The sequence below is a fragment of the Sylvia atricapilla genome, chromosome Z (genome assembly GCF_009819655.1).
Source record: "Sylvia atricapilla isolate bSylAtr1 chromosome Z, bSylAtr1.pri, whole genome shotgun sequence".
In the NCBI taxonomy this organism is placed as follows: Eukaryota; Metazoa; Chordata; class Aves; order Passeriformes; family Sylviidae; genus Sylvia; species Sylvia atricapilla.
This window is the reverse complement of record NC_089174.1, coordinates 40,344,130-40,405,077: the sequence shown is the minus strand read 5'-3', so window position 1 is coordinate 40,405,077 and position 60,948 is coordinate 40,344,130. Positions and strand designations below refer to the sequence as shown.

The 60,948-nt window shown below is 37.5% G+C and overlaps 1 protein-coding gene across 1 annotated transcript; it reads right to left on the bottom strand.

The window, feature by feature from the left end:
* Positions 1-200: 200 nt before the first annotated feature.
* Positions 201-48,054, bottom strand: SYK (spleen associated tyrosine kinase). Its single transcript, XM_066338419.1, has 14 exons — positions 47,920-48,054; positions 31,194-31,637; positions 29,627-29,787; positions 20,578-20,716; positions 19,084-19,165; positions 18,119-18,165; positions 13,929-13,997; positions 8,694-8,784; positions 7,823-8,000; positions 6,439-6,648; positions 5,836-6,025; positions 4,368-4,508; positions 4,055-4,167; positions 201-2,482 (listed from the first exon to the last, which is right to left on the bottom strand). The coding sequence occupies exons 2-14, from the start codon at positions 31,602-31,604 to the stop codon at positions 2,410-2,412; spliced, it is 1,905 nt and encodes a 634-aa protein (XP_066194516.1). The 5' UTR covers positions 31,605-31,637; positions 47,920-48,054; the 3' UTR covers positions 201-2,409.
* Positions 48,055-60,948: the final 12,894 nt, after the last annotated feature.

Here is a 60,948-nt window from a genome sequence, read left to right as displayed (position 1 = left end):
GAATTTTCTGCTATTCTTGAACTGCCCCAAAAGCAGCCCAGGCTTCAGTGGGCTTATCTGTCCCATTGGGAAACTTTCACTATCAGTAGGAAAATCTCAGTTACTACAACCACAGTAACTCGGTACGTATACACACTGCACAGCATCAGGATTTTTTACAAAGCACGTAATTATGAGAAGATTCTTGTTAAGACAGCATATTTTGTAGAAGTATCTTTAATTAAAATGTTAAAATGTTAAAACCAAATTCATTTATTTCACAATACTTTATATTCTCATTGTAAACTTTTATTATGTAATAGTGAAGTTAAAAATAATCAAGTAACTCCAGAAAGTGATGTTGACATTCACTTAGAAGAGAGGAAAAGAAATAATCCCCCAAGTTTGTTGTATCAGACATCACTTTTAAAGAGAGTGAGAGATATAGAGGAATCTGTCTCTCATTCTGGGAAATTCAGTACTGTCACTCACTGGTTCATAAAGATTTGTGCAATTTCTTTATAACTAATATCCCCGTAAGTGTACTAATTGCACATGTAGAGACAAAAAATTCTCTGCAACATAACTACAGTGACAAAACACCTATGTATAACTATGGCTAACTTCTACACAAGCCGGTCTTGTAGAAAAATGTTTATTAAAAACAAAACAAAAATAATTTTGAAGTTAAGTCATGTTTGGTCACATTTGAAACATGGTCTGTTGTACTCAATATCTTCCAGTAGCCTTCCAGTGGTGCCTTGCAATGGACAGCCAAGACTAAACTACCAAAAGGCACCAGATATTATTTAACAATAGACTGTAAACTTAGTAAAAAGGAAAAAACCCCGGTAGCTTCTACATTTGTTTATAGTCCTGTCTTTTCTGATAATTATTTCACCCTTTCTCAGTTTAATTGCTTCACACAATTTCATTACTAGAGAAAAAAAAATACCACTCCATCTCTAAGACTACTCCGTTCACACCAAAATTAAACATGTATACTCTAACCAGCCATATGCAATAAATATATCTAAGTCTTATTCTTTATATTCTTCTAAAATCTCTATACCTAGTAGACAAAATCTATGTAGATTCCTGAGATATATGCAAATGAAAATAAAGTAGCTGCTTTTGAATAGTAAGTGATAGAAATGTTGCTATTGATAATATTTAAAATGAGATTGAGCAAGCAAAATATAAGGGTAAAAAACAGAATCAGAAGTTGATTAATTATTTGTTATTACTCTACTATACTTCTAATTTAATGCAGACACATGTTGCATTACAGAAAGTGATCAGACAAATGCCCTTTCCTGACATGCCCACAGGGATTTGTCCCAGAGGACAAATACGAAGATTTTGGAGCTAACAAAAGTAATCTTTTTGTCCATATGCCCCTTATAAAATATTTGAACCAGAGGTGAAATTTAACTTTGGAGGTAATAAGGTGTGGTGAAATTCTCACAGATGCTTTTTTAAGAAAGGTTTGACAAAATGATAGAAATGATTGCTGCTCAAAATACAACACAAGGAGCTATGGTATACCCAAAAAGACACATAGAATAAATATGTCTGGAGAAGAATGTAAGAGCACAGAGAAAGGTAAGTGCTGCTTCATCACAGGTGTATTTTCAGGAATGCAGTGTTGGAGTTTGTGTTAAAATATAGAATAATTTTACGTGCTGGTATGTTTTCTTCCAAGATGAGATCAAGCCTCTGAGTCACCAGTTTTCACTGGGAAAAAAATAACTCCCTGAGGAACAGCTGGGTTCCACACATGAGATGGGGAACAAAAGAAGACGGTCGCATTTAAAATATGTGATGATGCTGGAAAGTCAGAACTACCAGTTCCCCTTTGCTTATTTTACTACTTAAAAGAATGTAATTTGATTTAAAGGGACTTGGTGATAAAATCAAACATATTGTCAGTCAAAGTGTCTGACACACTTGAACAGTGAATTTGCTTCACAATGAAAAATGTTTATGCTATTCTTCCTTGAGGAAAGGGAAGGCTGGAACAACTCAATACATTTATAGGCTAAGAATATGGATGGGAAGAATTAAATTCCAATCTGCATTCTGATATAGGAGATGAAGAGGGCTCAAAATCATTAAATAGATTTTACAGGATTGCAAAATATAATGCAAATAGAGCTGTAAATAAAATGAAATGGAATGTAGCAAAAGTACTAGCATCTTATCAACATGCTTGCTGCACACTTTGAGATGGTTACACTTCCAGTACTCTTTTGGGACTCGATTTTGTTCAGAAGGTAAGAAAAGGCAGCCTTACAGACACAAGGCTCAGCTCTGAGCTTTGCAGGTTGAAAATGGAAGTATAAAACTTGAGGTTGCTTGGTTTTGGGAATGAGCTGCTTCTCAGAGGGTGCTGTCTGGAGACGAGGAAGCTGCTGGCTCTCCACGCTGTTAGTGGGAAATGTCATAATAGTAGTTTCGTAATCTCATCTCGACTGCAACAAATCCTGGTCGGTCGTCGACGCTGTGGGAAGATGGTAGGTGTCACTGCACAGGAAGGACAGAGATGGGAAGCTTCACATGCCTTACAGCCCTCGAGAACCTACCTCAGGGACAGCTCATTTGAAGATGCTTGCAATATTTTAAGGCTACAAAAATGACACTGCAAAATTAATTCCAAGTGCCAAATACTACTACAGAGCATCCAGTCAGTGGATTTACTATCATGCTTGTTACTTCATGGTTGGTGAAGGTATTAGAGGAAAGAAACAGTAAATCAGCTTCCTTCAATTTTCTATTTCATTTACTTTAGTAATAAGCTGGAGAAAAGAATATTTGCCATTTAACATCTGCCTTGTAATGGGTAGTACTAGCACACAGAGTGCTTAGAAGCACTGAGAGGAGCCCACTCACACACTGTATGACTATACAGTCTTTCCTTTATATCTGCAACTGTTTCTTTATTTGGAGAACACAATTAAACTGACAACAAGCCATTACAATTTTACATTACATATTGATTAGGTTACACTGCCTGACCTGAACTTTCTTTTTAAAATTTATTTTCTTTCCAATAATAAAGGTATTTTAGTATTAAAAAAAAATCAGCATACTTTAGGATACATTTGTTAATAATTACAAAACTTGCTTCTGTAACTGTAGAACTATTACAGCATTTCTTCAGTCAAACCAAAAGACAGGAATTACTTTTTGTTTTGCATGTTCTTTCTAGAGTACTACGTTTATTAAAGCTTACAAAGAAGCAAGGTACCTAAAAATGTACCAAAGCTCCTTAAGCTAGACCTTTTGGATAAACCTATTTTCCAGATGGTAAACCGGAAGAGTAAGTAATATTGCAGTCATTTTGGGTGGTTTCTGCAAACTTCCCACAGTTAAAAGTAACTTCAGCAGAATAGTTTAAAACAATAAATCATAAAACAGTTTTAATACATTTTTTCGATGTACTAATTGAAAAAATCAGGTAAGCTTTATTTTTTCTATATTTCACAATTCTAATTTCTAAATGGTTATGAGACAAAAAAAAATGTTTCTGACGTATCAGGTATGACCTGAAAAGATGGTTTGCCTGTTGCTGGTAAGAAGTCCATGTGGGATCCTATCTGAATATATTTAGTTACAAGAAAAGAGGTAAACAGCTCAAAACAATTAAATATTGAGGAATAGAACAAACATTTTGTCAATATGTCTTTGAAATTTCCGTAAAGCTAACGCCTTGGAAATATAACACAATTCAAAATGAAACAATATTCAAAAAATATTTGCTTAATTTCCAACATTCTTTTCAAAATGCATTAGACTGACCTTTATGTGGACTTATTTTTTATGATACCCTGTAGTTTGTATATAACTGTTCCAGCAAACTCTGTTCTACAAAGTTGGTTTTTTGTAGTACACCCTATAACTCAGATGATTTTCACCTGAAAGTGCAATTGACTCCTTAGCTTGGAGAGTGGTTGTAAGCTAAACTCCAGCTGAAGAGATGTATTTTGAAGTAACCCCTACTCACCCCCATTCTGGCTATTAACTATGTAGGTTGAAATGTACATCTGTCAAAAGAACATCCCATCACACTCACTTGTATGTCCAACACAATTTCATTAGACTATAGACTTCTGTTGGGCAGACTTCAGGGCGTTCCATTCGTTCTCCTCTTTCAATCATCTGTGCAACTTCACCACCTTTCATTCCCTGGAACAGGGTGACCAGAAGAGTTATCCAAGTTGCAAATTATTACAGCACACACGATAGCATAAATCACATAGAAACCTGATTTTTGGGCTATTCTTTGATTAATTTTTTGCAGCAACTCCTTTGAGTTAGGAAAAGATACTGGTTCAAATTTGCTCTGAATTTTAAAAGAGGAAACATAGCCAAATATAACCACTCACCTTATATGGTTTTTGTCCATAAGAGAAAGCTTCCCACATTAAAACCCCAAAGCTCCAGACATCACTTTTGCTAGAAAATTTGTAGAAATTCATGCATTCTGGAGCATACCATTTGACTGGCCATTTTCCATGACTTTGAGCCTAAAATGTGTCATAACAGAAAGGAAAAAAAGCAGACTGGATAAACTATAAATAGTAAACAACACCTGAATGCACATACTTGACATTAACTTTGATCTGCATGCATTTGTACTAAGTACCATTAATATTTCTGATGCAGTTAGCATTAGAGACAAAGGGGAACAGCTTCTTCAAAAGTGTTACAAAATTGTTTTAATCTTCCATTTTCAAAATAATGCATTGAAATGAAATCTATGGTAAAAAAAAAAGTGTAGCTAAGTGCCTTTGAGTCATGCTTTTAGTGGTGTTTAATTTAAAGTTAGTCTTTAGAATCAATTTTTTCTATTTGGTTCTCATAAAGGGTAAGAGACATGTCCAGATGGTTGCAGTGGGTGCTCTGTTTCAAAGCACAGTGGCTGCCTTGTGGCAAACCACAGTTTACCTAAATTATGCCATAATACTGCATTATGACCACTCAAGGGTCAAGCTCTACCGACACAGTGCTAGATCTAATGATAGGATCCTACTGTATCCTGTGGAGTTGTAAAGAAAATGGACTTTGATATTAATTATCAAGGCCCTGACACTGGGATTGAGAAGCGTCTCTGGCCAGGCTAGTGGCAGTGGTTTAAGATGCCTCTTCTGGAGACAGCAACTACTGTTCCTACATAGGAAGGTCATCAGAAGGGAGCATGTGCTTGCCTCTCCTCTGCAGTGTTTCAGGGGTTGGATTATTACTTTCAAAGAGCTGATGGAACAAGCAGAAGAAAGAACGATTTTGAATTGCAGGAGCGATATATCAGGAAAACAAATACAGATAAGATAACAGCCTTTGTCTCCCACCTTTTACATTATTAAATGTTGCAATTATTTTAATCACTTGAGATGTACAGTGGTCTAAGGAATTTAAAACCAAGATAAAATTTTGCTTAGGCGAATTTATTATTAAACAATGGTATTCTTTCAAAAACCTCCCTTAATTCTTTTCTGTAAGACAGTGTATTAGTGCTAGCCTACATTTTTCTTGGACATGATGAGAACTGTTTTGCAACAAACATATTTTCCCCCTTTTATATAAGGTAGTATCTCATTTCCACAATAACTTTCAATCTTATAATGATAAGGTTTTCAAACGTAAACTAAAGTAGACAAGTAAAAGGAGGGACGAGCTTTTTCTTCCCTACATGTCTCTTAATGTTGATCACATATTTTGAATTTGGCAATCTAATATCAGGTTATAAAATAAAGAATGATACTTAATATTTCCAATTTTCAACTGCATTTCAACTAAAAATATCCTTATTAAGCTATGCTACTACACAGTTTTCATGTTGTGTTCAGACCTTACCTTGTAATAATTTTCGTCAGCACTAAGAGCTTTGGAAAGTCCAAAGTCACTAATTTTGGCATAATGTTGGGTGACTAACAGCACATTTCTTGCAGCCAGATCTCTGTGAACAAAATTATTCTCCTCCAGGTATTTCATTCCCATGGAAACCTGATGCACCAGCTCTGTTATATTCTTCTCTGTGACATGTCTGAAAATCACAATTGAATTTTAAAGAGGTCAATAGTTCATTTTCATGACCTTTCATTGAGTTCAAATACAAATCTTTACTCTAACTTGTCCACATTACACTGGGAACCTGATTCACCTATGTTTAGCTAAGTTTCAATTAGAAAAGGGAATCTAGCCTCCTGTCCTGGGCAAGATGATGTGTAATCACATCAATTAAGAAGAGGTTGAAGGATACGTGAAAAGTCTTTCATTTATTCAAAATACTCTGTTTTGGCAGAAATATTTGACAGTTTGGAGACATGTTCCAGTGAAGAATAACTACAATCATTAATTATTACATTGACAACATATCAATTTTAATTGTCCTTAAAGAAAAAGAAAAATTAAATGAGATTAACTGCCTCCTATGGAATGGAATCAAAGTTTACATACCTATTTTTTTGCAAGAATTTGTTCAATGGCCCAAGTTCAGCCATTTCCATTACTAACATCCAGGCCTCAGCTTCACATATACCTATCATTCGGACAATATATGGATTATCCAGCTGCTGCATTACATTTGCTTCTCTCAGTAATTCATCCTTTATGGCTGGATCATTACTCTCATTTTTCAGAATTTTTACAGCCACAGGCTTGGCACCCCTGCAAAAGAGAATCCAGTTCTGGGAATAGTTGCTGAAAAATCTGTGCATTGATGCACACAATCTTCATCAGATGCTTCCATTCACACAGTACAAATTGTGACAAAAGACAAAATTGACACTCAGGGGAGAAAGAAACCCAGCCATAACAGGAACATCCCTCTATCAAATGCTATGAAGACAGCTAAGCAAAAAAGTGAGACTGAAAAGAACATGAGAAAATTACAGATTGTCATAAAAAAGCCTAAAGAAGCCTGAAAAAAACCCATACTGGACAAAATTTTCTCGTCCACTCTGGCAAAAATGGCAAGAAAAAGCTACAAAGAGCTCTCTAAGCACTGGAGTGTTTTGGGAGTGAGACTGGAACATGCAGTATTGCCAAGGCAGTTCTCTGAAATCCTGAGAATCTAAGCCTACTTCTGCAACCTTCCATTCATACAGCAAACTGAAAGAGTGACTGATGAGATCAACATAGCTCAAGTGTGAAATAAGATTAAAATACACACAAGCTGAGATCAGAGCCCTTCAAATCCCTACAGCCTATATTGGAAAAACAGAAATCCTTTCTTGAAATTCTTTCTTTGAAAACCTTGGTTTTCAAAGAAACGTCTCCAACTTCAAGAGATGAGAGTGTGTACATAATCAGTCCATGCACATAAACAGCATACTGATAACATTTTACTATAAAAATGCATGAAGAGTCAAGTATAAACAGGGTCTGTTCCTATTGACATAATGTGATAGAAAGTGTTACAACATGTTGTTGAAAATCAACATTCCAGCTTCAGGAAACTGGTATTTATCATGTTTCAGGCAAAACTGTCTTTGCTATAGGTAAACTGTCCATGGCACTCTTCACATTTTCTGACAGAGATGTTGTGCAGATGGGAAATACTGTGTAGCATTAGTACTTTTGCAAACTGTGGAGGAAGGCAGTGGAATTCGCACTATACTATCCTCTTCAGGAGAGAAAATAGTCATAAACTGCACTTTCCCACTTTACAAACAAAAATGAGTGCGTAAGTGTACATACAAAGAGATAAATTGGTGAATATTAGCTCAAATTAGTTACAATCTGTCACCCAAAACAACATGCAAAGATTTCTGCTGCTCCAAAAAGTAAAGACTAGAGCTTTTACATATTAGATTCCGTGAAAACAGAAGACAATACTCACTTTTTCATTTTATAGAACCCTTTCTTTACAGTACCAAAATTGCCAGAGCCAAGTTCACCTTCCTCCAAAGTCAACAATTTCCTGTCAAGAGTGACATTTTTTGGTTTAATTTCATCTGGATCCGCATATGGACTTTCATAGACCTCAGTATCCATGGGTAAGGCCTCTCTCTGATCACCTGTAGTTTTGAATAATGAAAAAATTAGACATGATTTCAGACATTTTTGCTGCCACAGTTAATATGTTCATATTTTCTATATTCAAGATCATCAGTGAGTTTGATTTGTAACAGCCCTATAAAGAAACCACATGCAGTTCATCTGTATGTATTTCAGAGCACTCCAAAAGACAGTGTCCTCTCCCTGGTGACACACTGTAACTACTGATTGTAGTTGTGCAGGGTGAAACCAGGAGGTTCCTTGACAAAAGGAGGGTTAAAGGCTGTCCCTTCTTCTTAGTACTTCCCATTAGTTACCTCACACAATTCTTCATTCAGAATGCTGCCTTATATGTACTTCATTCTTAGGCACCCAACTTTAATTACATTATGCTTGGCACTGTGGATGCAGCAGGGCACAATTGTTTTTGTGACATGCAAGGATATAGTTTTTTAGAGCCCAGGAAATAATTTAAATAATTCCACTTTAAAATGGAAAAAGGGGTTTCTGCTAAATGATTTTTTGTTATAGATCTCTCTTACAGATTTTGTTAAGAGACCTCTGGCATCTTCAGCTACCAGGCTTGAGTTACAATAATGGCTATACCAATACATACCAGAATGTGAAATATATGCAAGAAAAAAGAAATAAGGATTGAGAGAGAGCTCTGCCATGAGGAAAAAAAAAATAATTATATATATTACTCTGCCTACCTCTTTCTGCTCCTGTAATACCTCTGTTCCTTTGCAGCACATAAGGATTGAAAGGTGCTTCTTCTGGTGGGTGGCCGATAGTTGACTGAAGCTGTAGCACACAAATAAAAATTTTCTGTTTAACAATGAATAGGTAAGTCAAAAGCACTTTTCACCCCAAGAATTTTCGCATAATGTTTCCAAGAGACCCGTAGGTGAGAATCAGAAAGAAAGAGATCCAGAAGAGGTTATTTCATTCTGGAGGTTATTGTTAGAGCAGGCCAAAAGCACAGAAAGGTATCATAAATATTTCAGAGCACTAGATAAGAAAGAATTAACTGTAGTGGGTCATGCACAAATCTTATTCTGCAGATACTAAATTTACATGCTTTTTTCAAATTTGACGTGTAACACAAGTAGTCAGAAGGATTTCTCTTTAATCTGTCCTTCCTCCTTCTTCAACTTCTCTCTCCCCCTATCTAGGCCATAGAGAAATTACTAGCACAAATGAAAATAAAACAAAATTTCCTGTTTCTCTTTTGGATATGACAGGGAACTCTTTTAAAGAAGTGGAAGCAACTGTAGTAAAAATTTACTATTTTAATTTACTATTTAATAACTAAAAATTTGCTATTTTATTTTAATAGTCTTGTGTAACATCAGGGACAAACATCATGGACCAGATATTAGGCCTGTCTGTCTGCTCTGAGGATGGACAGGATTACTTAATTAATTAAACATCTGGTTCAAATACAATTCCTCTGCCTTTACTTTTGTCAGAGGAATAACACAGAGTACACAAACCACCTCATCAATTGTGTGTTCTGGAGCTCCTTGCCTGGGTAGGACACAATAAAGTATTGATGAGAGAAACTAGTGATCTGTTCGCTTCTGTTGTGAGCTGTTGGGAACATGGAATTACAGAACCTATTTCTGCAGGTTAGTTTCTTTTGAAGCAAACAGAAACAAAGCTCTAGTGGTAGCTATCCGTGCCCAGGGCAAAGGGATTGTAATGAAATAACCTTTAAGGTCCTTTCCAACACAAACACATACTGTGAAGTTTCCTACAGAGAACTATTGGATGCAATAGAAGTTTCATCATTTAGAAACTGCATTTTGTAGGGGAAGCACCTGACCTGGGAAGTATAGACTTTGAAATCATAATGAAGTTATCTGCCCAGGTGGATGAAATAGAAGAGGTTTCACTACATAGATTTTTACTGCAAATGTGTAGGAAGCCAGTTTTCAGCAATATTCTGGCCTAGTACTGACATCAGGCACAGTAAGAGTAATATTTCTGATTTGGAACAGTATTAAAACGGAATTTGCTGTCAAGGAAAGCCACAAAACCCCTGAGACATTTCTGGAATATGTCAAGCAACATACTGACTGATCTATCATTCTTCAGGCAAATGAAGGTATAAACAAGGTCCTCAGCTTAATTTTGTTTTTCTAGATTGATTCATTCTAACATCTTTCCAAGACCTGTGTCTATTTCACACAGACAATTCACTAACCCCAAACCCCTATTAAAGCTGGAAGTCAACTGGCATACTTTGAACTGGCCAAAAGTAATTAATGTACACCAAATTTTGTACACCTCAAGAATCCATTCACCAGTGCAGAACAGCTGGTAAAAACACAGCTCTGGCCAAGACATAGCTGAGTCCTCGATTTAGACACATGAGACATTCCTGGTATTTGCAATTCAAGAACAGCACCAAAAAAAAAAAAAAAAAAAAAAAAAAAAAAAAAAAAAAAAAAAAAAAAAAAAAAAAATCAGAAAGGATTGTATGCTCTTGCTCAGCAACTGCATTAAAAAAAAAACAGTATATCACTTCCATGATTGTAAATAAAGTTCTGCAGCTGTGAACTGGAAATCACACTGGAAATTTACTGGAAATAAAGTGAGCTCTCTTTCTCAGAGAGCTGCTCATGTTTAAGAAGAATCATAGTGTCTTATTTATCATTACTTAGCTTGGTTAATACATGTAGAATGTTATTTCTAATTGTTGCAGATTGATTAAATAGCTTAGTAATGTCTTTTTCATTAATATTCCCTCTCTCCTCTCTGGAAGGAAATGGAAGACCTGGCTGCCATAAACAAAGAGGAGCCTGTGGCTCTCAATGACTTCCATGCCTCAATATTCAGTGGCAAGCGCTGTAGCCACACTGCCCAAGACAAGTGAAGAAAATGTGGGGACTGGAAGGCTGAACACCCCAAGTCCACTGTAGGAGAAGATCAGGTATGTGATCATCTAAGGAACTTGAATCTGTACAAGCCCATGGGACACAATGAGATTCATTTGAGAGTACTAAGGGAGCTGTCAGACAAAGTTGCGAAACTGTAGTCATTTTTGAAACATTGTGCCTGTGAGGTCAAGTCTCTGATGATTGGAAAAAAGGAGACATGACCTCCATTTTTAAAAAGGGGAAAGCAGAAGACCAAGGGAACTGCAGACCAGTCAGTCTTATTACCAGTCAAGGTCATGGAGCAGATTCTCCTGAAAACAAGGCCAAAACAAGGTAACAGCCAACACGACTGTACTAAGGAGGGATCATACCCAACAGTCTGGGTCAATTTGGTCACCTTCTATAACAGAGCTACAGCACTGGTGAATGGGACAGAGAAGCTGACACTGTCTATCTGATTTACAGAAACTATTTGACACTGTTCTGTATGACATCTTTGTCCCTAAATTAGAGAGAGATGGGTTTGATGGATGAACCACTTGGTGGACAAAGAACTGGCTGGATGATCACACATGAAGAGTGGTGTTCACGGGCCCAACATCCATGTGGGGACCAGTGATAAGTAGTGTCTGCAGGAGCCAGTACAACCAGTAGCTTTGTAGTTTAGTATTCACAAGCACATTTTCAGCTCCTATTAGCAACTTCGGAAAATTGTGCAACACTCAGAAAACCTCAAATATTTTTCTTTAGTCCTGCCAGTCATATATTCATAGCATGTACCACTCTGCATAATTTTGAACAGTATTTTCCTCCAGGAATTTGATTTTTTTTCTCCTTAAGTTAAGCAAGAATGACTAGAAATGGGGCAGGTGTGCATCATTGTATCTACAGTGATCTGAGTGATAGTAAAATGAAATTTCCTTTTTATTTAACTATCATTTAAATGCAGAGTCCTTTCTGCCCTACACTTTTAAAATAGCAAGTATAATTCTTCAGTTTTTTTTGGATAAGGTGATCTTTGTCTTAATACATCTAAGGTACAGAATAACATCACTTCTTGCATTCTTACAAGAAACAGAGAATGGGCAAGATGACCCTGGATTTATTTAACCAACAAAAAGGAATACAAGAAAAGAGTTCTCTAGAGGAGCCTTTTAAAAATACGACATATGAATGAAATGCCTCCAACTCTCTGACTTTCAGTGTGATGATTAAAATTTTGTAATAAATAGTATAGTAACATTTTTGTGAAGGCAATTTGTACAGAAAGTGCAATATTCTTTCAAATTAATAACTCTGGTTTGAAAAAATTCAGACCATAAAATCATAATAAAGTTATTTTATTAAAATTTGATAGCTAAATACTGCATGACAAACATCTCATTAGCCATGAGATGTTAAGGCATCTCGGTTGCCACGAGGTGGCAGGATTTCACTTAAATTGTCTAAATCTACACTTTTACACTAGTAAAACAGACTGAATATTTTTGATCTGGATCCTGAAATTTAATACAAATAGTGCATTTGTGAAATCAAAACAAACAAACAAACAAACAAACAAACAAACAAAAACTCCACCACCAGAACCCAAGAATGAGTAAATATAGCAAATAAAATAGATATGGTTTTTCTGCTTTACTGTCTAAAAACTTTTGACATAGTAGAAGTAATTGCATAACTAAATATGTCTAAAGTAAACTCTGCTCGTTGGAGTTAATGACTGGTAAATCTTAGAATTGTTCAGAGCACGAATTTTGTCTAGAGTCTAAAATCTGGCAGTATGATGTGGGTCTGAGTGTTCAGGGTAAAATACACATAAATGGTGATCAAATTTGGTTTCCGAAAATATTTTCTTAAATTTTTGGTTTTACTCTGCCAATATGCTTTAGTCTCTACTCTGTGCATGTTGCCCAGAAGGCAGGAAATAGGTATTTGACAGCAGAAAGGGACCAGAACAAGACACAGGTTTTCCCAGGTTAACAGACAGCAGTGTGACCAAAAACATGTCCAAGGAGTTCAGACCCCACACTCATTTTTCTGAATCAACTCAAAATGTGTGCTAGCTTGGCATTGTATTTCAGAGGTTTGAGACCAGATAGTGAGACTGTGTCTGTATTTGTACGTGATAAAAACACATTGAAAAAGAGGTGTGGGCCCTGTAGAGATACATAGCTGACAACAGCTGCTGGTACTTCAGCATATAAGTGAACTGAAGCTATAGGAAAAAAAAATGTTTGTTACTTATCAGGATTATCAAATACAGTCTATATCAAACATAACTTTTCCCTTGGAACAGTAGCATTCCTCTAGGACATTTCATACCTGCTTGTTTTTGTTGAAAAGCAACCGGAAATAAATCAGTAAACATAAAGAGAGACCCATGGATCGAATAGGGGCACATTCTCAGCATGCAAACAAACTCATACCTACATGCTTCAGAACTACATCAATCAATGGACAGCACAATTTTCTGGCCATGCAGAAACATTTTCAGTAGGACAGGGCTGGGATCCCCTTGGCTCCATGGCATCTTGCCAATTTTCCCATTCTGCTTGGTCTTTGATATTTTATACTTGCCTAAATATAAGTGAATGCATAACAAGATTTGTGCACATAGTTCATGTAAGTATGTATTTTGTGGTTTTTATTGTTCCCTAAATGTGCTCAGTAATAACACAACTGTGTAAGCAAGACACTTCTCTGATTAGGAAGGAGAGTAGAAATACAATTTTTTTTCTGCTATAAGTGAATGGCTTTCAAAAATATTTTACCACTTACATTTCATTTGCAGAAATATTGAGATCTGCATTATTTTGGTATGGCAGAAATTAAATAAAAAGAGTCCCTCTATTTTTAAAACTCCTTCAAACCCATTGCTTCATTTATAAAATCAAGCCCATAATTATGCAGATGATTAGGACAGATGCCAAAAAACTCAGAAAATCTTCACAATCTAATGGTTAGTAGTCAAGACAGCTAGTGAAAAGAGGGGGAGAAGAAAGTGAAATTAGTAGTTTTTTAACTCAGTCAAAAACCCCCCAAAAATTAAAAAATATGAGGCACCTTTTTGCTGCCAGCCTTTGGAAAGGTGTACGATTTGAGTCTTGAGATAATTCCACCTCCTGCCCAACTCTAGAAACCACAATGTCAAAGAGGAACAGTAAATGTGTCATGAAAATTGCTAAAAAAGTATTTCACAAAACAAAAACATTCTAAAAGAACAAAACACTCCCAAACTTTCTGTTGCATGTGCCTGCAAGTACACATATGATCCATCAAACAAATGTAGTATAGGAAATCTTAGTACTAAATTTTCTTTCATCTATATTACTGTCAAACAATCCTGAACCTGTAGACATACCTTAAGGCAGTTTTAAAACTCAAGTGCACTGCCCTTTGTCCAGATGTTTACTTAGAGAGTATGCTGTATGTTTCTCTTGTCACTGAACTTCATTCCCCCTCCCCCCACCCCCAAAAATATTTAGAAATTCGTGGATAACTTTCGTGTCTGGAACTATGACTAAGGTATCGAGCAAAACCTGAAGCACACCTTGGTCATACAACAAACAATGTGGCCATTGAAGCAGAAAACACACAAGGTAATACTAATTCCAAACAAAAAGGAACAGGCTTTACATTTTACACATGCACTTATGTTTTGTGTAAAGATACCTTTAAAAGATATGCAAATATATTTCCCAAGAACACATTAACTTAATTAAAAGGGTTAGCATTTCTAGGCGTCACTGAGAGATCATATTTGACTATTAAAAATTGAGATTAAGCACTTAGTGTTCAAGTATTTAGACTGATGTTGAGGCTAAAACAGTAATCTGAGCCACATCCTCAGTCACCTTAAACAGCCTTTGAACTCACATCTTCTGAACCTTTTAATAGCCTATTCAGACTTCTTAGTTTCTGAAAAGATATGGTTTTTAATTGATAGGATTGTTATAATTCCTAGTTTTCTTTTAAAAGATTTCACATTAAAAAGATGTCTTTTGTTTCAAGACACCAAGGGTAGTCATGTGGTCCCTGTTGCTGCTGGAAGAACAGAAACCTTTTTGATGCTTGACATTCTTCATAGCTGTGATACATAAAAATTCAGTATACTGCATACTGAAAAAGGTTACTAAGTCAGCTATTTTCTTTTACTTAATGAAATTTTTTTTCCACATTGGGAATAAATGAAACATAAAGTACTACTTAGTAATAGTTTTGCAATAGATAAATTCTCTGAGAGGTCAAATGCTCTTTTGCACAAGCTGAGCATAGTTTTTATTATACTTTTTCAATAAGAATATTTCACAGCATTTGAATAAGCAACCACTTGTAGTGATGGTAATACTGCTTAACTCACATATTAGGCACACTAATGCATGTTGAGAATGCTCCATCAGGCATCGCAACTAGTTACAGTTAGGATGTAATCATAAAGTTTGGGTGGGTCTATAATAACCACCTGAAAGACTGTGACTAAACAAAATATTGAGAAAGGTTAAGAGGAGAATTTGGGAAATGGCCAGAATTTGGCAGTTTCACTATAATGTCATCAGCTGGAGAACTGAACTAAAGATTCATATCAAAAGCTCCTCTGCCAAATACATATTGCGATGAAATTGATTGCAGGGAGAGAAAAGTAATTTACGAAATGGAAGGGGTCAAAAATCACCTTAAACCTAGCTGTGAAAGGCAAGACCCACTCCAGTCCACTCCAGTTCTGGGAAAAGCAAGAACAAGCAACTCTCCATATTCTGCATGGGAAATTAACTTCAATACAGGCGTTTAGCATAAAATCCTTTCTTTTGCAGAGGAAGCAGATTAATATCACTAAAAAGGAGACGTCCATATTACTTAAAGCATTTTGTTACTCTAAATTTGTCCACGGAGCAATAGCAAATACTAGACAAATCTGATGTATATTTACATCCCTGATGTAAATTTTACTCAAAGCCCTTATAACCAACAGTTTACAGATAAATCATTTGGACAGTCTGCCTTGCATATTATCCAGTATGTCTTTCTACATTTCACACACATTCTTAAATTCAAAACAACTTCAGATTTGGGCATACTATTCCACTAAGACTTCGGAAGAGCACCACTGTATTTTAGCTTCAGTATTAGACTGTTGCTTAGACCTGGCCATTATTTTTGTTCTTCTGCTTTCTCTGTTTTGCGTCTTTATTATAATCAATCCTTTCTCACAAGTCATGATCATTCCCGTTGCTTTGCTCTGGATTATTTCCTGCTGGACAACATTTTTTCAGTGCAGTGTCAAAAACTGGTGAAAATCTTTCCATTGAGACCTTGCCAGTATTTTCCATGCTGGAAACACATTGATGTTTCCCTTTCCTCTATGAGCATGGTGGTTGCTCATCCTTGTTCCCATTCTGATCCATTGCAGGCATAACATCCTCTGAAAAGCTGTGCCTGCCCACTATTCTGCGATTTATATCTGACTTTTAAGGGTGCAATATCTTGCACTAGCTTCTATTGAACCTCATCCTTTGTTTTTCCAGAACATTTCTCTAATTCATCACAGTTATTTTGATACCCAATTCAAAAACTCACTGTTCCAATTTACATAATTTGGCAATGCTTTTCATAAATAGAAAAATCCATGTAGTATGTTAGAAATGTCAGAAACTCATAAATGTTAATTACTATGGTGTAAATAATTTGAAGATAGGTTGCACATCTTCCACATAAGATTGTCTTTGTATTATGTATGTTTTTGATTGTATTCCTTCTCCTCAGGTTGGTTTATTTTTTTTTTGGTTTTGTCTAACCTGAATAATTGTACTTTAGGCATATTAAAAAATCTTCATGAGTTACTTCTTTTGCAAAAAAGTATTAATGTGAGAGAACCTGGAAATATTAAGTGATGTCTTTGTGCTCCATAAGAAGTAGTAGTGATTTAAATTTTTCCATTTTGTATGTTCATATCACAAGAAAGTAATTTAGCACACTCATTTTTAAAAAGTCCCAAAAAACCTGCAAAATTCAGATTTCAGTTTTAAGTTCAAAATATCAAATATACTGAAGCTTAAAATGATGTTTTATTTGCAATATATGCATTCTCACTTAGCTTTGGTGACTTTCTTGTTTGTTATCATAACAAGTCTTAAGCAGTAGCAGTTAAATTTACACTTATAGTGAGAATTTTTCTGTGGATATTATGAAACGTACACAGTATTACCACACTGAATGTATTTGCCCTATCTCTAGAGCTGCACATATACCAGATGATATACATGTGGTCTTGTGTACTTAAACTTCATGGACATTCTTGTAAATGGCATAGATCCAAACCTCAAGGAAGTATTTCTACATTTAATTATTTTTAATTTAAAAATATTTTTATTATTACTAATAAAGAAATAATAATATTTAAAATATTTTAATTAAAAGGGCTCTGATTTTGATTGCCTAATTTCCAATTATTTAAAAAGGTACCTGATTTTCAGAAGCCAAGGTATGAGAGTGGCTGTTCACAGGCCTGCTAGGAGTCAATCGTATTGAAATAGAGGTAATTACTTATTTGAATAATTTTTTTTCTATAATGTGGGACTGCATCCAGATAATGACCTAGATGATTAAGTTATACAGGGAAACAACTAAAATTAACTCCCTATTTCAGATGAAATCAACTACTTTGAACAAAATAGTATTATGTGATTCTGTGGATGTATCACACCTCAGGTGCCTTCTATAGTCAATGGACATCAAGAACTTAGGTAATTATAGTAACAGGTGGACTTCCTCACTCTTCATGGAGTGCATGAAAGAATCACCTCTAATGCAATGCATAAGAAATGAAACCCTTGTGCAAAGTCTGATTTTAACTGCACAAACCAAACATGAAAATAAATAGAACTTCCATTTCTGCTTCAATCAGTAGATTCTCAAGGTGAACGATGCAAGCAATGTGGTATCTCCTGTCCTAGTGTTGATACAATCATTATAGAATATGACCATCAATGAGGCATCTTGCCTATGTACTGTTTTTTCACATACATTATATGTGTAACAGAGGTTCACAAAATTAAATTAGAATTAGCATATCTAAAATAATGATGAAAGCAATGAAACATGACAGAATATGTTGTTTCTTTTCAACTCACTGTTTATAACCTTAGAAAAATAAACTAACAGATGAAATAATACCCAATAATTATGATTCCCAGAACATCATGTGACTGTAATCCTTCTCAAATGGATGCTATTGCTGTACCACCACCTCCACTTACCTTAGGAAGTGTACCAGAAGAAGGATGAGTATTAAAACCAAGATTATCTGCAGAAGAATCAAATGTAAAATAATACTAAGCAAGGTGAGAAATTTGGGTAAGGACACAGAATTTTACAGAGGAGACCAACTGTCTTGTTTTCAGATCACATTACAGTGTTTCTCTTGGACTATCTGCTTTGTTTTTGTCTCTTGTATGCAGCAGACTCTGATACTTCCTGCCACAGAGACAAAAGTGCAGAGCCTAAATGATTAAAAGGAAAATAATGATGGAAAAATCATATAGTGATTCAAAAGGATGGTAAAAGTAAAATCTTCAGGGTTTGGCTTGATGATCTTGAGTATCTTTTCCAACCTAAATGGCTCTATGATTATATTCTATTACTCTATATCCTCTCACTATGGCACTGGTATCCAGTTAGAATAACAGAAGGTGGCCTTAGAGAGAGAAACCAGTTCTGGAAGAGCACAAGTTGGACACAGTTCAGTCAGATGCATGTCTTTTTCCTTTTCAGTCAGGGCAAGAGGGAGGACAATGTCTCTCTAGTAGCAAGTGCCTTGTTCCACCCTGCTCCCCCCAAAATGGGAACTCACCTGCTGGGTGCGTGGCTCACTGCACCCAGACTGAACTCCTACAGCAGCACATCTGCTGTGCCTGCTCCAGCTTGGAGTAAGGACCACTGCGGAAGACCACCTTGTTCATGTTTGTGGTCTGAGTAACACACACTGCCACTCTGAGCAGCAAAGCACATTTCTGACCTAACAATAATTCAGACTCAGCAGTAATTTGACACGGTAGCCTTAAGCTACAGGATCTGCCTCCATCATGCATGGTCTGGCACATATTGCCTCATTTGAAAAAGTGAAAAATCTACACCCACCTCTATGGCAAGTGGAAAAAATTCAGACACGTTTTTCATAATTACCATGTTTCTAATACATATAAAAATAATAAGAATAACTCACCGTTTTCTAAGCCGTGTTGTGGACAAGGAATGGTAAGAACCCTTAATAATCCATCTGGTTTGTATGAATAATGCTCAACTAACTAGCAGAATGAGAGGGGAGGAAAAAAAAGAAATAATGAGAGAAAAAGATATGGAAATATCAGAGTGGTATCATTAAATATAAAATCTCTTCAGAAATGTGTGCAGATGCACAATAGTCAATATATGTTAGAACAAATGACTTGGCATACAGCAGATCGTTATTGCACATGTTCTTTACTTTGTTTCTATTTAGCAGGGGTGCATGTTTCTGAAGTAACCTTGTGCATAAATGTGCAACATGATCAGAAATTGGATTTGTAAGGGTCAGTATTCCCCCTCTGGGTTTGCTACTAAACAGCTTTATAACTCTGAGCAAATAACTTATTTTTATGTCTCCGAGTTACCTCTTTCTCTGTCTTTTAAAATTATTATTATTATTTTGGCATAATTACAGTGCAAGCATTGCCCTAATATGTAATTCTTTCTTTGGACTTTAGAACTAAATGGGATGTGCATAGTTAATAAATTTATAGCACCACCAGTTGTGGTGATTTGTGCTCCTGGATTGTCTTTTCCACACCATTTTTTACACATTTGTCACTGCTATTTTCCATTTGGGTATACAGGAGGTATGTGAGTGTAAGAGTTGCAGATATGTTCACAGAAATTGTAAGATAGCAGAGCTGGTTTTAAATTTCCAGTGACATCAGGAAATAAATACATAGGATATTTGCAAAAATGCTAAGAATATATTCAAGCAAAGATTCATATTTTAGATCTGTGTCTCACTTCCTTAATTTTAATAGATTGTTAAGCGATGGGACATAAGAGATTTCTGCAGGGATTTCAATTCCCTTAGTATTTTCAATTTACACAGTCATTTCACCAGTATTCAGTTTTAGTATCAACCATGGCATAGTCACCTATTGACTTTTTAATTGCTTAATCTTTACCAGGGTTCAGACATATTTTGGTGGTAAGCTCAGCAAGCCATGCTTTCGTAGACTTGAAGGTAGAGAATTCCAGTGCTAAAGACTGCATTATGTGCACAACATCTTAAACAATCCTCTTTTTGATTGCTAGAATTCTGCCAGTTGCTGTCCTAAAGGACTTCAGCAAAAAAACTAAACCAAGCATATCCATTATTGAAAATGGATACTTGCAAATGGTCTTTCATTCTACAGAATGTTCAGCTCACTGAATAAGTAATCACAGTTTTGAACTCAGCCAGGCTGTAGCATCACATTTAAAATGATGAAACTCTCTACAATCACAAAGCTTTCTATACTAACATGTATTTTCTTCATGTACAGAAACCACACAATGCTGGAAACATATGACAAATAACCTGCCAAAACATGTTTGGTTTCAGCCAAAGACTATTGTCACAAGGCAAAATAAAACAACGTTGCCTTGGTCAGTTATATGGAAATATGATGACAGATATCCACGTGATACAAATTTAACAGACCTGCCACAAGGTGTCAAATCTTTTTCCATCTGGTATGGAGAGCTTTCCTGTCTTATCCCTGTCAATACGGTAGTGCAGTACTTTTCCATCACTCAGTAGGCACAGGGCATAGGAACCATTGCTATCCCTTTCTCGGATACTGTAGAAATAAGAAAGATTTTCAGGGTTACACTGTACCAGGAATGAGCATTCTTTTTTAATCACCCTTTCCCTAAAGCTTTTGAATTAAAAACAAAACAAAATCAGCCCTGCAACTTCTGAAAACATTTTGCTAAGCCTTTAGTTTATTTCTTAGTATAATTAATTTTCACATAAATTGCCTAAAGTTTCTCTTTTTTTTTTCTCCCAAAAAGGCAACAGATGAAAGGAAAAAATCAATTATGTAAGGCGCTGTTAGGCAGCTACGGAACACTGTACACTGTATAAAGCACTCTTTGGGAAAATATGCATTTTAAAGCTTCTGCAGTACTGCCTTACCTCTCTTGTATCTTTTATTTTGAAATAAAGAGATGACAGTGAGAACAGAAGATAAAATACTAAAAGAATGTAATGTGAAAAGGCAAAATTTTTGTGTTTAAAATAGCTTGTTGTGTGGCTGGGAATTTAAAGAAAACAATATATTTCTGAAATTACTAATTCTTATAATTTCAGGAAGGACATTAATATTTTGTTGCATATTTCACATCAAATTAACATGAAACTTCACATAGCATCCAAGTGTACATATCTCATCTAGACATCACCATGGAGAAATCGCGGAATGTAATATAAAAACTTTGTCTAAAACTCATAGGATGATCTCCTTCTTCCGGGACACCCGTGAGTGCCCTTTGAGATGCCTGTAAAGCATGACAGAGTTGTTTTGAGTACTCAGGGCTAGCTGACACTGGGACCAACGTATTCTGATGACTGGGCCCAGTGTAGATAGGAATTTCTTACTAGCTCCATCACAGCTGGTGCAACATTTCTGAGTTTAGAAAGAAGGCTTTTTCTTTCAGTTGAGTTCCCACGTTTACTTACAGCTGACAGTGTGACAGCAATAGAGTTTAAACAAAATTGTCTGGCACTTTTGTTTTAATGAAAAGCCTAGATTCTGGAGCTCTAAAACATTTCTTGTTCAGGCGTGCACAAGAAATCTACTTACTATCCCTCAAATTTTGGAACAGCCTTGAAAAGAAATACAGCAGTAAATTCTCACTGAAGTGTTAAGAAGCTTTGCTGGTGCAACACTGGTACTTGCTGTTGCATCTCAGGAGACTGCAGAGGCAAGTATTATTCTTTTCAGCTGACTCTCTCAAGGCTGAAAAAACCCTTTGTTTTTTCTGGATTACTTATGCATCTTTTTCTTTCGAATAGAATGATTCTTGTTGCCTAAGATGTGAACAGGACACTGCCTAAAAGAAAAGGGAAGTAGGGTCAGTTTCTTGTTTTCTGAAACCAAAGTAACTTGCATAACTCTCTAAAGCAAATTGAAATACATTGTGGTTTCTTCATGGCATGTAGGTGTTTTCTCAGCATGCTGATTTCCTGTGCTGACTGACCAGTGAAGAACAAAAGGCTCTGCTAAAATGAAGAATGACTTTTACTTCGTCTTCTCTGACCTGCTCTAAGCAAATAAAGCTTAGAAAAATATTTCCAGAATGCAGGGCACTGTTTCTAAAATACAAATGGCACTTCATTATAATCAGGCTTCTGTTCAGAATAAAGCACAAATAAGATCATAAAAATTCAATGGATTATTTCTCAGTAACAAATATCCTTTGCATTTCACAAGAAGAAATTGAGGCTCCAATACAATTCACTTCTATTGGAACTGGTTCTCCTTTGCAAGACTTGTTACTCTCACAAGAGGCATTGCAAACATTTCTTGAGAGCACAGGCACCCATGGGAGATGAGAGTTCTGATTCCTGAAGACAATGGCACAGACCCAACCATCTCTATCACTCTTCAGCGTAGGATTTAGGTGGAGTTCTGGTTTATAAGGTTGTAGTTACATTTCGGAGCTTTTTCTTCCCCTAACCCAACAGTTACACAACTCTGGAGCCATTTGCTGTTCACAGTCATGTCAACTTCCATCAGACAAGTCTATCACTGCACATCCTAAAAACACCTCCATTCTAACACATGATTAATCTGGGTCCCAGAGGAGCCTTGTTCCCTTAGGCTTATGGAGCAGGTAGGTTTTAAACTGTAGTCAGTCAACTCCAGCACAACCTAGATCCCTAAAAAAGACAAAAAATCAGGAAGTACACAACCTAGATCCCCACAAAACATGAAATGAGAAGATACTACCATCTTTCCAAATATATCTGAAAAGCAGAAGTATCACGTGCATTGAATTGACAGCCGAAGTCTTAGTTTCAGCAGGTAGAACCCTTACTGGATGACATGGATTGCCCCAAACCATGTTTCACAATTTCATTTTGGTTTTGCAGACTGTGGTAATGGCTGTCTAGGTTAGGCTAAGCCTCCAGAACGGCAGCTGGGTAACAGTTCTATGTCAACAGTTGCTGTAAAACATTGAAAGGCAAATGCTCTTCAAACTAAAAGGCTGTAAACTGAAACCTCTTTGAAGGGAGATAAAAGTTTCATATCTTCTTGATGGTGCTGCCTGTGTTACCCAGAGCCTTCACATCAGATCTGGGAGCTCTCTTCATGTACGGAACTTCTCTTGTATGGAAAGTAACAATTTTCAGAATGCTGAGAAAAAAGTTCAAAATTTCAAATGCACTCTCTGCTTTCAAGTGCTCTGAAATTAAACACAGTATATAATGAAAACTGCTAAAAAAATAGGTATTAATTTTAAAATTCTGGCAAGGAAGGGAGCCTGCAGTAAAGTATCACCTGGTCTTCTATTTCATGCTATTGCAGAGAACTGCAAATATACAGAAGAAAAACATAAAGATGATAAACACCTGTAAATAAACAATGTCATTTCATCCACTGAGATTAATCAGAAATATTAACAACTTCATTGAGAACAGATTTTAGCACATACCTATATTTGAGAAGTGTCAAGGTATCTAGATTTTTTATGACATACATTTTTAAAACAGCAGAATAAGGAATGAATAAATTCAAATTGTTAACTAATGCAATGCAGAGGATACTTAGGTATTGATCTTATATTTCATGCAATGTGTGCTTGAGTATTTTTTGGGGAGTGCAACCTAGATAGCAACCAATAACAATTTGGAGCATTATTACAGACAGTGTAAATAGCTAACCATTCCTTCCTTTGGTATTTTCATTTGGAAGCAAAAAGAACAATGTCCAAATTTTTTCTGTTTCCATCTGAAAACACAAACGATCCCTCTCCTTCTAAAGAAAAATATCCCTGAGGGTCAAAGAAATAAATTGCTATTACTACATGCCTCATTGACTGTGTAGAAAAAACCAAAAGTTGCAGTATTCTGCAGCGGAGAATTATGAAGAAAATTATGAAGAAAATAAACAAGCAAAATGCCTGCTTTAGGAATGGTGTGAAATTATTCTTGCTCCTGAATCCAAAGGCATGCTGAATTTTATTCTCGGCATTGCTTTGCCTTCTCAGCAATTACAGCTTTGTTGATGCCAGAGATATTGACATTCCCCACTGCTGATGGAACTCCAGCCATTCCCTGCTTGTCCTGCCCTCATGACCATCTCTCTGGTAATGCTGTTAATAACATAACTAGTCATTATCGCTTCAAAGATCCGCTGCACATTGCATATGTTTCAAGTCTGAGGATAATAAGTGATGAACTTGATGCCATCTGTAAAATAATTATATAAAGGGCAAAACGGATTGACTGATGTCTTCATTGGCATAATTTCTTTTCCCCTGTTTGAAAGCTGTTTCAGAAATGTGAGAACACTACAGAATTTAGGAAACATCCTAGCTTCACACTATTGCTATCTACAATGGAACCTAAAAATTCATCTCCTGGTGAGTTTGCTGCACAGTTACCAAATACTTTTGTGAGAAGGACTGCACCATAGCCAATTTAGTTGACTTCACCCTGGCAGCAAAATACACCACCCTTCACCAAATGCATAAAGAACAGCTCTGTGGTAAATTGCACCTGAAATAGGGGATCTCCTTACTATATCTATCTTGGTTAGATCACAGCTTTTTTTCACACCTCAGACCCACTCCGCTGCTGAAGCACCTGGTGCAGGACCCGTCTCGAGGAGCCAAAGCCCTACTGCACTGGTCTGCAAGTGGCACCCAACATGCGCCTAACTCAAGATCAGTAAAGAGCTCCCTCAAAGAGTCAAGGGCATCATCCAGGCTGCTGTGGAGAGTAAGACAGCACCTCCAGAAACACAGTTCATTGTCTGTACATAATATGCTGTTATTGTCTGTATATTATCATTTATCTTGAAAAAATTTTATGCCTAGCAACTGCTTGGCACTTTCAGGACAAACTTCATCATTAATTAATATCCCCAAATTAAGGACAGATTTAATAGGATTGTTTTCATCTTCTATGATGTTAACAATGTCCAGTCCCTTTTATGGATACAAACTTAATACTGATAGAATTATCTAAAGAATTCTCTACAAGGTCAGAAATTTGACCTAGCTCAGTATGCAGTTTGGTAGCAGCAAAGTCCTAGAAGAATATTAGTGTAAACATATACTGCTACATATACCAGAAACAGAAATTTTTGATCAAAGACAAGAAAACTCTTACAGACAACTGCGCCTCAAACCCCATTATTTTAAAATACTATTACTAGTATTAACTATTGTGACATGTAAGAGACAGTTTAGTTTCTAGTTGTCCTGGAATGCCATAATGTGGCATATTACTGTGGCTCATTATAATAGTCTAAACTAGATTTGTCCTCTTTAATAAGCTCATCACATACTGAAAACACTCATATGACACTAAAGTAGTTTTTACTTTCTTGTTACGCAAATGTTCATATTTTTTTATTATTTTATGAACTACATACAGCTATGAAAAGATGTAAAGTTTATATAGACTAAACTACTGATTTGCAATGCCTTCACTCACAATTTCCCTAATACTGAATTTTTAAGTTTAACAGTATTTCTGAATATTTTTTATCCTCCTTCAACTTCAGAACATCTGTTTTTTAACACATATGTGAGATCACATGCTTGCATAACTCAAGTGGTCATTACTGATGGCAAGATTTGACAATCGTTGCCACATTTTCAAGGTGTTTCAGATGTGAAACTACAGAGAAAATTAACTCTTCTGCTGTTTACTTTTAGCAAAGTTATAATTTATTTCTCAGTTCTTCCACACAAGCAGGCATGAACTCACACAGATATTAACAATATTAAAAATATTTAATTTTTTATTTTACATTTACAAGTATTTAATATTTAATTATAAATAAAAACATTATAACAGTATTAATAAAAGTATTACCAGTATTAGTAGTTTGATCTATGATTAATGTTCCCTACCAGGCAAAATGTAATAAACCCCAGAAATCTGGTCAAGAACCATCGTCCAATATAGAATGAAAAACAGTGTTTGTGAAGTTAACTCGGCTTCAGACATAAAGTTCTCTCTTTTCAGTTTCTTTTCAGATAATTTTAGAGATATTTGACTTCTATTCCACTGCTATTTTTTTTTTCCTTCAAAGTTTGTGCCTAGAGTGGCAATCTTACATAAACATTCTTTGCAGAAGAGGTAAAAAGTACTTCCCATTTCATGTCATTTCATGATACGGTTTCTGTGTTTGTGTTTGAAAACAAGCTCTCTAGCATCCACATACATACTTTACTGACTTTCAAGCCATGAAAAAACTTTAAAAAAAGCTTTAAAAATTCCCTGGTAAGTCATCCACATTTAGCTCAGAATTTTTCCTTGGATGCATTGTAGTGTTATTTTTATGATGCTCTTCATGATATTTTGAACTGCAATTAGGAAGCTTTTCTACTATTTCCTTATTTAAGCCGTTTTAAATAATTCTAGATTTAATAGTCTTGTATTGCTGCAAAGCAGTGCTAAAGAAATCTATATGTTGTATTATTACACAGATTCCTGTACTGGATTTTGTTTCAAGGTAGGTAGGTCAGATGGAAAGCAAATTTTTAGTGCAATCAAGTAATGGAGTAATCAAGATGTAATCAAGTTTTGGAGACCCTTTTTAAAAATAGACAGAAATAATCTAGCTGTCTAATATTTATTATTTTCCTCATAATCAACAATATGATTTTTGTCAGAGATAAGTATCCAGTGTGGTCTTGCCAAATAACCTCAGAGTACCTAATCTCTTAAAAAATCTAGCTCCTCCCTTAGTTCCTAGGTTCCAATTCCTACTTCAACAAGCAGACATCTCTTAAATTTTTGAAAGCTTTACCTTTTGGTCAGCTACTGGGCTTATCTTGACCAATGTTAAAAAATCACTAATCCACAGTCACAACTTCAAAGCCTTCAACCGACAGATGTACAGAATATTCTGACAAGAACTGCTGCTGGGTAAGTAAAAGTATGTGATCTCTGTGCCTGAAATGTAAAACAATGCACCACTCTCACAGTCAACAGTTTTGCTGCTTCTGTTTCAGTCAGCCAGAAATGAGTGGTTTATTTCTCAACACCTGCTGAGCAAGCCCATGTTAGGCAACCCACTGCAGAAAGCAATAAGCTTCTCTGAATTACAGTTGTGATAAGTCTCTAAGTCTGTGGGTCTGATAGCTAGAACAGCTCAGGAATGTAAAATAACTGATTCCAACACTAATGAACAAGACATTATTTCTCTTGCTGCAGTGGCTACTGAGCTGTGGGGCAGATAAAGTTCTGTCCCTGTGTCTTCACTGAGACCAGGGAGCAAATGGCAGCTGAGTGGTTACTACATTCTAAGATGTCCAGATAGGAAGTCTGAGCAAGAACAATTAACACATCAGAAAGCATCCTACAGATGCAGAAGCAAACAGTCTTCTCCTTAATTAGAGGGGCCCAAGACCAACACATTAGCAGTTCATATTATTTAAGCTCCAGTGCAAGCTTTACAGATCCTTAAAATTAGCATTTTTTCCTCTATGGTTTTCTCTCCCCCATATGAAAACAGCCACCTGAGTTCCATCAAAACTACATAAAATATAGATCCATTGACATAACCAGGCCTATGGCAGAAAGTCTGAATGCTCGCCCACAACTCATTGAGCATGCCACTGCAAATAGCATCAGAAAAGCCTCCTAGGCCATCTTTAAGGAACCTAGGAATATGTTAAGAAAATATTTCCAATCAAAGCTGTAGAAATGCTTATAGAAGATTGAAATGAGACTGGTGTTTATAACAGGAGGCTAAAAATGTCAAATTTCTTAAAAAACTTCACTCTCTTATTCCAAAACCTATCCCTGTTGTCAAGAAATGCTAGCTAATGGATCCTTTTGTTTGAACAAAACTCAGTTTCCTTCCTCCTCCGGCCCCCAGCCTCTGCCCCTTGCCCCAAAGAGAAATACTTTGGCCACAGAGAAACCAATGTGTGCCTGAGGCAAACTCAAAAAGCTGCCAGTTTTAATACATGATCAACATCATGACACAGCAGATGCAAACAGGAAAGCAAAAAAAGCAGTATATTTTTAGGTAAAAAATTGTCATTAAAAGAAAGGATTGCTTTTTTGTTTCAATTACCAGACCTTATGTGCAAAAAGTAGGAAAAGAAACTAGCAAAATCTCATGGCAAGAAAAAGGAGAGGTTATGTGGTGGTGCTGGGCTGGTAATCTGTAACAGCATCTATGTTCATAAAACTTCTAAACTCCTATGCAGCAGAAAGAAATGTATGCCTCCACAAATTTTTGTAACTTCTGAACATTTTTTTTTTACTGCAAGTATAACAAAATCTTTAACAAGTTTATTACTATGTTTTGTTACACATGGCAGCAAAAGCAACTGGATGCTATGCCCCTCTGGATGCGACCCCTACCAATAAGGAATATGAGGCTGGAGAAAAGCATGCATGGCTACTTGCGTGAGATGCACAAAAAATCCAAGTACTGAGGGAAGAAAAGAGACCTCAAGAAAAGAGATGTCACTACAGTCCAAGCGTTTGTGGTTACGACCTCATAGGAATTCAGTCTACTGGAAATAGGATTTAAAGGAGTTACTGGTTCCAGTCAGCTAAGACTGAAACTTGGAAATATGCGAGGGTTGGACCCACATTAGCAATTAGTATGGCACAATTACGTAAATTCAGTAAAGTCTAAGAGTTTGTACTGAAGAAGCCTATCCTTCCTGCACTCGCTTCTGGGGTTTCACTTTGGGCTGCCTCTAAAAAAAGCCAAAGAAGGCTGAGTGCTAAAGAAAACTACATAGGAAGGTGATAAAATTTCCCTCAGAAATTACATAGCTCGAAGTGACTCTTAATTTGCCATGACTTTTAAGATTAATTTATTATCATTATATAAATAGCTTCTGGGTGGGGGTAGGAGTGACAAAAGACAACTCTGTTAAAACACTGATATTTTTCAAAAGAGGATTCTCCAAAAAAAACCCTGGGCTCCAGTCCTCACAAGATGATGGCTGTCAGTCACTATCTTAATTACATATTTGTGCTCAGAAAAAAGAAAGATCATTAGGCTGGGTAAATGCAGAGGGTAAGCAGCAGACACAAAATAGTGCTGTCAAGGTAGAAGCGATTCATTCTGCTGCTTAACTACAAAACAAAGCGCTACCACTGTCCCTGGGAGACTTGACAGATACAGATCCCAGCAACTGCAGACATAGGCAGCTTGTTTCTAATTGTACCCGTTTAGTAAGCTTGTTTACAGGGTGCAGCTGGTCAGGCTTTGACAGTGGGGCTGCAAAGGCCAGGGGATGCCCTGGGCTGATCACAACTGGTGCCAGCATCCCTGCAGGTGTTCTGGGCTTTTGTTATAGTTTTCCATCTTTAGTTAAGTGAGGGACTTGCCTTGGGCAGGAAGCATCGTGTCATGTAAATTATGCTGAACTGAGTGCCCTCACTGTGGATGAACCACATTTGAGGGCATAGTCTCATTTGAGATTTCTTCAAATCAAATTCAAATGTTACAGTAACACTGGAGGCACACAGCAACACCACAGAAAAATCAACTCACAGAAATTTTCCATTGTTTCTTGACCCAATGAGGATACGGTGTTCTGACTCCTCCCGAGAAATCCTCCCATGGAACCAGGGCATCTTCTCATGGGCTGTAGTGGCAATCAGCTTCTCCAGCTGAGGCTTCTGACTAATGATAGCTTGTTCAAGGGCATGCCCCTAGAGAGCAGTAAAAACACGGTGAAGCAGTCAAACTATGTTCTGCAATAAAAAGATGACAGGTAGACTCCCTGTCTTTTGGGACTACTTTTGGGACATCAAACATCTGCACATATTTGTTGTCTGTGAAGGCCTGGTTGGTATAAAGATTTTAAATCAGGAACTATGGTAATATAAACATCACAAAACCAGGGTTCTCTCTTTACCTCTGAGAAAAAGAAGGAAAATTAACCAGTAAATAAAACCATGGATATATCAGTATTTAAACTTAAAGTCAGATTGTTATGCTAATGAGACATAGCTAAATACAGCTAGTGTCAGTCTGAGATTTCAAACGTACCTCCAAATAACATATCTTACAGCAGTGTACTAAAATAAACTGAATGTGCTTTGCACTGTTACAGCATGTCTATGTCAAAGACATCAGTGCAAATTTTCCCAGACAGAACAGTCCCCATTTTAGAGTAACTTACTTGGAGTAATATTAAGTTGGACATTTCTGACCTTGTCTACAACCTACCACTTCTAAATTGGGCCTGCCTGGAATCTGAGGGCAACCTCCACTGGTTTCACCAGTGTTCAACCGCTGATCATCAACTTCCCTCTAGACTGAGCTCAGATTCATCAGAAAAGACTCTGTGAACCTCAGCAGTTACAGAGAATGCTGTATAAGTTTCAGGCTTTCCCAGTTTCGGGGTTGCTCCATATATTATACAGAGCAGAACTCATAGGGTTACTTGCTAGCAGCAAAAGAGATTAGAAACCTTGTGTAACTTCATGAGTTCGTGAAGTTCTCATAGCATCTCAAAGTGAAATAATACTCCTTTTGCAGCCCCTACACTAGTGTTTCCATGTTAAGACTGGCTTCTTCTTATCATTCTCAGGAAAAAAAATCCAACACCTTGTCCTCCAAATCATCTGTGCTGATTTGCCTGCTTGACCTCTGCAGCACTGAAGGTATATAGGCAGTGCTACGCTGTGTAGAAACTGTTCTCCTTCAGGAACGATTTCTGTTTTGGACTTAATCTAAATTAGCATCACAGAAACAAGGCAAACCAAGAGACCAATAAATTGTCATGTCACCATGCCTGTCTGCATATCAATCCATAAAAATCAGAATATGAAGCAGTGAGACAAACCATTACTCTATTTTGTTCATTACCTCTATTAAGTTTTGGTCCAAATTTGATGACATATGTTAGCGGAAAGGTAGATAAGATAATGTTATTGCCCAGGACATTGTAGAAATTCTAAGAGTTTTAATTTTAGTTTGTTAAAGCTCACACAGCCATGATTTCATTGTGAAAAAATATTATCTAGCAGCAGCACTAGCTGGAAACAAACACTGCAATCTCTTTTTCTCCTAGCTCAAAGATTACTTTATGGTGAGATCAGTCAGGTTTTACCTGCAAATTCCAAGTTTGCTTGACATACTCTCTGATGAGGTTCTCTTTCAAATCTTCAAAGGGTCCTGTTTTGGGTTCAACGCCTGGTGGCCGGTTGAAAGGTTTTCTCAGTAGACAGATGAGGCCATCCGCTTCCCCTGAGTGATAGTTAATGAGTTCAGCAGGACTTGCATGAGATTTGCCTCCTGCAATAGCATATGAGCCGCTCAGCTCCCTCTCAATTGTATAATGGTGAACCTTCCTTCCATGGGCCAAGGACAGGGCAAAGCCCCCCAGGTAATTCCGACTTTGGCGGAGCAAGTACAGTCCATCGCTTGCTCCTCCCTGCATCAGGTACTCCTCAGCATCTTCACGTGTGATATTGCCAAAGAAGTATGGCAAATGGTTAGCAGGGTTTGTGTTGGAAGCCATGGTTTTCCAAGTCGTACACCTAGAACACTATATCTGAAAATACAAAGACATAGACATGAATGTCAGTAGAAAAAAGAGGATAAACCAGTAAGATGGCAGTTTGTTTACAGAATCATAATGATTTAGGCTGGAATAGACCTCTAAGATCTTTGAGTCCAAACTTGAATCAACTACCACCTTGTCAGCAAGACCATTGCAATGACTGCTATGACTGCTCTGTCCACTTGTTTCTTGAACATCACCAGGGATGATGACGCTGTCACCTCCCTGGGCAGAGCATTCCAATGTTTAACAACCCTTTCTGTGAAGAAATTTCCCCTGATGTCCAACCTGAACCACCCCTGCATAGCTTGAGGCAATTTTGGTAACACATTTGTTGGTGATACATATGCTGGCAATTTAAAAAACTGTTTTAAAGTGAAGATCTCATTTTTTTAAAATCTTGTTAGAAGTTGTCTTTCTTAATCCCAGCAACTCTCTTTTCCTGGTTCCCAGCACCTTGGCTAGAAGTGGACAAAATGATCAGAAGTCCAGTTTCTGCTTCTATTGTTGGGAAGTACATAGGAGTTAAAATATGACCTCTTCACAATAAAATGAAGCATGATTTTTGGGAAGCCATACAGCAATCTGTGGAATAAGGATTAAACAGTTCGGGCTATATGGGAACAGGGTTAATACCCCCAACTATTTGCCTTGTAGTTGGTCAAAGTATGCAACTGAGTTACATGAAGAAAAGTGCAGAAGACCTTATGGATAACTGTGTAAAAATGGAGGATCCATAATGCAAAGGTAACCGAGGAAAGGGAATCTTAACGTAGAGCCTTCTGGCAAACAGCCCTTCAGACTGAACAGTTTCCCTGGCAGTCCTGCAGCAGGCAGAGTTGTTTGTGCCTACTGCTTAATTCATATTAAATCCATCAGTGCTGATTTGCCATCACTTGTGTTTGTGTCAAAAAACAGTAGAGAAATACCTGTGCTATGCTGTGAATACATAAAGGGTTGATGTGGGGAGGGAAAGAAGGAGAGGAAGACACAGTAAAGTCAACAAGGCTCACACAGTATAGAAAACCATAGAGGGCACAGTCGTGATAAACCACATGCTGTGCAGATCTTCCGGTCTTCTCCCACCAACCCAAATAAGGGAGATATCAAAGTTGCAAAGATACTGCAACCCTACAAAATAGAACTTTGTGCAGTGTGTTATTTATTACTCTTGTGATCTGCAACCAAAAGTTACTGGTTTAAGTTCCCATACAAATCTAGTAACAGAACTTTCTTGTTAATTGCAAAAAAAAAGTTGTAACTGGAGATACAGAAGGCAGTCCTCAGTTAATCACCACCAAACATTTATTCTGTATGCAAAATAACGATTCTAACTCTACCAGACAAAGCTTTCTTCAAATGGAATAGATTCATTCAATACCTTAATGCAGGGTCAGAGGATTGCAATCAATAATACAATGCCCATTTGGAGACCAGTTAACAGAATTATATTCCAGGGTCAGGATTGGGTTCAATATTATTTAAGATTTTCATTGAGGTGGGACAGTGGGGAGAGCACAGTCCCAACAATTTCATAAATAATACAAAGCGGCACAGTGGCCAAAACATCACAGGGCTATGATACCATTCAAAGGGACCTGGAAAAGACAAGGAACTCAAATGAAAGGAATTTAATGAAGCTCAACAAACTCAACTCTTGGCTTGCTCTACCAGCTTTGGCATCGGGGACAGGTCTAGGCTGCACAAGGGCAACCCCTGCCGGTGCTTCCCTTCCCCTGCCCAGCTGCACAGTGCTGTGGGTTCCACAGGAGCCTGTTCAGGGACAGTGGGTGCAAGAGTGCCAGTGTATTGGCAGCAGGGAACACTCCCAGAAAGTTCTTCTTTCTTCCCTGACCACCTCCTCCAGGTACACTGTACTAAACTGGTGGTGACTGGGGGAGGGTATGGGGGCTTAGGGTTGTGGATATACAAGCTCTTCTCCCAAACCCTCCTGACATCTTGCCAGAGCCTATCACATGCAACATGCATCTCAGCCTGTGCACTTTGTAAGTGTGGAGGAGAACAGGGCTTTCCTCCTGCTCTCCATTCCTGCCATCTCTCCTTGCCCTCCAGTGGTGTGCAGAGATAGGGGGCACAGACCAGCTGGGCCCCACATCTCTCTGCCCTTTCCCAGAGCTGCAGCTGCTGCTTTCAAGCCTTCAAGGAGAGCCACCAGGAGGCTCTTTCATCATCTCCCCTCTCCCACAGCCTTCTGATGCCTCCCTGACTTTTCTACTCCTAGCACATGGCAAGCCCCATTACTTTGTATGTCTCTCTTGGCAGGACATGGCATCAGGCACCTAGGAAGGCATGGGGAAGAACAAGGCTTCTGCAAGGGACAGGAGCATGGGCCAGACATCCCAGGCAGGGCTGGAGCCAGTCTCTTTCTGTGTGTGAGCTGATGAGAGCAAAAGGCCTTGTGTAGTACTGAGGAGGTTTAGATTGGATACCAGCAAATATTTCTTCACCGAGGAGGTCATCAAACATTGGAACAGGCTGCCAGGGAAGTGTTTAAATCACCATCCCTGAAGGGATTTTAAGACCTACAGTCTGGTGGTTAGGGACATAGTTTTGTAGTTTACAGTTTGGTGTTTGGATTGGTAGGTTTACAATTGGACTCGACAGTCTTAAAGATCTTTTCCGACCTAAATAATACTATGACTCTTTGATTCTATTAGTCTGAAAGTCATTACAAATATTGATGTTTTGAATGCTCTAGTTCCTGTTTCCTTCACTCCTGTTCACTTGTTTCCTTCACACACTCATGTAATATTTTTTCTTACTCCACTATGCACCACACATGCTGATGGTTAGAGGAAATGAATATACATCATCCAGCTTCTAGCAAAATGGTCCTGGAAGGTAGGCTTGAAGTCTTCAATCTACTTTCAGGAATGATGAAAGAAAACTGATTTACTACTAGATTTTTAGAAAGGAAACTATTTGGATACATGACTGATTGACACTGGCTCTTCATCAGCAATGTACAACTTGGAAAAAAGGACAAAATGATCCCATAATATCTCTCATGCCAAGAATAGTACTGCACTGCAGTGCCTGCTCAAAACACCTCAGTAATACATACTGAACAAATATCAAGCAGAAAAATATCATCACACTCTTCATCTGTAGAAATTTATTTTCATGAATGTATTTCATTAAAGTTCATTTTTGCTACACTTCTAGTTTCAGACCTAAAGGCAAAGAACTTTAGAACAAAATTAACAACTAATAAAATAAAAGGGGTGGGGGGAACAGGGTTAGAGGGGATAAACACATCATCCCTGGCTACAAAAATCTTTATGGATACTGAAATTTAAATTCACTTTAACTACAATGTATTTCAGATCAAGCTACTCCTCGGAGTACTGTTTTTGTCTCAGATTCATCTCAGTATTTTCCACACACTCTTCAGGAAGATTTGCCCAAAAACAAGTTCTTAGAAGAGCAGGGGTGGAAATCCACTGGTTGCAATTTAGATGAAATGTCAGTGACGGCACTGGTGAAGGACTGTCTCTTAAATCTTCAGAATGAGAAGGCCTGCTATATAACAAGTTTCTCAGATATGAAGGATATTTCTCAGTTGTGGAAAAAACAGCAGAAGGATTCTTGAGATGTTTTATATTTCACAAATTATTTGTTTATAATTGTTTCAGAAAATAGTGGCCTGATTTACTTTCACAAAACAGGTTACTATTGGTAGATTTCAGGCCAGGTTTTTCTACCTCATTCTCTAATATGTAAAGAATATTTAGTGTTTAGCAATGCTAGAAACTATTTGGACTGATGCAGCATCTTCTGGGCATGCACAGAGACAAATAATCACAAAAAAATTTTAGACAATGGTTAAAAACGTCTTAACATTTTTGGAAGAATGTCTGAATTTGAGATGGCTGTTCTCTTTGGTTAGAATTTCAACATCTCGCCTTCTTTTTGGGAATGTAATACCCCTCTAGGATCAGTAATGGAGTAGAAGAAAATATTGAATTCAGAGTTTTCTCCTTGTCCAGGTTTTTACGGGTGCACAGTTTTTCAAGCCAGCGCAGTTACAAACGTGAAGCTGTGAAATGGAGATTAGGGCCCCTGAGGCTGAATGTAAGGCTTTACCCTTAAGAGTGCTGAAGGAAGTGCAGCTGGCTACCCAAGAGAGGCATTTGAGCATAATATCAAGAGAGGGTCTTAAGTGCAACTCTTCCCTTAGTTGCTAAATTTGACTTTTAAGGAAGCTACAAACACATGCAAATATCAGGCTTATCCTACTTGAAAGAAAAATATATTACGCAAATACATTAGAAAATTAGGTACCCACTTCCCCTCAAGCAGCTACCTCACCAATTCAGCAGGGTACTCCTGACATGGCTCAAGAGTTTAGTACCTCACATATTTCATGCATACTAAGAAGCAAAACACTCTCTTAGAACAGATAAGAAAAAGTTAAGGAAAACTCACCTGGAAGATGTCAGAAAACATCTATGTTAACCATACTGCTACACTTAGCTTAATTCTATTTACTTTCATATTTAGACAAGGATAAAAGTAGAATAACTGCTGTATTGAAAAGTTTGCCTAGCAAAGAGTATAGTATTACCAAGGTCCTGATCTCCATTCTAATATAAAAAAGTATAAATAGGAATATGAATTTTTCTAAAAGGACCAAACCGTAGTGTGGTGGGAGACTTCGAGATTTCTGATGGGTTATTTTACTCCTCCATGGGTAAAGTGACTGAACTGTGACAGAAGATCAAAAGCTGTGTAGTGGTGAAACAGTGTTACAAAAACAGTTACAAAAAATGTTCCTTGTTTGAGCAGCAATTGTTTCATCTCTTCTCATTTTTCAAGGTAGTATTCTGTGAGCAGGGTATGAAAGGAAAGGAGTGCAGTTTAGAGCAAATGTCTTGCATGCAGACGTATGTACAAGGCTCACTAGACAGTGCCGAACAATGAAAATATGCTGAATGAAACAATTTGTTCTAGAACAGTGGGATATTTTAAGCAACTACAGAACTTCAACAGTTCTCTAATTATACATGGGAGGACATTAATAAAAAAAGAAGAATATGAATGTGCATTTTTCTGAAGCTCCTATTTAATTAGGATTCTTGGAATGAAGATGTATGCCTCTGGGAAAAGCAGTACAAGTTTCAAGTTTTTAAAGATTATTCTCTACACTTTTAACTTATGTAACATACCTCAAAGTTAAAAGAAATTCAGCATGCATAGAATTAGAAATACACATTTGATGGTGACTTGATATACTATATCAAATATTTTGGTAGTTCCAGGGTTTTAGGAGAACATTAAAAGTATACTCCAAACTGATGTACACTTTGACATAATTAGCATTGAAGTATTTTAAATCCATCGCTACTACTCACTTTTAAAGAAACTAAATTTGAATAAGTGTAATAAAGAAAATCAATTTGAATTTCTATTCTATTCTAATTTTTGCACCTTTAAAATCACCTTCCAGTGTGTGTAGGCACCTGAATGGTGCCTGATCTTAATTTGATCATCAGGTTACCACTAAAAGTCTCCTTTACCTTTTGGCATAAACATGAAGATTTAATTTCTATTCACACCTTAGGGGAGGAGTTTTAATGAGCAAATTATGCAGAAACAAAGGAAGAACACCGCAAGTGTCTGAAAGGAAGTTTATAGCTTAATTAAAATCTGTCTGGGAAAAAACAGAGAATGTGGTAGCTTTAGCTCAGAAGACTCTTCTGACGGGGAATTCAAAACCTGGATCTAACAATATGATCAGTGAGCTTTGGGATTATCCAACCTGTAATAGGTTGGTGTTTTGTCGTTATTATAGAAGTTAGTGGCCTAGCTAACATCTTTCTCAGCTTAAGAGGAAACAGTTTTTGCCCTCATTCATGTAAATCCTAGCATTTTGGCCATAGAAGAACAAAAAATTGCCTATAAAACAGGTGGCATTGGTACTTCATGTACTAGGTTTAGGGAAAACACCTTTATCTCCTCTCCTGTATCAAGGAGTCATTCATAAAATGAACTGAAAAGGAGTATCACAAAAATACCTAAAATCATCATTAGCTTCAAAAAATTGTGGTTTAAACAGTATTTTCCTATAGATTTACTTTCTGGAGTCATCTTCATCAATACTGAGGACAGACAGATAGATTTTTTCCCTCCACTGAAACATGCCAGAAATGCCCTCATTCACTCTAAATTGCATCTGACATTCTGATATTGTCAGACTACTCCAGGCATTCTAGCTATTGAAATATTTCCTGAGGAAGAACTACTTGACCTGTCAACACAATTACTGCCCTATTACAAGGCAAACAGATGCTTAAAAAAAGTATTAATGTTCTATTCAGGGCTTTACTATAAAAGCTTCTGTACTGAGCTCAAGGAAGAGCATTCATCACTAAAAAAAACATTCTTCACTGATGCTAGGAATCTATTGTCTCTTTGTACAGCACCTTCTTTTTGGGACTCTCATGCCTTTGGTAAACTTTTCACATGTCATAGTTTTCCTCTAATAAGGTTTTTCTGCTTTGACCTTTTAAAAGCTCAGACTGCTACTGTGAAAGAAAACAAAAGCACTAGGTGTTTACGGATTACAATAATTCTTTCCATGGAAGTAAAAATCCTATGGTTTCCACACATATTAAAAATAGAAACACACAACCAAAAAACCCAAAACCAAAACCGTTTTTTTTCCTTCTTTTTAGGGAAAAAAAACCCCAAAACCACTTACACAAAAATGTGAACATTTTCTTCTACGTATTTACCATGCTCTATTAGTCATTTCCTGACCTCCTTTTCCATTCTTACACTGTTACAAATGCCAACACTGCCTGTTGCTAAACACATCTCTTGTCAATGTAAGAATTTCAGACTTAAAATGGGTAGCATCACTTATATGGGGAAGTCTGCTTACTTTTGGACAAAGTACTTGCCTGTGATCAGCCCCTATTAAACTTCCCTATAAATAATGGAACCACTGGGATGAACTATACCTGCAGAAAAGTATTTAAGATACTGTGGGCAGACCCCTGTTTAATCTCCCATTTTCCTGCTGTGAGAAGATGCGAACAATCTTCTCTGATCACAGACAGGTCTTCGCTAAGACCAGCTGTGGCTCTGTAGTGACTGCAGAATAGTACAGGTATAATTGATTCTTCCCAGTGCTGTGTGGGGGAGGGATAAAGAAAAAAAAAGAAAAGAAAAAAAAAAAGCCTGTGTTGGGATGCAGTTACAAAAGTATTACTCAGGGAACCCCAGCTACCCCCCTTCAGGAACTACTGAGCCATATGTACATACACACATATACATATATGCACACACACGCGTATATGTATTTTTCCTTTATAGCTTCGTTTCAAACATATATTTCCTTTCCAGAAGTACAGTAAAAAGTAAAACTCCTTTACATACCCCAGATCCCACTGCAACTGCACAGAGGGAGCTGTGAAATGAACTTACAAAGCCAGTGAAAATACGTGAAGAGCTAAACACAAAAATTATCATCTTTCTTGCAAGAAATCACTAAAATCACTAAAAAGAGACTGAACTGTTTAGTCAATGGCCTTCATATTTTCAGGTTCAAAGTTACAATGACAATAAATACAACAGCATAGCCTTTTGTAAAACGGAATATATCTTCATTTTAAAGAATAGTTTTTGCAAGGACAGCAATAACTAAACTGTTATGGACAAGACAGTAATGGCACAGTAAAACAAAGACACATCTATCACTAAACTTCCTCCCATCTCCAAATTATTCCAAAATCTTCTTTCAAGGTTCATTATGGTCTATAGTTTTTCACAACCCAAAAAGAAGTTGCTAGACAAAGATCTCTAAGAGTGTTATACCAAAAACATTGATTCAAAACATTCTTTTTTTTTTTTCAAGAAGGCAAAACCTGGAATATCTGTCCAATATCCAAACACACAAAAAAGTGTCTTGGGCAGAGAGCTCATGATACTGTGAATTCTCATTACCATGAGAACTGAGAAAGGCTATCTTCATCCAGAAGGATCTGAGTCCAAGTGTGGATGAATCCACAACCCATACTTTGTATTTCCTTCCTTGTGACATTTTTATCAAATTTTCTGGTAAACAAGACACCTGAGAACTAAAGCATCATGAATTCTAGAAGGAAGTTGCTACAATCAAACAGAAGGTGAATGAAAGGCTTCATCCATTAAAAAACAACCTATAAGAAATTCAACATTATTACAACAGCCTCAAAATTTCTAGCCTTAAGACAAAATGCCACATTTCATATGAAGGTTCAGACGAAGACCACTGTGGTATTACTAGTCAGCAGACCCAAAAGATAGGTTTATTTTACATCCCAGTCTTCATTTAACTTTTTAAAAACCAGCAATTGTTGCAGGCTGGCATTTCCAAAGCTATCATGAAGGTATGAACTCCCCTTCTTTGTGCAGGTCTGTCTTTACTTAGTTCCAAGTCTACAGGCTACAGATGTATAGACCATCTAAGTTTTTTAGCCATGAATGTTAGCCTTCACTTACAGTTAAGCAAACAACAACCCAAGAACACTTCGACCCCATTAAACTTCATTCCTTATCTGAAATTTATTGTTCTGTCTTCAGAATTGTGAAAATCTTCGCTGAATGTATGCCTCAGTGGAATGAGTCAGAGTGGCAAAATTAGGCAGGTTCCTCTTTCAGAAAAAGGTTATTTTGTCGTCTGAAACAGTCTGCAGTATCCTGCTTTATATATAAAGCACAGAAGTTATTGCAGGAACAAAAATAACTAGCCTTTCATACTCCTAGAATAGGCAAGCTTCTATATAACTGGCCAAGCCTTCTCAGTGCCACTTTCTAGAGTCTATAAAAACCATGCCATGTTACCTTATTTTTTGAAAAGCTTCTGGTAGGAGCACAGACCAAGTAAATGTTCTACTACAGATACACTGTAAGCACCATCTCTTAGTGGAAATTACACTCAGAAATAATTGACACCCACAGAGGTATGGAAAAAAAGGCCAAACATTCCTGGTTTTTGAAATAAAGATGTGATACTGGCTCACACAGAATTGAGCCAGAACCTGTCAACAGCCAGGTTGACAACATTAAGGATCAGGTTCTTAAAACCTATCTAATAATTAGAAATATAGAAACACAGCATTGTTCAGGGTGGAAGGCACCTTAAAGATCACTTAGCTCCAGCCCCCCCCACTATGGGCAGAATCACCTTTCACCAGACCAGTTTGCTCAGAGCCCCACCCAATATGGGCTTGAACACTGCCAGGGATGGGGCATCTACAACTTTTCTGGGCAGCCAGTTGAAGTGCCTCAACACTCCCCCAGTAAAGCAGTTTTAATTTAACAGCATTTTTGTTAGGAAATTAATGCTTCCTAAAAAAAAAAATACTACCATCCAACAATTGTGCCAGCTCTTCCTTACTAAGTTTTATGAGGATATGGACATCATAAAAGACAGACTCTTTTGCAAACGAGACTTTTCGTAACAACTAGTGCATCAGCCAATCAGCCATCCAGAAAAGATTAAATCTGTATCTCTCCCCATATCAACTTTATAATCAGAACAAGCAGCACAGGTAAAACTTACTTCTCACTGGTACAAAGAGAGAACAGTCTCTTAAGAGGCAAGAATTCATTTTAGCCAGCAAACAAACTGAAACCTAACCTCTCCTCTCACATGAAACAGAATATTCCAGAAACACTATAGGGAGAGATGGAGAGAGATGAGCCCTCTCCTCCCATCCTGCGAAGTAAAGTACACCCATTTGCAACCCCTGGACCAAATAAATAGTCTTGACAAGTTCCATGTAACACTTTGGGCAGAAAGAGGATGCACCTGGCCTCAGTGCGTTCTGGGCCAATACGCAGTATTTCCCTATCACTTGCATGACAAACTGCCAGGCTGGAAAAAACAGCTCGTAGTCAGGCTTCTTTTTTCATGGTGTGTTGTTCTGCACACAGCATCAACAGCTACATCTCTAAATGGTGCATTGGTAATTGTCACTATGGATAGGTGCTACATCAGGATAACAAAAAGCCACCTCCATTTGATTAAACTTGTCTCTTGAGAGTTGGAAGCAATTGGATTTCACACTAGAAACATTGTGATCTTGACACACCTCTGCTTCCAAGCGAACACAGCCCTGCATCCCTTTCAGAAAGCATATTCAAGTTGGTTTGAGTTCAGTCATCACTGGGGGAGGGAGGGGTGTGGTTTCCCCTGCACTTCTGTGCATACAAATACCTGCAGACCAGATCTTTGATGTATTTCTTGGATGATGACTGTCACACAATTGTTCACGGTGCCTGAGGCAGCATGATATTTCTTGCCAACTGCACCTGATAACTGAGGATGGAAAGGTTACTCAAAGCCTCCCTCAATGACCACCTCAATTCTGGGGTGTCAGAACTGTTCAGAGCAGTGCTCTCCCACTTGATACTTATTTTAACTAAGTTATCATTTTCACTTCACAGCAGCAAGATGCTTGCTGATTCAAAAAATAGCTAATCCAGGTAACCAGATTTGCTATTTTTTGCAAAAGTTATCTTTATTTAAACATCCTGCTTTACTAACTCTTGAGCAAAACATTATGGAATTCATATGAATTCTATGAAACGTAGCAGTGACATTTGTAACTTTAAGCCAAAGTTGGAAATATTAGTGCCGCTTCCTTTGCTCAACATTCCCCATATTTCAGATATTGAGCAACTGGGTTTAACAAAAAGTCTCACTGCCCATGGGAGTGCAGCTGGAGATAAATGATCTTTAAGGTCCTTTCCAATCCAAACCTTTCTGTGATTCTATGATATTAAAGATTACCACCTTGACAAAATTTTAGGTTTGGGTTTTTCTGCATAGATTGAACTTCTTGATTCAAGTTATCAAATTTGGTCTCTTTTCCAGAGTAGGAACTTCCCCATAAGCAACTGCTTATTGCACACATACCAGCTTGTTTTCCTATGTTGTCTACAAAAAAAAAAAAAAAAAATTTCACTTGAAGCTTTTCTGTAATGTACTTTACAATAATTTTTTGGGGGAGGGAAAGGATTGTCTTTCTAGCATATTTTTAACCTCAGTTTTGAATCTAGATAAAGAAAATCAACTTTTTAGGCAATCCCATCAAAAAATCAAGAAATCCATTTTGTAAAAAACATGTAGGCATTATTTTAAACTGAGAAAATTTTTAAATTGAAAGGAGAACTTTTAAAAGCAGAACTACACACTCAGTGGTCAGCAGCAACACACATTTTAGAATTTAAATCTAGCACACCACCCACTCCCAGTCACACTGGCTTTAGCTAAGACACATAATGTCTCTATATGTTCTGGATTCTATTTCTTCTATGAGCTCTGGTCTTAGAGGTTTTCTGATTTATTCCTCTTTTTTCCCCTTACCCATCTACTTCATTATTTTATACAAATAGGAGGGAAAAAATAAGATAATGTCTCTCCAAGAGGGTAGGGATAGGCTGTGGCTGATGCATGAAATGGTGACACCTTACTCATTTTACTGAATCTGTTGTCTAAGATAAGGATTTGTGATATTAAAATATTTGAGCGATTGCCTGTTTCCTTGGTACATATCCTACTCTAACACTTCCTAAATGTGCTTTGCCTAGTTACCTCCAATCACGATTGTGTTTCCTGTAAATTTCAACTCCACCACTAGACTAGATATGTCTCAGGGATTTACACAGCTGGACTTACATACTCCCACGCCGAAAGTCCTGCTTCTTTAGCAAAGCTTTTAGCACCCTATATATATCTTACTTCTGCTCAGTGTCGGTGCTGAAAAACTCCTTCTGCTGACTCAATCCATTTTTAAAGGAAAAGTTGTTTGAATCTTTACTGGACATTTTGTCCACTCAAGTCACATGGAAATCTGTATCTGTTTGGAGGAATGCTATCTCAAAGCAAACAAAGGCAAAACTGGAGAAACGACTCAATAGTCCTAGCTGGTCAAACAACATATTCCAACATCAGTTTACTACACATCAAGTGATAGTGAAACTGGACAAACTATCTGTAATCATACTCTGGTATGCTGGTTATTTAGGTTCTAATACATGTAAATTTTTAATTATTTGCTCTGGTACCTGGTACAAAGGGAAGGCTTGCAGCATTTTGTATATCAAAGAATCATAGGGTTGAAGTGGTCTTAAAGATCATCTGGATTCAATCTCCTTGTCATGGGCAGAAACACCTTTCACTGGACCTGGTTTTCTCAGAGCCTCATCCTGGGGGGTTGCCCCAGCCTGGCCTTAAACACTTACAGGGATAGGACATCCACAACTTCCCCGGGCAAACTGTTTCTGTGCCTCACCACCCTCAGAGTAAAGAATTTCTTTCCAATATGTAATCTAAACCAAGTCAGTTTCAAGCCATTCTACCTGGTCCTGTCACCATATGCTCTTATAAAATGTCTCTCTATCTTTCTTGTGAGTTTTCTTCAGGTACTGCAAGGCTGCAATTAGGTCATCCTGAACCCTTCTCTTTTCCAGGCTGAGCAATCCCAATTCTCTCAGGGCCTCCTCATAGGAGAGGTGTTTCATCCCTCTTATCAACTTTGTGGCCTTTTCTGGACTCCAACAGTTCCATGTCCTTCCTGTGCTGGGACCCCAGAGCTGGATGCAGGGTTCCAGCTGGGGTCTCACCAGAGCAGAGCAGAGGGGCAGAATCCCCTCCCTCCCCTGCTGCCCACGTTGCTTTGGATGCAGCCCAGGACACGTTTGGCTTTCTGGGCTGGGAGTGCCCATGGCTGGGTCATGTCCAGCCCCCAAGTCCTTTTCCCCAGGGCTGCTCTCCATCTGTTCATCCCACAGCCTCGGTTAGTACTGGGGTTTGCAGCAGGAACAGCACCTCGAACCCGGGCTTGTTAAATCTCCTCAGGTTCTCATGGCCCCCTTCTTGAGCTTATACATGTCCATTTGGATGGTATCCCATCCTTCAGGTGTGTCAACTGCACCTCTCAGCTCAGTGTTATCTAAAAATTTCTTGAGCGTGCACTTGGTCCCTTTGTCTGTAATTAACAAAGATATTAAATAACACTGGTCCCAATATAGATATACTGAAGCCACTTTATAACTTTAGGATCCCTGTGAGTCTCAAAAGTATTTTTACCTTTTCTTTCATTTTTAGAAGAGCCACTCTTAAGAAGTATCACTAATCATTGTATGTAAAGGCACAAGAAGTTATAACCTAATTTTAGATTTGGAATGCATACATAAACTACAAAATCGTATTTTATTTGTTTGAGGTAGGCGATATTTCTGTGTCAAACACAAAATTTATTTATTAATTATCATTTGCTACAGCAAACCCTTGACTTTTTTCTTTTTTGCTCAGGGACATAGAGGCCCCTTCACACTTCTTGCACTTGCAATGCTGATGTTTTCCAATCACCCCAACATACAATGAAGTGGGAAATGTTTTCTTCTGCTTAACTGTATACCTTCACATTACCCTGTGTCATGAAATTGAAAGGTAAACAGTATCAGCTATGTACCCTTGCTGCTGGAGGCTTAAAATACAATGTAAATACTAAGCAAGAGCTTTGTGATCAAATTATTTTACCATGCCTCAAATAGATATTAATAATTGTGTATTGTAATATCCTACATCGCACGAAAGATTAGGGAAGGATTCTGCAAAGCCCAAGGTTTCTTTTTCTCATAAGAGCAGTTAAAAGGCTTAACTTTAATTGCAGAAATTAATAACGTTTTTCTGTAAAAGTAGTACAGATATTAAGAACCCATTTTTGTAAAAGCATTTCTGGAAATGCCAGCTGAGACATCTAGTCAGCTGCCCTCTACTCCTCCACCAAGATCTTCAAATGCAAGCAAAACTACTGTAAAACTGAACTACAGAATTGTATCCCAACAACGAATTAGTATTTTTTTTTAAATTAGAAATTAAGAAGATGATACTGCAAGATGAATCCTTGCAAGATGAAAAGCTTTCATTCTTATGATTGAACCTTACTAATGACACCTACAAACATCTGTAAGTCCATCTTAAGCTTTGTAACAAATGCTTTGAGTGGTATGAGTACTCTTGCCACAGTGGAGCAGCTCACTTAAGCATGCATTTACATTCAAGCAAAAAAAGAAGTAGTTTTCAGAAGCAGCTAGTTTATGCTGAGCACAACATAACAGAAGACTCATTTAGAATGATTTTTCTGTGACTATTACTCACATTCATAGATAACTCTTGTATTCCTTGTAATTATGACATAAACCCTGACACGTTTCCCTTTTCAGCTGTGCTATTCTGGAGCTAAACACATACAACTGAAGGCAGATTCTGTCTAGCGTGCACACAACAGATCTTGGGGCGCTGACCCAAAAGTCTGTAAAGCTGGAAAAAGGATAACACTACCTAGAATTTTCAGTAGATTCAGATGCAAACAGAATTTCTTACACTCACAGTTTTCAAATCATCAGTGGTATCAGACTCATTGCTTTTTGCTAAACATTGCATCTTGAAAAAGAATTAGGAACAAAAAAAGAAGTGTAATTTGCAAAACACACAATGTACATTTCAAAAATTATTTCTCCCACTTCCAACACTTCTGTCCTAACAGATTGAGAAGAAAAGATGGGAGACTAAGGAAATTACTCTAGATTTTTTTTTTTTTTTTGGCCATTAGAATCTTCAGATGTCCTTAAGACAAGTTTATAATTTCATCATCAGTCTTCTAAACTGGAATTTTGAGCTTAATATAAACTCCTGGCTAATTCTAAAAATAAATTTGTTTTTGTCTTCAATCTGTGACTTCAGATCTAATTCTGCTCTTGTATCAGGATTGCAGCAATGGGCAAAAGGGAAAGCTGCACAGTTGACCCTTGCTTTGACAGAGTGCAAACATTTTTTAACTGAAGAAAAAACAGAACATGTTAACCGTATTTCTCATGATATTTTGTAGTGATTTCAAGTGATTGTGAAAACTGAAAGGATGATATACTTTTTATCTATTTCAACAATATTTTAAGAATCACAGCTGATTTAAAACTCTCCAGTTAAAATATACATATCTATGAGTGTAATCTTTCTCCCCCACAAGATAACTGTCACAATATAAAGAACATTCAAACTTCCTTATTAATCTCTCAATGCTCAACAGAGGGATGAAGAAAAAAAAAGTCACACTTCCTCTAAGGGGACTGCCTCAATCTACACTGCTACACTGTAAGGCTTCCAAGCCTGTAAAAATACAGAGCTTTGCATGCTGAAACTGCATTCATCTGTACTGGATGGCTGTGTCCATGGATTACTCTGTGGATTGAAGGGCTCAGGAGATGTAAGCTTCTGTGGATAGAGTGCATGAAAGAAACCTAATGGAAAAGAATATTAAAAATCCTATAAACTGTTAATGCCCCAAAGAATAATTTCATTTTAGATTTACTTTAAATAATGTTAAATAATGTTTTACGATATATCATGCAACTTGTCCAGACTAGGACTCTACATGCCACTCTTCTTCTAATGGATTGTTTCATCTAACAATACTATTGCTTAACTTCGTCCAAAATAACATCGCTTCAAACTAATCTAGACAGCTACAACATAAAGTGGATGCAGTACAGTACAGTGCTAACAAAGATAACTGAGTAATGCCGGCAGAACACAACATGAAGAAAAATTTCTCTGGCACCAGGCTTGTAGAATCGACTACTTTCAGCACTTCCAGTGATATAATAACCACAGCTGTTTTCTTGGAAACAAAATAGGGAAGTTTGGTAAGAAAACGCGCATTTTAAAAGATTTTTTTTTTCAGACATAGGTCGTTCACAGGCTATGCAACATTCAGACAGTAGCCCTACTTTTGTGTACACTTGTCTCTGCTTAAAACCTGCCACCACAGTAACGTCTCGAGACAAAGCCAAGTCAATTTTCTCCTGCACCTAAGTTTAAGATTTAAATTCCTGTGACGCTGGGCTAGTGGTATTTATTTTTCGAAGCGCTGCAATACTAGAGTGTTTCAGGCTGGTGCTGCCTTTCCAGCCGCCTGCTCCCAACCCCGAGACGCGCGTCCCTTTCTGCCGCCGCTCATTAGGACTCTCCTGTGTCCCAAGCGCTTCACCCTCCCTTCCCACCAGCTGCCGAGCTGCCATTCTGCCGATGTCCGCGACACCCCAACCCCGCAGCGGGGGCAGCAGCGCCGCCCGCCCCTCCGGCCCCGGCCCCATCCCCGCTCCCGTTCCGGGCCCGGCGCGGCCCCGGCGGGGAAGGGGCGGTGGCGCGGGACCGGTCGCCCTCCGGCTCCCAGCGCCGGGGGCCGCGACTCACCGCTGCCTCGGGGTCACTCGGCTCCGCGCCGCCGCCTGCTCCGGGCAGGCAGCGCTCGGGCGAGGGCTCTGGCGTGCCGAGCCGTGCCGGGGTGCGGCCGGAGCGGGCCGGACCCTCTCTCTTTGCACAGCCGGATCCGCCGCTTCCTCCTTTTCGCTCGCAGCCGCGGCCACTTCCTCAGGGCTGTGTGGGCGAGCGCTCCCTCCCTTCCAGCGGGCGCGGCCACCGTCCCCCCGGACCCTCCTTGGGGCCGCGGCCCCGGCGAAAGGGCCGGACACCGCTGCAGCCCTGGACCCGCCGGCCGACGGACCGCCCGCGCCCTCCGGACCCCGCGGCGCGGGCTGCTCGGGACACCGTGACGTGGGCCCCGTGGTGCCGCCTGACGGGGCTGTCCTTGGGACCCCGCCGTGCCCGGTCTGCTTGGGACTACTGGCTCGGGCTCCTTGTAGCCCCGGCGTCGCCTCGCGGGCATCTGGCTTTGGAAGATGGTCGTGTCGTTGCTCAGCACCACGCTGGGGACAGAGGATCGAAGTGTGTCAATTGCGGACTTCTCTGAAGGGAAAAACCGAATGCATTCATACTGGTGCAATTGCGAATTGATGAATTCTGGAATATTGAAATTCTGTGTCTTTTGGTGCTTTGTGTGTACTTCGCTGAGAAAAGGACTCTCAGAAGAGTTTCCTTTTGGAGCAGGTCAGAGGCCTGACATAGCACAGTATCACCCTTCCTGCTATATTTCACATAAAAAAAATTCTCCCATATTTTGATCAAATATTTCTAGCAACTCCTGATGTGAAGGAGACTCCCGTGTCCTAGAGTTAGCTTGGAGGAGAACCCCTCTTCAAGACCTCCTCAACATCCTGTGTGATGGAATTAATTCCTGTGGAAGATGAGACCACTCAGTCAAAAATGCAGCTCTCCTTTGCCTGTGACTGCCCAGGGACAAACCTCTCCTGCTATGGGTCATACAGGACTGAGTACCGCGAGGGGTCTTGGGTGGGCAGGTCTCCTTCAGCAGTGACTGTGCTGCATGACACAGCGTGGTGTCCCGTGATGTGCAGCGCTTGCAGCAGGAAAAGTCCACTTCCTTTTTCCCCTTATAAATTTGTGTTAGCACTAATGTGGGATTCAGGCATTATTTTCAGTCAAAACAGGGTCTCCCTTTCCTTATTGCAAAATGGACTGTACATCCATCTGATATTCAATAGAGCTGCCAAAGTACAAATCTCTCATATTTAATGACATTTAAAAAGGTCTCTGGTTTTAGTTTATTTCGGTGAGACTTTTGGCAGTTGCCATAATGGCAGTGCATTTCTTATTGACGCTGTCTACATGTTTGAAAAAACAGAATAACTAAGAAAAGCTAATTCTTAGACCTGTTTTCATGGTATTATTCTATTTGATGGTATTATTATTATTATTATTATTTTTCCTGGTATTATTGTTATTATTTTTCATGGTATTATTCTTTTGATTTTGGCTAAGAGAGTATTGTTATCACACTCATAATTTGTCTATTCCCATACACTACTTCCACAACGTCACGGCTTTCTCCACTTTTCAGTCTACCCCTGTCCCCAGTATGTAAGCTAGAGGTGTGCAAGAACTAGGGTAGGGACAGAGCGGGACAGTTGCTTGCCACTGAACAGAGATAGCTCATATAATGATTAGCACTCAAATCTGGGGGCAGGTGAAGAAGGGTGTTTGTGGGCTTCTCCCAAGGTGGCCACCAATCTGATACTTGCTGGTCATCAACATGCTTGTGGGAGGCGGTGGGTGACCAGCTCTGCAATCTTTTGGTGTGGTTGTAATCTTGATGCTTTTACCTTCACCTATTAAATTATATTCATCTTGACACATGGCTTTTTTTGATCTCCTTACTCTGTCCTCAGTCCCGCTGGGCAGGAGGAACTGAGCATTTGGCTGTGTGAGTGCTTGGCTGTTGGCCTGGGTCAGATTATGGCACCTGTGACAGGGAATTCCAGTAACCAAAACAAAGAATTTTTAGGTTGTCCACAGTTTACTTTTTCTTTCATTTCTTGTGAGATTTAATACAAATAGCTGAGTTCTGCAACACTGATTTTTGGTAAGGTGCTCTCAACAGTGGAGTATGGCATTTAATGTGTTACGTGTAATGTATATTAGCATATCCTAACATATATATTCCTGTGGTGTGTGGCCATCTCTGTTTAAGGCTGGTAAACAACAAAGTAAAAGAATTCCTTATTTTTTCTGTAAGTGTTTAATAAGTGTAAATCTGTATTTTCTGGAAAGACTCAGTAAACTTGTGGATTTTGCTACCAACATAAATATATACAGTAGAAAATAATTTTTACATGGTGTCCAACTAGTTGTGCAATATAATAATTGCAGTGATTAACTTTGTAATGCTCCATACTTTCTGGGAGTATCTAAGGGAGTTTCAATGCTTTTACTGTGGCAATATATTTTGAAAGACCTCTGCTTTCAGCAGTCATTATTGTTTGCTTAAATGATTTATTCGATTTATTAGAATATTCTCAAATCCCATTTCTTTACCATACTGACTCTAGGATCAGTAAAATTTATAACGAATTATGTAATTGAGCTCTCCAATATTTGCAAATGTGTAATTATAAAGTGACGATTCTCTTGCCTTCCTACTGCTTCTGTTGCCTTCCTTTTGTCTTCATCATTACAGGGACTGAGTGTTTGGGAGAAAATACAAGTAGGTATGTTTAAATAAGACTTTCTTCAGGGAAGCTGCCATATTGAGGCATTATTTTTTATTTCGTTCTCTAAGAGGGAATTTTTAGGTTGGTTTCTGTCCTACAAGCGTAGGCAACTTTTGCAGATGCTGTTTGCCATGCTAGAATTCTGCTCAAGCACCAGTGGTAGTGCTGTGGCTTACCCTTTAGGTAATTACAGGCTGAAGGTGGGAGTTTTCTGGAGTACCATCTCTGTTTCTATAGTGAGAAATGCTGAAGTTAAACTGACAGTTGTCTGATTAAATGTGAAATTCTCTAAAATGCATAGCAACAAGACATACAATGCCACTGACAGACGATTTTGTTTGAGGTTCAAATTCTCAACATGCAATCATGTTGCAAAAAGAAAAGAGTTTCTACAATAGAATTTAGTGTCAGTAACATGGGACTGTACATCTCTACAAAAAGAATGCAGAAGTGACTCATTTTGCTTAAGGCATTTAAAATTTCTGCACAGATCATTGAATTCAGTCATGGTTTGAGCAAAAATATGTGCTATTTGGGAGTTATTTATTATCTACTTCATTTTAATTTTGATGGAAACAGTGATTTCGTGTTATCACAATAGCAGTAAACAACATTTAGAGAAAATAAGGATTCAATAGCCTGAAAGCAATGTTGTGACACAAAAGGATTGGATTGGAAATTACCTTAAAACACCATTTCAACCCTCTGCCATAGACAGAGACACCTTTCACTACAGATGTCCTGTATTAGAGTTGAAAAACTGAACTGGATTAGAAGCTTTAAAACTTCAAAGGATCATAATCTTGAATCTTTTGGCCTCCTTCTGTTATCAAGGAGTTGCAAAGATCCCTATTTTATATAAGAACAAGGCCTGAAATATTTAGTAGATTTTAAATACCAGGTATATGTATTCCATTAAATTTTCACTTACTTTGAGATCAATTTAAGTGGAAAACACTAGTGGCAATCCCTAGGAGAAACTCAGTACAATTAAATTGAAATAAACTAGGGGAGATGTTCAACAAAATAATTGAATTGCCTGTTCATTGTAAGAATCTATAAATTATTACTCTTTTGGTTATGGACTAATTTACTGCTTTGACTAGAAATGTCAGTAACAAGACTCTGCTATATGAAATCAAGAGTAATAAGAAAATTCAGGGCTGCAAAGGTATTTTCTTTATCAGTTCACTGTAATAGTAATTATATCAGTGTAATTTTATATCTATATAAAAATAACTATTTTAGTAGTATATTTTTAACATGCAATAGCCACATGTATCACCTTTCCCCTCTATTCTTACCTCAAAACAAGAAATGTGTCACACTTAAAAGTGTTGATAGTTTTGCTCACCAGTAATTAAAAATAGTTGTAGGATGTACTTTTTATGCATTAATGAGTGTGATATGAGGAGGTATGATGTCTAAATTTAAAATTTTATGTGAGACAATGCAGGCTGAGATTGTAGATTAGCTGAGGAAAGATGTGTTCTGAGCCTATATGATTTTACAAAAAACATTCTTACATGGACATGAAGATTTGGGCCAGTCTGGTCTTTATGACTTCCTCCACGGCATGCCCATGACTAGTTACAGGTTCTAGCTTTTGTTCTTATAAAAATTATTTTTCTCTTTAAATTAATATTAAAGAACTTTGCATTGAATTAAAACAATGGCTGAAAGAAGGAAAAGTGTATGCAATAGCAAGTTCTGACTGGAAAAAAAACCCGAGTTTTTTTAGAAGTAAATCTTTCTGTAAAATAATTACCTAATTGTAGCGCAGAAAAAAACTATGGCAGCGGGAAACAAGGAGATTATAAACTGATTTTTGAGAAGATTTGAGTAAAATTCTTAAGAAGAATTTTTTTTCATAAGTAATCTTTGTTTTCTTTTGAATGAAAACCACCATAAAAAAAAAAAAAAAAAAAGAAAAGAGGGAGGATGCACCTTTTAACCTTTTAACTGTCAGAAGACTGAGTAACTATGGGGGGGATTCTGTATCAGCGCCGTTTCCGGGGCACTTCAGTCTGTAAAATGATGGATATGTACATAGCCTCTGAAACCATCTTGGACTGTCAAAATCAGAAAAAAGAACAGTGCTGGATGCCCTTGTGTCAGAGCTGGTGATTACATTCTGCATCAACAGAAGCCTTTGTTTTTTCATCACTGTTTACATAGAGCACGGGGGGCACATTTTCTTCATCCTGTTCCATTTGTAATTCCCCGTGGTTGCAAGATCTGTTAATGGATGGGATAATTCACCTTTCCTCCTCTTGTATACTGTAATGATTCACGCCTAGACAAGCATTCCTCTGCTGCCATCTTAGAAATGCAAAAGCAGAAATACTGGATGGAAACATACTGTGAGGGGGAACTGCACTGGGTGAGACATGCAGCATTATAAGCTGTCATGCCTCCTGGTCATATGCATCAGCATTTAAGCCTCTGCAATTTCATTCTAAGGCTATTATGTCTTCATATGGATATTAAAAGCAGTCACATTTATACTGAATCAAAGACATAAGTAAATGGAGACAAATAGGTGAAAATTTCATGTCCTTCAAAGATGCAGAAATGAAAATAGTAGAATATATTCCCATTGTAAGCTTAAAAGGGGCAAAAATCTCCTGATTTTTTAGTTTCCACTGAAAATGATTGGACTAAGTAAAACCTGTACATAGTACAAATTACTTCAAGAATTTATTTATATATATATATATATATATATATATATATATATATGCATACTTACAAATAGAAACTATTTCATTATAAACCCACTTATGTGACTTTCCTATACTATTTTCTCCTAAATTCTCCTGTCATGCCTTTGTCAATGAACCCCTCTCTAATCTCAAGGAACAGTGAGGAGACATGTGAGAGAGAGACACTTCAAAAATCAGCTTGGATGCAGTTGTAGTTTTATTCTCTGTGTAACATTTGTCAGCTGTTTCCTACAGAGCCAGTTCACTCGATCTTTGCACTGTGGTCAAGGACCTTCTATTTGCTTAAATGCAGTGCTGGCACAGGCTGCATCTGTGCATTTATGCTTTAGTCTATTAAACACTTCTAGAAAATTAATTAGCTGTCACCCGTAGTGCTCAGAACTAATAATCTGAGATGGAGCCACACCACTCTCTGGAGAAGCAGAAAGAGTATACCAGATGGCAAGAAATACTCCTCTTTGTGAGAACATGTTGTGGAGACACCCAATATGTCTTTTTTGAAGGCAGTTTATAATTGTCTCAGTATCTGAATGATGCACAAAAGGCAGATGTACTATTTCTGGATCGTGCCAACTCTGGATGAGCTATGAAGCATTTCCACATCACTGCATCTGAACAAATGAGTCCTGCCAGATCTGAGCTGACTTTGCATCCCAGTCATAAATATCTTCCAGCTGAGCAGTATGGGCACCTCCAGTCCAGGATTCACTGTCAAATGAATCAGGCTAAAAAATACTATAAAATTATAATCCAAAATATTAGCTATCTGTTAGCATGACCCACATTCCTGCCTTTACACTCAGAATAAATATTTAGTTGATGTAAGAGTCGTCATGAATAATTTAGTTTCAATTTGTTTGCTGCCGCAAGGTATTTGGGGTCCTCACACTGAGGCAATGTATTTGAGATGATTTAGTCTAAGGAATATCTTGAAGTTGCATAAATGGCACTTTTCAGCCTTCCATCATATTTTATTTTCTGAGACTTGAGTTAGCAGTGACTTGGCTTTTCCACAGCCTGTCTCTGAACAAAAAACTACACTAAATTGTGTTTTAAAAAAAAATAAATCTAAACTCTTCCAGATGTTTTGAACACCACTGTCTTATCCATGGTGGAATTGATTTGGGAACCCTTGGATTCCAAGAATGTTGACATTCCTTTCAATGTACAGGAGGAGTAGAAGTTTGGCTGTTCAAGTGAATACACCATTTATACTGATACTTGTCACCTAATTTTGTGCATTAGAAAAAAATTGACCAGATAGAAACTGTACTTCTAATAGCTAATATAATGCATGTCATTTAGAAGACAGATTTTCTGCCAAAAAGTAGAAGGATTTCACAATCAGAGATTACTAATCCTGAAATCTTGGGCTGTTTTTCTAGTTCTTCTTCAGTCCAGATTATAAGAAAGAAACATGCTTGATCAGGTCTAATGACATGTTTTTCCTTGTAGGTATACAAATACACACACATACATTTTAAATACCTTTAAACAGTCTCTAATGTTCTGTCTTGGACTAAATCAGTTTGAACTCAAACATTACTTTAAAAACACACTTGCTTATAGAATTAAGCAGAGTCATCAGAAGGAATTAAATCAACATAATAGGTTTTTTCCTTATTTTCCCATTGTTACACCACAGAAAAGGTGCAGGCGCTCCGTGCAAAAGTGGAAGCTTTTGAGCTCTAGGGGGCAAGACAGGAGTAATATCCATTTTAAATAAAACTGAAGCTTAAAAAATACTTAGAATGGGTCATGAATGTGGGAAGCTGAAAGATCTCTTTTATTTTCCCTGAATAAGAACATGAAAAAAATTCTTAACCAAATTTCTGTCAAAGTTTACCAAAGTGCACACACCAAAGCATTTGTAGCTCCTTGTGAACTGAAACCTTTTGAGTTCTCATAGTTTTGAAACAGAAAGCAGAAGTTACCTGATTTTAACCTTATTTACATTGATGTTATACAACAGTGACTTCTCTATGTCTGGTAGACTTGTTAGTTAATGCTGTCAAAATTCCCTTTTTGCCTATACTATATGCTTTTTTCTAGCCATTTTCGTAGTTAAACAAAACTCTTAAGAAGCTGCACGGAGAAATGGAATTAACAAATCTCCTATGAAAAAGGAATCTTTTTCTAGATTATTTTTCAAATATCGACGAATGCTTGTGACAAAGAGAAAAAACAATAGCTAAAAAAGCAGCACTCGGGGCATTTAGTCAGCCACTGTACTGCAGGTATCCCTCACTACAGTGAAAGTAGAGGCACTGAACTATACCTTTCAACACTAATCACATATGAATGATGTTCTTCCAGAAGAGTCACAATCAAAGCACTTCTAACAGCCAGTGAAGGGTAAAGAAATAAGGCATGCTATATGTGAAGCATCGAAAGCTGGTTGGTTTTTTTTCTTTGTTTGTTTCCTTTCTTTTTTCTTTTTTTTTTTTTTTTTTTTTTTTTTTTTTTTTTTTTTAATGTCTGTCTAAATGCATGATGCAACAGGCATAAATAATTAAAAAAAAAATTTTGAAATTTGGAGTTATTTAAAACAATAGGATTCCTTTGCCTCTCTGCACTGTGGAACAAGATAGGGTGGCTTTGTCGGGGGTCTTCTGGTGCGCAAAAAAAATCTCTTTTCTGTATATAACATTTTTCAAGTGCAAATCATGAAGATCTGTGTGTGAATGCTATACATACTGTCATATTATAGTGGGGAAAATCAGACTTTGCATTTGAAAACACGTACATTATGGGAAGAGTTTGGAGGCAGGTGTGTTCAAAAGACTCCAGATGGCTCCAGACACCCAAATAACACTCAGATCTGGTCTGGAGTGTTGGAGTCTTACTGAAATACCTGGAAAGCTGATGCTTGTTTACTAGTCCCTACCTAGCCTGATTAATCTTTTGCAAGTCATACAACAGCAGAGAACCCAGAGTGCTGAAGCAAACTGTGTGTATGACCCCTACATGATGTGTTTGCAAGAATGGAAGACATGTACCGTGGAAAACAGAAATAATTGAATTTCACCAAGGTTTTAGGAAGACACTGAAAATGGATACCATTGCCATAGATTGTGTTCAGTGATTCTTCCATCTTGCAGTATTTTAAATAATTTAAAGGCATCTCCACAGTGGTTGCACTTTTTATCAATCTCACTAGCCATAAAAGAAAAAGTTTATAGAAAGGTGCTGATGGATGAAGGAGATGGTGATTACAAGACTATAATTTAGGGAAATATTTATATTGTAGCAACTTTCTTTGAACTCTATTTTGAAGAGGCATTTCCATTGTATATGTGAGATTTACTTACTGTATTCTTGCTGGAGACTGTACTCTTTTTCAGACCTCATTTTCAGACCTTCCAAAATGCATCTAGAAGAGAATTCTGATTACTTTCCCCTCCTCACTTATTTTTATAAAATACCCCTTTATCTTAATTATTTGCTTCTCTTTGTGGGATGCAGTAGTAGCAGCCAAGGTATATTTGCTTTCCGAATTTATTCATACACTTTTTATAGCTTGAAAAATGGATCAGTAGAAACTGAGACAAGTGGACAAGTGGTCCTAGTTGCCTTTTGGATCTAAGGAGCCACATATGTTGTCGATTCAATTAGCTGGGTATTTCAGGGAATTCAGGGCATCTTGAAGGTACCTCCAGGTTTCTTCCTTAAATGTGTTAAGAGAAATGGTGAACTATTAAGGTGATTTTGATTAAATGGAATGAACATTTTTTATGAGAGATTTTAGTCAACTTTGAGACTAACCCTGTGCTCATATTTTTAAAGCTGCTACAGTCTTACTTTACAATATTTATATTGTTGTAATCTTCACTTTCACTGTTTCTGTTAATATATCTTGTCTTATTCATGTTTCAATGCTGAGAAATCTGTGATGAGAATTGTTTTGAACTTACTAGGATCTCAGCTGAGTGTATGCAGAGGTAGATCCATGACCATAGGGAGAGAATATTTACTTTCTATGATTCTCTAATCCATTCATGCGCACGTGAAGATTTAGAGTTCCCCGCATTCTTCTCTTTCTTTCTTTCTCTCTTCCTGTCTCTTCACAATATATATTCTTCTTTTGTCATGTTTGTGCTCTTGTAAGATGAACAATTCTTTTTCAGTAAAGTAAATGTCAGTGAAAGGGTAGTACAGTTTTCTAACAACTCAGCCATATATATATATATAAATAAAGGCTGCAAGTATTACTACCTTTGAATTTCTATTTTCATAGCAGCACCATGTGTTGCATTAGACCAACTAAGGCAATATCATTTTGTATGGAATACAATAAAGTACACAAAAATATTATGTCAGAGTATCAAATTTATTTTTAATTGTACCAAGTCAATCAATATCTGTGTCAGTTGACACAGGCAGGCAGCACAAAACCATGCCTGAAATGCAAAAGTAAATTCATTTCATTTCCTGGCTAGCGGGAGGATCCTGGAGCAGCACCAGGAGATGTTGAGAGACACTCAGGCAGAAACAGAGGCACCATCAGGCTCAGCCCACCCTAATGACTGCCCATTTATAAAGGACTCATGCACCTATAGTTTACCACCCTGCTGTGACCTCCCTTATACTTTTTTTGTGCTATCTGAGGTTTGATCTTCTCCCTCCCAAAACAGGGAACTCAAGCATGTCAGTGAGGGTGCCTCCAAATCTCTCCAAACACCAATGTTATCTCTACATAGAAGTTCTACTTCTCAAAACAGACAAACTACAAACATAAAATATGGCATTTCCCACACTATTATTTTCCAGGCTTTGGCATTCCCAGCTGCAAGGTTATTTGAGATAATTTACCATCCTCCTCACCATTCTTCTACTTTCAACCCCTTGTTCCCAACAACATCTAATTCAGAAGTTCAGCAATACTTCATAGTGGGACTCCACAAGGTAAGTTTCTGATTTATTTTTTTCCATTTATTATTATTTATATAACATCATGGAGGTACATGAAAAATCAGGGATTTATAAGGCAAATCCCTAGCCCTGTGGATGTAAAAAAAACCATGACAAATAATAATGTTAATGTGCATAGGTAGGAACAATATAAAAATAAAAAGTATAGAGAAAAAAACGGGAAGATACCTTGCCTAAGGAACAGTATGCATTAACACGCATATAGAAATATTATCATAAAAGGCCATGGAGGTCACAAAATTGAATATTTGAAGGTAAGAAATGCTAGAATTGAAGATCCTATGCAGTGTTTTAAGTCATCCTGCTGGTGTCTGCATATGTCTTCTGAAATTGCATGGCCCATAAGCTGTCTTTTCCAGGAACCCAGACTCATTTCGTAGCTAGGGTAGGTTTGATGAATGAGGATTTTGCATATGAAGGAAGTGTTAAACATTCTGTACACATAGACTTTTAAAGGACAGTAATTGTGCCCTGAGCCTTCTCTGTGGTTCCTCTTCAGCTGAGAGTGCCTTTCTGTATGTTAGTTTACTGCTCTTTCAGAGAGGAAGGCCCTTCCTCCCATCTACCTCTTCTCCTCCCTCGCTGTACTGGGGGGGGTGGGGGGGGGGGTTTGTCAGTGGCTGCCTGCACAAGAATGTTAGGAGGACAGCTGATGTCCTGTCAGCCTGGATTATAGCCTACTGCACTGTACATTTTGATGGTAGATGAGCATTAATAAAATAAATAAATAGATAGATAGATAGATAGATAGATAGATAAATAAAATTTAATATTGGCTTACAGAATAACTGCCAATGCCTTCATGAAGTGTGGGGTCTTGCAAAATAAACTGCATTTATACCATTAGGGGTTGTGTACTATAGAGCAGGCACATAGTGGATTTATAGTGGCTTACATGTGAATCTTAGTCTTGAATCGATTTAGTCTTGAATCTTATGTTTTGGGATCCTAACTTTGTAACTGTAATGCATACCTTAACCAGACTAATTTATCATAAAATATCCCATAACATTTATTAGATCCTTATTTCATCACTGAAGAGCTGAATAGCAAAAAAAGTCTTTATTATAGCATTCTGAAGGGAAAAACAAGCTACTTCTGATAAAGTTTTAATGAAATTGTGAAAGATACAATTTTATGCAGACAATGAAGCATGCAAAAAATCACTGTTAAAGGTCATGGTCTGATGAATATATAAACAACTGACATCAGGGCTTTCTGGAAAGGTCATGAACCTCAGTGCTTTACAGTGCTACAACTCCATCTAAAGCATTTACCTTTTTCTATGTTTTGTTTATATTCTTTTTTCCTAATGAGTAAGACTATTCGGAGATTATTTCAGGACTTCAATGTGAGAAGGAGGAAAAACTAAATAAGTCTTTAATATGACTTTCTTTTTTTTTTCAAATGTTCTTGTATGTTTCACAAATGTTAAGTATTCCCTTATTCACTGTAATATTATTAGTATTAGTATTTTCATTATTTCTATCATTATTTTATATTCATTATTAAACTGTTTTTATCATAACTCACTTTTTTCTCACTTTTACCCTTTTGATTCTCTTTCCCCATTTCTTTTGCAGGGAGTGACTGAGCAGATGAGCCTGGGCTTACTTGCCAGGTGGGGTTAAACTACCACACTGAGTATTGCTGTTCCTGGTTTACACGGAAAGATTCTTATTCAGAATATTGTAATACACAGCCTGATAGCCAAAGTAATTTGAAATAATCAGTAAAGCACCAGGTAAAGGGTAAGTTCTAAAGCAGTATTATAGAGTGGTCCTGTAATATCTTAGTGAATTAATAATACTTGCATGTATTATCCATAGAATAGAATTGTGTGAAGAATCAAAATATCCTCAGTTCTCATTTTCCAAATGTAAATTCAGTTGCAGTTTCACCTCCCGGTTTACAACTCCTTATATAATACTTCTGCAATTTTTACTACTTAATTTTTGTTCATTTCACCTCTTTATTGTACATACCACAGCACCTACCAAGGTCATTACCTTTATCTTGGGAACTACTGCTTTTGATGTAATATCTTAACTAGCTTTTCACACTCTGTAGAAATTAATACAATATCCAACTGTGACCTAGAAGGCAGCTTTTACAGACATAAATTGTTCCTATTTAGCTCTTGTGTTAGTCTGCTGCTGCATATTGTACTCCATAAATTGTTTACCTCTGCTGTGAGCATAAAACATATTCTGCTGTGCTGTGTCCATTAGTCTTTTATCAACATTCCCTCAGGGAGATATGTTGATGGCTGTATTCAGAAAAGGCTTGAAAAGAGGACTAAAAATTTTCAATTCTAAGGTTTATTTCTTTTTTTATCTGAGTTAAAAAGTACTTCTACAATCAGATGTTTGTAACTGTTTCATGCATACACCCATTATTTATAATACTGCCATCAATGAAGTACCACTTAAGGGGCATCATGGAGTCTCCCTCCTTCCTCACTCTCAGTGGGGAAGCATTTTTCTGAAATAATTTTTTTGGTCCCTTTGTATAATTCCTTGTGGGGGGTAAGAGTAAGCCACTGTTCAAGCAGGGAACATCAGACAGATTTCTATAGAATAACTTCAATGTATTACTTGTAGCCTTTTCATGGAGTTGCAACCTTTTGTAATGGCTGTATTCAGTCAGAATGTATC

Bases quoted from the DNA above. Each gene is read 5' to 3' on its own strand.
- SYK (XM_066338419.1), bottom strand. From the start codon at position 31,604: ATGGCTTCCAACACAAACCCTGCTAACCATTTGCCATACTTCTTTGGC. The intron at 20,717-29,626 runs GTGAGTTGATTT...TTATTTCTACAG, and splicing joins AGAAACAATGGAAAATTTCT to TATCCGAGAAAGGGATAGCA. The intron at 2,483-4,054 runs GTGAGTGTGATG...ATCTTCCCACAG, and splicing joins AAATTGTGTTGGACATACAA to CGTCGACGACCGACCAGGAT.